Source organism: Nicotiana tomentosiformis, chromosome 5, assembly GCF_000390325.3.
Source record: "Nicotiana tomentosiformis chromosome 5, ASM39032v3, whole genome shotgun sequence".
In the NCBI taxonomy this organism is placed as follows: Eukaryota; Viridiplantae; Streptophyta; class Magnoliopsida; order Solanales; family Solanaceae; genus Nicotiana; species Nicotiana tomentosiformis.
In genome coordinates, this window is record NC_090816.1 from 86,805,625 (window position 1) to 86,877,713 (window position 72,089).

Below are 72,089 nucleotides of genomic sequence, written 5' to 3' on the forward strand. Positions count from 1 at the left end.
TTTTACCCGAGCATTCGATTGACTCTTTTGAAATGCTTACAAATTCTTTCATTAAAGCTCATGCTGGGGTAAGGAAAGTCCAATCTAGGAAAGTAGACATATTCAGAATCGCTCAAGGAGAGTCTGAACTATTGCGAGAGTTTGTAATCCGGTTTCAAAAGGAGAGGATGTTGTTACCGGAGCTCTGATGCATCCAGGAAATTGAAAGAAAACTTGTTGGAATTTCAGGCAACTACATGTGTAGATGTCCACAATCGTTATGAATCAAAAATCAGAATTAAAGATGATCAACTGAGCTCTTTGGTGTCATCCAAGGGTCGCAATCGCGATTGGAATCATGAAAAGTTTATAACTAATTTCGTGCAGACCGGAGGCCTTCCAGGAGTCATTTTTAGCCTTACGAAAGAGTTGATGGGCGTGGAAATAAAGGATTTCAGTCATTGGACAAGTTTGTTTTTGATAGAAGGGTGGATCGTAATCGGAGTAGCAGAGCTTTACAGAAGAAAGAACCATCGGGGTCCTGGGATTCAGTATACCCCCGGTTATCTGATTACAACTTCAATATCAGCTTGGTAGAACTGGTTTCAGCTATGAGAAACATTAAGAAGGCACAATTTCCAAAACGAATTTGATTGGATCCTAGTAAAAGGGATCCTAATCTATGGTGTGAATTCCATGGAACACATAGCTTCAGGACTGAGGACTGCAGGCATCTTGGTGAAGAGGTTGCAGCATTATTGAAGAATGGTCACCTAAGAGAATTTCTAAGTGATCGGGACAAAAATAATTATGGGAGGAATCGAGATGCTGTAGAACCAGCCAAACCGGCTATAGGGTTGCCTTGCCTAATGATAAGCATGATCTTTGGTGGTGCTAAAGTAAATGGAGTGGTATTTTCAGCAGCAAAGAAGACAAAGATATCGGTAACTCATGGCAAGAGGATCTAAGAAGCATCAGAAGATGATGAAATCACCTTCACGGAAGAAGACGTTGATGGCCTTCTTTTAGTATACAACGATGCTCTGGTAATATCACTTAATGTTTTAGATTTCAAAATTAAACGTGTGTTGGTTGATTCAGGTAGTTCAACCAATATCATTCAGTTGAGAGTTTTGGAGCAAGCAAAGTTAACTGGAAACATAGTTTTGGCAACGAATCTTCTGGCCGGGTTCAACCTAACGAGTGTAACAACCCGAGGGGAGATTTTATTACCTACTCAAAGCCATAACGAAGAATACTTTGTTCAAGATGGTTGATGGTGATATGGGTTATAACGTGATTCTTGGTAGACAATGGATTCATGAAATGAAAGCTGTGCCATAGACTTATCATCAGTTGTTAAAGATCCCAATATCGGAGGGAATCAAGCATATCAAAGGTGATCAAACTCCAGCTAGGGAAATGAATGCAGTGACATTATATAGTACCAAGGTGGAAGGAACAAGCAAATAGAAACTACAGGGACTGGTGCCTTCTTCCATCCCGATTGAAGGTAATGGGGAAGAGGAGTCATCAGATTTCTATCAGGTGCCAAGGTCTTTCCAGGTACCGGAAGAAACAGATGCAATAAAGTCAACTGCAGAGGAGCTCGAACAAGTTGCTTTGTTCATGGAGTTTTTAGAAAGGAAGTTCTATTTGGGAACGGGGTTGAGCCCCATACTAAGACTTAAGATAATTGGTTTCCTTAAAATTAACATTGATTGTTTTGCATGGTCTCATTCAGATATGACAGATATTCCATTGGAAGTGGCTGTCCATAAGTTAGGTTTGGACCCTAACTTCCCTCCGGTAAAGCAGAAAAAATGACCGATAGCCAAGGTCAGGAACAAGTTTATTAAAGAAAAGGTAACCCGGTTACTGAATATAGGTTCAATTCGGGAGGTAAATTATCCCGATTTGTTAGCTAACATAGTGGTTGTTCCTAAAAAGAATGATAAATTTAGGATGTGTATAGATTATAAAGATTCAAATAAGGCATGCCCTAAAGATTCTTTCCCATTGCTGAACATTGACCAAATGATCGATGCTACGGCCATGCATGAATTGATATGCTTTCTTGATGCGTATTTCGGGTATAATCAAATTAGGATGAACCCAAAAGATCAAGAAAAAACCTCGTTTATCACAAACTTTGGCACATACTTCTATAATGTGATGCCTTTTAGGCTTGCCAGAGTCACTTATCAAAGGCTCGTTAATAAGATGTTAGAATGTCAAATTGGTAAAACCATGGAAGTCTATGTTGATGATATGTTGGTTAAGTATCTTAATGCAGGAGATCATTTGGCTCATCTACAAGAGACATTTGATATTATGAGAAAACACAACATGAAGCTCAATCCTGGAAAATGCACTTTTGGAGTTGGTTCTGGGAAGTTTCTTGGCTTCTTGGTTTCACAACGAGGAATTAAAGTGAATCCCAACAAGATTAAGGCCATAGAATATATCCCTGATCAATTTACAAGTGTAAAGGAAGTTCAGAGGTTGGCTGGTTCATTTTGAGGTCTTTGGAGAAGTGCCATCATTTCTTTTCACTCTTGAAAAAGAAGAATCATTTTTTGTGGACTCCGGAATGCTAGCAAGCATTGAACCTAAAGAGGTACTTGTCTAGTCCTTTGATGTTATCAAAACCGAAGGAAGGTGAGCAATTTTTAATTTATTTAGTAGTTTCAGAAGTTGCGATGAGTGCAGTTCTGATCCGAAAGGAGGAAGCTACATAATTTCCAGTTTATTATGTTAGTATAATTTTATCGGGAGCGAAGACACGTTATCCGCACTCGAAAAAGTTGTCTCTAGCTCTCGTAGTCACCTCTCGAAAGCTTAGAACTTACTTTCAATGTCACTCCATAGCCGTTGTGACGACGTTTCCCTTGAGGAGCGTCCTTCATAAGCTTGAATTATCAGGTCGATTGGCTAAATGGGTGGTCAAAGTTAGTGAATTCGACATCGAGTATAATATCAAAAATGTTTTTTGATGTATAGACTTTGTTTACAGATAGAGCCTCTAATGTAAAAGGTTCCGGTCTCGAGATTGTATTAATCACTCCTTCGGGAGAAACCCGTAGGCAGACCACTAGAACTGTTCCTTTGACTAATAGTGAAGCTGAGTACGAGGCTATAGTTGCAGGACTTGAATTAGCCTGGGACTAGCTTCCGAGGTGATTAAAGTAAAATTTGATTTCCAGCTGGCAGTGAGCCAGGTATATGGAATCTTTGATACCAAAGAGCAGCGCATGCAACAGTACTTGAATAAGGTATAAGTTCTACTTTCTCGATTCAGGGAGTGGTCGATTATTCATATCTCAAAGGAAGAGAACGTGGAGGTGGACGCATTGGTCAATTTAGGATCATCTACGAAAATAAAAGGAGTTGATTCCGATGTAGTTGTTCAATTGTTGCATTCAGTACTGGACGTGGATGGGTATTGCGAAGTTAACTCAACCAACTTGATTTGGGATTGGAGAAATGAGTTTATAGATTATTTAAGGAATGAAAAATTGCATGAAGATCCTAAAGCTTCCCGGGCACTACAAACTAAATTTACTCGCTATTGCTTTGTTGATTGTCAATTATAGTGAAGGTCATTTCAAGGACAATTGGCTCGGTGTTTAGGGACATCGAAGGCTGATTATGTGATGAGAGAAGTTCACGAAGGAGTGTGCAGAAAGAATTCTTGTGCTGACTTGTTGGTTGTCAAATTGATAAGGACTGGCTACTAATGGCCCCGAATGGAACAAGACGCGAAGGCATTTGTACAAAAATTTGATAAGTGTCAGTGTCATGCGCAGCTACTACATCCGCCGATAGAACTTTTGCGTTAGGTAGTGTCTCTATGGCCATTCATGAATTGGGGGATGGACATAGTTGGTCCCTTGCCTTAAAGACCCGGGTAGGTAAAATTTCTTTTGGGTTTAACTAATTATTTCATTAAATGAGTTGAAGCAGGTACTTACATAAATATTGGAGAGCAAGAAGTGATTGATTTCATATGAGATCACATCATTTATCGATTTGGAATACCAAAAGAAATTTCTTGTGAGAATGGGCCACAATTTATAGGTTCCAAAGTCACAAAGTTTTTGGAAGGATTGAAGATCAAAAAGATTACATCTTCTCCATATCATCCAAGTGCTATTGGACAAGTGAAGTTGACCAACAAAGTTATAATTCAAAACCTCAAAAAGAAATTAGAGGATGCGAAAGATAATTGGCCAGAAAAGCTACTAGGAGTATAATGGGCATATCGAACAACGGTGAACTCAAGCACGTGAGAAACACCATTTTCACTTGTGTACGGTGCAGAAGCTTTGATCCCGGTGGAGATTGGGGAGCCGACCATAAGGTATTCCCGGGAAAATGAGGAGGCAAATAATGCAGCATTGCTGATTAAGCTCGATTTTGTTGAAGAACATCGGAATTTAGCATATGTGAGGATGGTGGCACAAAATCAAAGGATGGAAAGGTATTATAATAGTAGAGAAAAACTTAGATACTTCAAAATAGGAGATTTGGTTTTGCAGAGAGTAACTCAAAGTACTTGAGAAATCAATGCTGGAAAGCTAGGACCGACATAAGATAGGCCTTACTGGATTTCAACTATAACCGATAAAGGTTCATATCAGTTGGAGAATCAAGATGGAGTAAAATTTCAAGCAATTGGAAAGTGACTCACCTCAAAAAGAATTATTTTTGAAGATCCTTGTTAATAGTGAAAGTATGTGCTGGAAACCTTTTTTCTTTCGTCCAGTTTTTGTACCAATTGGATTTTTCTGGCAAGGGTTTAAATGAGGCGGCAACGTAAAGCATACTACGAAGAAGGATCATCGGCGATAGCAAGAACTCCAATGTTCGAATTCTCATACTTAGCATCCGAACAGTGGGGGGAACTATTGTATATTAGAGCACTAAAAGTTTCACAAAAATCGGGGACTGTTAGAACTGGGAGCTATATCTTATAAGGACCGGGGACTGCATGATCAACCCCATAGAAATAAGTTGTACAAGTTAGCTACATATATTGGCAACTTTATTTACTTAAGTAAATGAATGTTTTTGTAAATGTAATTTTCGAAATAGAAGGAATAATCAAAGTTCTTTTATTTTTATCTTATTTATTGTCCAAATGATATGTTAAGTTCTTTTGCATTTGAAAGTCAGTTAAACTTCAAATGCTTGTGTTGGAATGAACAGGAGATGTCCTCTTCAAGAGCACCGTAAACATAAGGTCCCTCTCTTATGAAACTCTCATAGTCAAAGGGTAGACACCAGAAGTATGAATGCCGGGGATTAAAGTTATCGGATGCAAACAATTCCTAAACTTTATTTAATTAACAACAAATTATTCTACACAGAAATCAAGCAAAATATGTCTTTTATTTATTGAAAATGTCAAACGCAATAGAAGTTTTGGCATAGTTGCTATATATATATATATATATATATATATATATATATATATATATATATATATATCAATTGGTTTTGCCTGTGGAGTCCGAAAGAAAAGAAAGATCTTATGCATCTTTTGCAGATAAAGGTTGTTCCGCATCCGGTCCAATACCTTCATCCTTATCTTCTTCTTCAGCTTCCTCTTATGTTCCCGAGGACTCAGAACTTGTGTTCGAGGAGCTTGAAGTACTAGACCGAGCATGAATGTTATTGAAGAGGCAAGGAGGTTAGCCTAAAAGGTTAAAGATTGAAGTTATGAGGACAATGTCTAGCAAGAAAAAAAGGAAAGAAAAGAAGATTAAATTGATACGTGATCAGAAAGGTGCATGCTATTATTGATCATACACTCAGCAGAGAGTGCATCCATTTTTCTCCAATCTTTATTCGAAGCCAGAGGCTTCAAGTAGTTGGCGATCCCCACCGGCTTAAAGAGTAAGTGGCACTCATTCGTAACCGAAAGAATGACACTACATTTACCATTAGGGTTTCGAATTGGTGCTGGGAAAGTGTCCTCTATATTCCCATGATCCGGTGACCATGGGGAGCGAGCATCTTCCATTCGTTCGGTTGAGGCCGATGGGGAGGTAGCAGTTGGTGGTGTAGCGGCTGGTGTAGAAGTCGAAGTCGGAAGAACGCCAGGGGTAGAACTCCTCTGACCAGAATCAACAATTGGAGCTCGATAACGGGACTCAACATTTTCAACTGTTTCCATTTCCGAGAAGAGTCCTTGAACTTTGTTCGATTAAGCATCCGGTTGAGCAGGAAGAGATTTTCTTTTCCTTTGAAGATAAACTGTTTCATCATCATTGGTTTCTTCTTCATCTGGTTGGTGCATATGGGGCTTCTTTCGTTGAAGGCTTCTCCTGAGTCTCAGCCGTGGAGGTATGTTTTTTATTTTTTTTTTGTCCTTAATATGGGGACTCAGGAAAGATGGACCATCACCGGAAGCTAGAGTGGCATCACGGGCTCTCTTCCGGTCAAGGAGTACTTGAATTTGTTGATGGGCCACCGTTGGGTCATGAGAAACCTCAACAACGGGGCAAATAGAAGACCTCTTCGGAAGGCCTGTGAATTACAAAATGGATTCAACAAATTGGTTTTAAATCGTGTTAAAGATCGAAAGGAAAAAAGGAGGACTTTTATTTACCATGGTCCTTGGCTTTCCAATTAAATTTGGGTACTATTTCTTTACACCTATGAGAATTCGATGTGAAAATGTCTTAAATTTTCTGTACCTATTGGTTCAGGTTCTTAACCGATGGCAGAACCTAACGAGTAGCTGAAATAAGGGAAATAAAAGTTAGCAAAGGAGGGAATTCTCTTTAACACAATAGAAAAAAAATATTTGAAAATTTACTAGAAAAGTTCCAAAATTTAGGAATTGAAGGTGATGTTGCCGTAAGGATGTCCCTAGTAGCAATGGCCAAGAATCGTTCCATCCAACCACGGTCATTGTCGTTATCGACACTAGTAACAATGGCATGGTGGCCACGCTTACTAAGTTTGATCACGCCTCCACAAAATTTCTTCGGAGAGTAGAGATTGATCAAATGGGAAAGAATGAGGGTTTCTCCAGCTTGGGAGCACAATACCCGAAGGCATGCCACCGTACACCATATTCATGGTCTTACTTGGGCCAAGAAGATTTGGTAGTGGTGGCAAAACTCTAAAATAATAGGATCAATTTCTTGGCTCAATCTTAAGGTAAAAGGGTATGTATAAACATACATGAACCCTGGTTTGCTAAAGGTGACCCTTTCCACCTCATTGGAGGATAAGATTTTGATGCTTTTCCATTTACAATCTTCTTTTACAACACGAATGTTAACATGGCGAATGAAAGAAGGATATCTGTGGACATGGCAATTTTTGTCATTCTTGGGGTTGATAGTTTTCTTTTGTACTTGAAGGTCCATCTCAGAGTGTAGTTGAGAAGGTATGATTGTGTTGATGGTAGGAGGTTAGGCATCGACTTACTTAGTTTTGTTCTTTTTAGAAGGGCCACCACCGATGTGAAGGCCAGCATTTCCGGGGACAGAAGTAGTAAAAGACATGGTGGTAGAAAATGTGAGTAAGAAGATTTTACTAAGAAAGAGGACTTTGCAATTGGGTTCTAAGGAAATCCGAAGAAGAAGAGTTTGTAAATGAGAAGGGTAAAAGTTATGAGTAGTGGAGAAATTTAGGTAGCAGAATTCATGGTCATCATTACCTTGAAAACTGACGAAACTATTTGCCGAATCACGGAATAACATGTATTCGATCTATTAAATTCAAGGAGATGTGCATCCTTTCAAGTGTCAGAAACCGTTTAGAAACTTTTCCGCCAAAGAAAGAGATCTTATCTACTTTCCGGTAACACAAAGCAATGTCACCAGAAAGTAAGGGGACTATCTGTATGGGGTAAAATTGATAAATGATAGGTGGATGTTCGACGAGTTGACACGTGAAAGTAAAGACATGTAAGATATGAGTCAATAAATAGTTGTCACCGGTTACAAACATGTGACTGGTGCTAAATAAGTTCCTGTCACGACCCACAACCACACCTTGAGGATCATGATGGCACCTAGTCCTTAGCACTGTTTTAAAAGATGTTTTCGGGGCGAGCCCCGGGGCGATGGTGTAGGGCGAAAGTCTCAAGAGGCGTACGCTCGGGCGTTCGAGACGCATTTTTTAGTGAGGAGTAAGCCCCAGAGACGTTTTCAAATTAAAACAAAATTTGTTAAATAAGTCCTTCATATAATACTCAAATTCTCAAAAGTCACTTTGGTAATTACTCAAAAGGTTTAAAAAGTAACTCAAAAGTATTAAATTAAAAAGTCAAAACTTTTTTTATTGATTGAAGCCCTAATGCATGGTCTTTCCCAATTTTTTATCTTGTCCGCTAGTCTGCTAATATCTCCCAAAAGCAACGAATATTTAATTTTTTTTTACAAATATAAAGAGAACTACATTCTCCTTCATAGCAGCAAGTTTAAAGTTCAAATTGCAGGTTAATCATCCTTTTTGTTCCTCCATATAGAAAACTTTATTCTTTTAGACTTAAATTACTTGTGCTTGTAAGTAGCGTATAATAGATTATTTTGATTAGTTTTTTTTTTTGTGTGTATATATATATATATATATATATATGTATACGGGTAAAACCGAACCTACTGAGCATCCTGGGTTCCCGGTGAGGCAAACGGAGCAGGGACGTGACCGTAAGGAATCGGAGTCAAAGTGAGGAGCCTCTCATATCGGGGCTCAAGAAAAACACCTGCCCTCGGGGTCATCGGGACCACGTCCCCCGGGAGCGGTTCGAGCCCCAAGACTTCGAAGAGCATTACCAGACAACCGCACACGACTAACAAAGGGCCGTGATGTCCGTGTCCAACTGGATATCACGGCGTGAATCTCGGCACGTATCGGCAGAAAATTAGTGATTAGCGAAATGGAAGATGTTTTTACCTTTCTTAGGATTGTACTTAGGGTAAAACTCCCCTACTATATAAAGGGGAGGCTTATTATTCATCATACACATTGTAACACGCATACCAAGGCAATTTACTTCAGTTCTCTTTGCTGTTCAAAGTTCTTATTTTTGTTCATAAGTTCTTCAGAAGTTCAAGCATGGAATCGAAGGCAGGTTCCTCATTGAATATTAACCGACCCCGGGATCACTCTTGTCATTAGTTTGGCCATTTATTACGTCATTGAATTGCTTAATCTAACGTCATTAATCACTTGTATTGAATTAATCCACATATCCTTAAAACCGCGTATAAATTCAATTGTTATCCATTTTTAAGGGTAAACAGTTTGGCGCCCACCGTGGGACTAGGAATAATAGCTGTAATTTGATACAAATTTCCATAACGCACTCTGTTTTACGCTATTTTTTGAGATTTTAATTTCAGGTCAAATTTAAAATGTCGAACTCTCAATTTGCTCACTTGAACGTTGATGCTGAGTCTGGCTACCACGGCGAGAACAACAATGTAGTGCCCAGCAACGAGGTGCCCCCTGTTGACCCCGCTGGAGTTCCGGTCGCGGACCCAATCGATGCCAACTCACATATGTCCATCGATGCAAACTTGCCTACCGACCCCGAAAACAGCATTCGCGGAGGAGCCTGATCGATAGCCCGGGGTAAACACGACGACGATGGTGATGGGATCAATTTACAGGTGATCTTCAAAATGTTACAAGCTCAACAAGCGGCGATAGACCAGTTGCAGAACCAAAGCTGTGCCCCCAGCAAAGTTGAACTCGAACCATCTCGGGAAAACACCCGCAGATATGAACCAGCCACAGAAAGGCCGGGTAAGTTGAACCCGGGACCAATCCCGAAATAATAAAGATACTTGAGGAACTGACAAAATGGGTGGAATCGGGAGAAAAGAAAATCGAAGCCAACGACAAAAAAGTGGAGACTTATAAAAGCTCCTTGGCTTCACAGCAGCTGAAACATAATTTGATAGAGTACCCGATGGTAACTTGGGCTGACGTCCATAACATGTACCAATCAAAAATCAGAGTCGAGGATGATTAGCTCGGGCCCCCCTCTAGCTCCGTGTATCCCATCAGAACTAATGACTTATCTAAAAGAGTCGTCGATCATGAACTAAGATCAAGCAGAGATCGGTATCAACCGTATAGTGGAGATCGAAGGGGCAGCGGATCCGGATGTAACCCTGTGAGGAATGAAAAAATAAGAGATTGAGGTCATAATAGCCGGGGACTCATGAGCAAAAACGGTTTCGACAGGCCAATTGGGGCCAGGGAGGCACCAAGGTTATCGGAATACAACTTCAGCGTCGATGCTGTCGATATCGTATCTTCCATCGGATGCATCAAAGAGACCAAGTGGTCTAGGCCATTGCAGCCCGATCATGCCCAAAGAGACCCCAACCTGATATGTAAGTATCATGGTCACTCACAGCCACAAGACCGAAGACTACCGACAGTTAAGAGAAGAAGTGGCCCGGTTATTCAATAACGGGCACCTCCGGGAATTTTCGAGTGATCGAGCCAAAAATCACTTCAGGAATATGGACTCCAACAAACAGACCGAGCAAGAGGAACCTCAGCACGTCATCAACATGATCATTGGTAGATTCGACATCCCCCATGGGCCAATGCTAAAGCGCATTAATATGTCCATTACAAGGGAAAATCAAACCCGAGACTACATACCGGAGGGGACTATCTCTTTCAATTACGAAGACACTGAAGGCATCGTGCAACCGCAAATGATGCACTGGTAATTTTTGTACTCATAAATAAATCTCGAGTTAAGCGTATGTTGATTGATCCAGGTAGCTCGGCCAATATCCTCAGTTCAAGGGTCGTAGAGCAGTTGGGTCTACAAGACCAAATAGCGCCTGCAGTCTGGGTCTTAAATGGATTTAACATGGCATGTGAAACTACTAAAGGGGAAATAAACATGCCAGTGAACACCGCCGGAACCATTCAGGAAATGAAGTTCTACATAATCGAAGGGGATGTGAGGTATAATGCTCTATTCGGAAGGTTGTGGATTCACAACATGAGGGCAATACCTTCGACACTACACCAGGCAATGAAGTTCCCCACACCGGGAGGGATCAAGACAGTTTACGGAGAACAGCCGATCGCAAAAGAAATATTAGCGGTGGATGAGGTGATCTCGATGTTCGCACTCTCGACATCAAAGAACTTAGAGACGATTAGGAAGGAAGAAACTAAATAGCAATCACCGACACCGGCCCCAACTAAACTAGAGAAGTAAGAGGCAGGTGAGGATGATGATTACGGAGTTCCTAGGTCGTTCATCATCCCTGACGATTCCGATGCCACCAAGTCGACAGTCGAGGAGCTGGAGAAATTCATATTGATTGAACACTTGCCCGGTCGGAAGGTATACCTGGGCACGGGGTTGACTCCCGAGCTTAGGAAAAAACTTAATAAATTACTTATAGCTAACGTTGATTGTTTTGCTTGGTTCCATCTAGATATGACTGGGATCCTACCAGAAGTAACCACTCATAAGCTAAGCTTGGACCCGAAGTTTCACCCAGTTAAACAGAAAAAGTGGCCTCAGTCTAAAGTCAAGCATGCGTTCATCAAAAACGAGCTATCCAAACTCCTTAGAATAGGTTCCATTCAGGAATTTAAGTACCCGGATTGATTGGCTAACATAGTAGTAGTATCTAAAAAGGGAAATAAATTAAGAATGTGCGTAGATTACAAAGACTTGAACAAGGCGTGCCCCAAGGATTCTTTTCCTTTGCCTAACATCGATCGCATGATCGACGCAACAACTGGGCACGGGATACTCAGCTTTCTCGATGCCTATTCCGGGTACAACCAAATCTGGATGGACCCGGGCGGTCAAGAAAAAACTTCCGTCATCACTAAATTTGGCACCTATTGTTATAACGTAATGTCGTTTGAACAAAAAAATGCCGGTGCTACTTATCAACGCCTAGTAAACCGGATGTTCAAAGAACAAATAGGAAAATCAATCGAGTTTTACATTAACGATATGTTACTTAAGTCCCTGCGAGCAGAGGACCATTTGGAACATTTGCAGGAAACCTTCAACATACTGAAGAAATACAATATGAAGCTAAACCCGGAGAAATACGCATTCGGGGTCGGGTCCGGGAAGTTCCTTGGATTCATGGTGTCCAACCGGGGGATCAAGATCAATCCCGAAAAAATAAAATCTATAGAAGACATCACCGCGGTGGACAATGTCAAGGCCGTTCAAAGGCTAACCAGGCACATAGCCGCCCTGGGTCGGTTCGTATCAAGGTCCTCCGATAAGAGCCACCGGTTATTTTCATTATTGAAGAAGAAGAATAACTTTCCGTGGACCCCGGAGTGCCAACAAGATTTGTAAGCACTCAAATGGTACCTTTCGAGTCCACCCTTGCTTCATACTCTGAAGGCAGACGAGAAGTTGCACTTGTACTTAGCGGTATCCGAGATAGCAGTAAGTGGAGGCTTAGTCCGGAAAGAGGAAGGTACACAATTTCCTATCTATTATGTTAGCAGGACTCTAGGCGAGGCAAAAACAAGGTACCCTCACCTAGAGAAATTGGCGCTCGCTTTGCTAAGCGCCTCCATAAAATTAAAGCCATATTTTCAATGCTATCCCATATGTGTCGTAACTTCTTACCCACTGAGGAACATAATGTACAAACCTGAGTTCTCGGGCCGATTGACAAATGGGTTGTAGAAATTAGCGGGTACGATATCGAATATCGACAGACTGCCATCAAATCTCAAATTTTGGCAGACTTTGTGGTCGACTACACGTCGACCTTAATACCCGAAGTCGAAAGGGAATTGTTGTTAACCTCGGGAATTTGCACCCTCTTTACGGGTAACGTAATTAGGCAATCTATTAGAACTGTGAAATTGATTAACAATGAGGCCGAGTATGAGGCCATGATTACAGGTCTCGAATTGGCTAAAAGCCTGGGGGCCGAAGTGGTCGAAGCTAAATACGATTCCCTTCTTGTGATAAATCAAGTCAATAGGACATTCGAAGTGAAAGATGAACGAATGCGAAGATACTTGGATAAATTACAGGTAACGCTGCATCGATTCAAGGAATGGACCCTACAACACGTACCCCGAGATCAAAATAGCAAAGCCGATGCTTGGCTAAATTGGGGTCATCGGTTGATGACGATGAATTCTACTCAGGAACAGTCGTACATCTCATGAAATAGGTAGTGGAAGAAGGCCATGTCGAAATAAACTCAACAAGTTTAACTTGGTACTGGAGAAACAAGTATATAGATTACCTGAAGACTGGGAAGCTGCCCTCGGATCCTAAAGAATCGAGAGCTCTATGTATGAAGGCGGCCAGGTTTAGCCTATCCGAAGGTACTCTGTTCAGAATAACGTTCGATGGCCCACTCGCTATATGCTTGGGGCCGGAAGACACCAATTATGTTTTGAGGGAAGTCCACGAAGTCACATACGGAAACCATTCGGGGGCAGAATCTTTGGTCTGTAAGATAATCAGAGCTGGCTATTACTGGATCGGCATGGAGAAAGATACGAAGGAACTTTTACGGAGATGGGAAGACTGTCAGAGGCATGCGCCAATGATCCATCAACCCGGGGAGTTACTAAATTCAGTCATGTCGCCTTGGCCGTTCATGAAACGGGGAATGGACATTGTCGGTCCCCTGCCATGGGCACCTGGTAAGGCTCAATTTATACTATTTATGACTGACTATTTATCTAAGTGGGTCGAAGCTCAAGCGTTTGAGAAGGTCCGGGAAAAAGAAGTCATCGACTTCATTTGGGACCACATAATATGCCGGTTCGGTATACCTGCCGTGATAGTGTATGATAACGGGAAACAGTTCATCGGCAACAAGGTAAGCAAATTTTTCGAGGACCATAAGATCAAACAGATCTTGCCAACACCCTATCACCCTAGTGGGAACAAACAAGAAGAGTCTACGAACAAGACCATACTTCAAAACCTTAAGAAAAGGTTGACCGATGCCAAAGGGAAATGGAAGGAAATTTTGCCCGAAGTCTTGTGGGCATACCGTACGACCTCAAAATCTAGTACCGGGGCCACTCCGTTTTCGTTAGTCTACGGTGTCGAAGCACTAATACCGGTTGAGGTGGGAGAACCGAGCCTCAAGTTCTGATATGTGACCGAAGAATCAAACGGTGAGGCCATGAGCACGAGCCTGGAACTATTGGATAAGAGGGGCGAGGCCGCCCTAGTCCAGTTGGCCTCCCAGAAACAGCGGATAGAAAGATATTACAACCGAAGAGCCAACCTCCGACACTTCAATATCAGGACTTGGTGTTAAGAAAGGTAACACTGAACACCTAGAACCCTAACGAGGGGAAGATGAGACCGAATTGGGAAGAACCATATCGAGTCATCGGGATTACCAGTAAAGGGTCATACAAACTCAAAGCAGGAAATGGTGCACAACTACCGAATAACTGAAATGTGACGCACTTAAAATGGTATTATTGCTAAGGTACGATCTCATTCACTTTTTTTAAAATATTACGAATCGGACTAACACTTGCAGGCGATAACCAAAGGAGAATATGGCTCTCAGGTCTAAAAGCACGTGTTGCACTCTTTTTCCCTTGAACTGGTTTTGTCCCAAATGGGTTTTCCGGCAAGGTTTTTAATGAGGCAACCGTAAATTGTGCTAACTTAGAATCGAAGACCGGTTTTAAATCGGAATCAATGGTCGCATCAACAGTATCCGAGCTCTCTAGAGATCGACCTTGAATACTGGGGTCCATCACCCTCGGGTCAAGATTTTTAGCAAGGAAGGAAACTTTGTGCTTGAACAGTCTAGGCTCAGTGGTTAGGATTTATTGTAAGGGCTAAACGGTCAAGTGAATCGTGCCTGCGTAGGACACCTTAGCCATAATACGAGCTTTTACATGCTTATAATCTTGTACGTTACACATAGAAATGAAAGAAAGTTTCTGCCTTGTTAATACACACTTTTGCTTCTTAAAAGTATTGAGCCTAAGGGCTACTCCTACCCGGGGACTATCGAGCCTAAGGGCCACCCTTATCCGATCCCAAAGGGCTACCCCTATTCGGGGATTGTCGTCCGAGACAAGTTCGGATGGCTCGGGTTATTGAAGCCCGGAGGCACAAAGCCTATTAGACAGTGCCCAAACCCAAAAGGCTACGTCCACCCTAAAATCGGTTCGGAGACGTCCGAAGCCCGTGATCAAAACATAAGGCCTTCAACAAAATTCTAAACCTGTTCAAAGGTTACCCTCAGCAAATGTATAGTCTAAAAATATTTAAGCAAGTATCTTGGGGAAATTTCGATCACTCCGAGTTTTCACAAGTTTTGAGCAAAAATTGCACCGAGGACAGATTTTGCTCGGACCTCCGAAAAATGACTTATTACTACGTTTGATACTGTGCTAAGGCATTAGAAATATTTGCAATTGTAAAAAGATATAGACTTGAAAATTGCCAAAAGGAAAAATTTTATATATTTCAGAATATCTTTACAAAGGCCGAACAAAAATGGCCTCCACTAAATATATGTACAGGATAAAAAAAATCCTAAGGCATCTATGCCTGATCTTCTCCGGAACCCGACTCGTCACCAGAACTGTTGGGACCTTCAAATTCTTCAGAGCCCTCGGAGCCCTCTCCACCTTGGGGTTCAGCTAGCTTCTTGGCCTCGACATCAAGTCTTTTTGCCTTATCGATCTCAGCAGATAGGTCGAAGGCTCGGACATAGATCTCCTCGAGGGTTTCCATTTAGGATAGCCGCCTAACGTACTCAGCAGTAGTCTTCAGGCGGGCCTCGGCTGCTTCAACATCGGCCTTGTATTGGGCCACCATCTCGTCAGCATCAGCCGAGGTTACTTCCAACATGGACCTTGTTATTTCGAGCTCCTTGCCAAGAGCATCCCGTTCAGCGATGGTCGAGCCCAGTTGTGCTTGGAGGTCCTATTATGTTGAGCTCATGCATCGACCTTCTCCTTCGCCACCCGAAGCTTAACTTTTACCAAAGACAGCTGGGCCTGGGCGGTCTCCTTCTCTAAGGCCAGCAAGTCGATCTTGTTTTTCCAGCCGTCGGCCATTACTTGGATCTCGTCCATCTCCTTGCGGAGTGGGTTGATCTGGTGGATCTTCTGCTGGATCTGCGAAGTATTATTTTTAACCTTTGCGACTGGACCTTCATTTCTAACTTTTAAAACCTTTACCTTTTCCACCAAGTCAGCGTGCTCTTGCCTTAAGGCTGATGCTTCTTTTTGAGCTGCATCCAGCTCGGCCTGGAGGTTCTTGGCGACCCCCTCTTGCTGCTCGCTAAGAAGCTTGTACATGTCCCTTTTTTTTGGCAAGCTCCTTGATCTCGAGCTTGAGTTGATTGATCTCAACCCAGTACCGAAGGAAACTCTCGTGGAGACGTACTGAGGCCTACAAAAGGGGCAAAATATGTGAGAAACATCAAACACAGATAACAATAGATAGATGGAAGGAAACAATGCCTTACTCGGTTCAGCGCTTGTTACGCCTCATTGAAAAGGCATGGCACGTTCACTTCATTCATTTTTTGTCTGGTCCTCCTCGGTCACCAGGCATCGGAGTAGCTAGCTACCCCCACAGGAGTGGACAAAACCCGAGCATCCTCCGGGACGGTAAGTATAATCGATCTCATGCGATCGGGTTCCAAACTCAGAGCGGGGAACTGATTGATCATTTTTGAGCTCGATCTCGGCCCGCCAACTTTCGAGGAAGTGTCTTTCTTTGGAACTTCCAGGTCGCCCATCCCGGAGAAGCTTCCAAAGCAGACGAGTCCACACCGTCGAAAAAGGAATGAATGGGATCTTCCGCACCATGGCCCCCCTCGTTGGACTTCTCCTTTCTCACTTGGGCCTCCTCGAGAATAGAATCAGTGTAGGAGGGCGTCTCCAAAATCTGAATAACACCGGGCGCTTCCTTTGGAGCGGAACCAACATCTTGGGAAGTTTCACCCCAGGCATCCACGTCGGTCATTTGAGTTTGAGGGGGGTCGATCTCACATGTCTCCCCCTCAGATGCATCCAAGTCCCCGGGATAGGTCGTCCTGTGGGTAACAAAAATAGATTCATCCTCCAGCTCGTCCCTAAGCCGGAGGAGGGAGTCGAAGTTCGGCACTCGGGAACTGGAGCCCCTCTTAGGCTTGCGGACCCGTTTCTTTGGTTTCTTCACCTCGGAGCCCGGGGAGCCCGAGGGTTTTCTCTTCCTCTTCTTTTTTTCCTCCGTGGCAGCAACAGAGGGATCAACGGACGGGGGAACATCTGAGTACAGATGCCCTCAATCCGTTCCTTTAACCGGGGAACCGTATTCGGAACCCAGGCGACGGATGTACAACCATAAGCATGAATGAGAAGATAGAAATTGAATAAAAAGAATTTTGATATTTAATGAGAAATTGCACTTACGAGACGCATTCCACTTCTCAGGAAATGACATGTATTCAAGGGGGATCAGATCCTCGATTTTCACTCGGACAAAGCGTCCTTGCCAGCCCTGGTCTCGGTCTTCGTCGATACTCTAAAAGGTGGCCTTGCTGGCCCGACGAGTAAGCTTGATCAGTCCCCCTTGGAAAATTTGGGGACTGTATAATCAGAGTAGGTGGTCGATCGTGAACCGATATGACTCTGTCTTATTCACGAAATAGCGGAGGAGGGTCACGATCCTCCACAACGATGGATGGATTTGTCCGAGGCACACATCGTACCACTTGAAAAAGTCTAGAATGATCGGGTCCACCGGGACCAGTGTGAAGGAATAAGTGTAAACACTTAAGTACCCCTCCACGTGGATAGTAACTACGACCTCGGGCCCGGGGACTACTACTTTATTGCCTTCCCAATTGCATTCCTTACAAATTATGGGAAGAACATCTTCAGTCACAGAACATATGTGTCTCGAGAATCCTTCACCCAGGTCCTATTTGCACGAAGGCTTCTTGACTTTAAAGTCATCTGCAATTGAGCAGCCCCTGAGAATGAACGCTGTCAAGGGAGTCTCGGCGGCCGGTTCGTTAGCAACCACAACGGGGGAAGCCGTTTCGAGGGAGACCACTTCCGGGGCAACTACTTCAGTACTAGCGGCCGGTTGAGAAGATGAAGAGGAAACTTGTTGAGGAACAATTTTCGATGTTTTGGCCATTGTCATCTAGGTGAGTGTTTGAAAATTTGAGGAAAGAATGCGAAGTTTTGGAAAAACGGGTTTTGAAGACGAATAACAGAGTATGAAGATTTAAAGAAAATTTGGGCAAAAGTCTGGAGATTACTATGGAAATTGAAGAACAAAGATGAAGATATTAAGGTTTGATGATAGCTGGAAAGCTCGAAGGTAGTAATTTAGTCGAAAAGTAGAAAAAGAACAAAGGGAGGAAGCTTTTATAGGGAAACGGTCGACGCTTCACATTCGGGGGCAACCTGCCGATGAGCGACACATGTCCGAAGTCAGAACGACGCAACTGACGGGACATTTTGGCTCCCTCATCGTAACGTACGGAGGAAGGAACCGGAGTCATCTGTCGTTTCTCATTGTTTCGGCAAACCTACTCTCTGAGAAACGAGGGGAATATCTGTATACGGGTAAAACCAAACCCACTGAGCATCCCGGGTTCCCAGTGAGGAAAACGGAGCAGGGACGTGACTGTAAGGAATCAGAGTCAGAGCGAGGAGCCTCTCGTATCGAGGCTCGAGCAAAACACCTGCCCTCGGGGGCATCTGGACCATGTCCCCCGGGACCGGTTCGAGCCCCAAGACTTCGGAGAACATTACCAGACAACCACACATGACTAACAAAGGGCCGTGATGTCCGTGCCCAATCGGATATCACGGTGTGAATCTCTTCCCGTATCAGTAAAAAATTAATGATTAACGAAATGGAAGATTTTTACCTTTCTTAGGATTGTACTTAGGGTAAAACTCTCCTACTATATAAAGGAGAGGCTTATTATTCATCATACATATTGTAACACGCATACCTAGGCAATTTACTTCAGTTCTCTTTGTTGTTCAAAGTTATTATTTTTGTTCATAAGTTCTTCAGAAGTGCAAGCTCGGAATCGAAGGCAGGTTCCTCATTGAACCATTAACCGAGTCCGGGATCACTCTTATCATTGGTTTGACCATTTATTACGTCTTTTATTTGCTTAATCTAACGTCATTAATCACTTGTATTGAATTAATCCATATATCCTTAAAACCGCGTATAAATTCAATTGTTATCCATTTTTAAGGGGTATATATATATATTGTTTGTAGTGATCGAGGGGTATATATCGTGGCATTTGCAGAATATGCCAGTCTTAGTCAGATGATTCCAACAGATAACTTTGACTTTGATATTGATACACATCGTAGAAGGTTTGGAGCGCTCTCTGGGATTATGCAAAAGGAAAGTAGGAGTTGAGTGCAATAAGCGTGGATGAGGTTACAAAAAAATATTCAGGAAAAAGAATGGTCCACCAAAGAAGCAAATAGTACGAGTTCGTATAAAAAGAAAGGGGTGCCTTTTGTAATTAGATTGTATGTAGGGAGGGTGTTTAATAGCTGAATATCATATAGTGGTCGTATGTTTTTTCCTTAAAAGTAATCGAATAGATTACTAAATGATTATTTTCAGTTTTTGTTAATAATGAAATCTCAAAAAAAAAAATCTAACTTTTTGTTAATAACAAAGGAGAGATGAACAAATCACTCAGTAAGGAGGTGTGAGAAGTTGTCGATAGGGGGGCTAGGGAGAGGTAGTGGTAGGCCGAAGAAGTATTGGGGGTGAGGTAATTAGACAGGATATGGCTCACCTTCACCTTACCAAAAACTTGACCCTGGATAGGCGGGCATATACGTCGAGAATTAGGGTTGTAGGTTAGGAGGTAGTCGAGCGTTCTTCTTTTCACTCCTTTAGTAGAAGTAGTAGTCTTGTATTTGAAGGGGAGCTTTAGCGTAACTAGTAAAAGTTGTTGCCATATGACCAAGAGGTCACGGGTTCGAGCCGCATGGAAACAGCCTCTTACAGAAATACAGGGTAAGGTTGCGTACAATAAACCCTTGGTCCGGCCTTTTCCCGTACCCCGCGCATAGTGGGAGCTTAGTGCATCAACGGGCCTTTAGTAGTCTTGTATTTCTTATCTAAAATTTCTATTACTGCTTGTTGTTTCTTTTGGTTCAGTTTTCCTATTATCTTGTAGGTATTGTTTCTCTTTCCATGGCTTCTTCACTACTATATTTTCTTTTTAATATAGTCAGAATTTTTCTTTCCTTGAGCCGAGGTTTTGTTGGAAACAACCTCTCTACCTTTACAAGGTAGGGGTAAGGTCTGCGCATACTACCTTCCCCAGACCCCACTTGTGAAATACACTGGAATTATTATTGTCATTGTTGTTACCTTTACTTCGTATAATTTATGTATCACTATTGGTTGCCATTTTTATTTATTTATTTGCACTGTACCACAATTATCACTGAAGGAGAGCCTTGGAGTAACAGTCAAGTTGTCTCTATGTGACTTATAGGTCACGGGTTCGAGCTGTGGAATCAACCACTGATGCTTGCATCAAGGTAGGCTACCTACATCACAGGGGTACAACACTTGCTGAACCTTGCATGAATGCAGAATACTTTGTGCATCGGGCTGCTCTTGCCACAACTATCAATATTATACGATGTGCTACAACATATATACAATCTACATACAATAACAATACATATTGCATACACAATTCATACACTTGACATAACTTAGTTATGTATGCAGTCTGTACCGTCCAGACAATTGAATCAGGTCCATTATACCTATATATACAATTAAATACATTGCAACACAATAGACATACATCTAGATACAAAAAATATGCACACATCATATCGTTCTATATAACTAGCATACAAAAGAAAATACAAATACCATACACATGTTATACACCTGACATAATTAAATTTTGTATGCATTACATTTTTTTAATATTATATCATGTTTAATTGTACTTGTACATACACCCAAATAATGTGTGACACAACAACAATACACATATAATACAAATTATATACAACTGAGCTACAAATACTTAGTTATAAAAACATATAACAATCAGACAATTGAATCATCACAAGACATTATGGCGATACCATCCAATGTTTCATTCACTAAACTCATATGCAACATATTTATTTCAAACGCAACTTAGGAACATATTTGCGATGTATCAAAAAAATTACAGGAATAGCAGCATTAATTATTTTTATTTCCTCTTAAGAAGATTGCTACAAGTTTTCCTGTTGTGTCCCTCTCGCCCAAAATTGCTGCATGAACCCTACGACCTCTTAGCTTTCATTTCATACAATATTTTGTATCTAAATCTTTTTGGCCTTCCTGCAGCTCTTCTCCCCACCAACAGCAACACCACTTCTTCTGAGACATACAATGAAATATCCTATGTACTTTCATATGGAGAGGGTTCATGAGAATTTTTATGTCATGACAAAGTTTTATATGGTGTAGTAGACGGAATTGTAGTAATTTTCATCTAGGTGCTTGTACTCAAAACAGCCAAAGCATGTCCACATGGTAGTTCATCCAACTAAAACCGTAGACAACTGCATTTTGTCTCATGTAGGCATACCATGAAGCTTTTACTACCGTATGTAGGTATTCTGTTGTATCTCTCAAGTTCTAATTAGTTATATATAATTTTAAAAAACAAATACAGTTGCATATATCAAGTATAGGATATAGCAACATTAAAGATCAATCGGAGATACTAAAAATATTAGAGCAAGCATACTTGGACATTCAAAAAAAATATAAACTGAAAATATATAAAGATATACACTAAACATGCATCCAAACTGAACATCTAGTTCTTCCTTATTTCTGTTTATCAAACTACATATGGTAGAATACAATCTTACCATCATCGGCCGTGATAAAAGTATGTTATAATTCTGGCAATGCTGGCAGCTCTTTGGCATCCTTATTCGTTGCGTACACTAACTCTACGATAGTTGAAGTCATTGTCCAAGTTTTATTCACCGTTGAATGTGCCCGAGATCTACCTATAATTCCCAAGGTTGAACAAGTAATCTTTCATCCTAGCTTTTATCTATCTATTCAACGTTTACCATGTGTTGATTAAACTCTTCTAAAGTGTATGCTCTAGGCATGACAAAGTCCAAACCCCTTATCTTGTGATGACTCCGCAAGTATTTAGACCTAATGTTGTTCCATAGATGACACATACGTACACATCATACACCACTGACGTCAACGTACCTTCATAATACTTGCAGCCTATCCTATACAACACATCACACATATTTGCGCTTTCACCAAAAGCCTTTCTGAATCATTCGAAGAACCACCTCCATGAGACGTCATTCTCTTAATCAACAACGTATGCGAGCGGCAGTATGCTGCCTGTGCAAATAAACAAGTCATATAAGTAAAATATTTACTACCATAAAACTAACATACAAAAAATCCAATTTACACACACAGAAATATACAGAGTCATATAATTAAGTACAAAGGTGTACATGTTGTGTTTAAATGTTGAGAAACATCACCTGCTGCATACATTGTACTAGTTGTACTACCATACAACTAACCAACAGATATACAAGTTGCATAGAAGTATAAATAACATATATAGTTATACAATAAAAATACACAGTTATATATGCCTTTTTTATAAACTCACCTGTTGTATTCATTGTGCTAGCTACAAGTTAGGTCCCCTTGTAGATGGCTTTAAGGAAGCTACCATCAACCTTATCAAAAAAAAAAAAGGAAGCTACCATCAACTACCACAATAGGCCTACAAGACTCTCATCCCATTATTGATGCGTACAGAGCTAAAAATGCATACATAAATTATCTATCCTCTGATTTGTGCAAGCTCACAACTGAACGAATAAGTCTTTTCTAAAACAAGTAGCTAAGCAGCTTGCCGTAGGACTCACTTGAATCCGCTCGCAACAATTGAATTGCCTTCTCCGTTACTCTCTAAGCTCATATGTAGGTTAACGTTACACCATAATCCTTCTTCATATTTAATATTATGTTCTTTGGCATGTATATCATCTTTGGGTCTGAACATTTGTCCATGAAAACACTCCCAACTACATTGGTTGTTGCTTGACGTTGACGTTGTGTATAGATCGTATTCTTCAACGAGCATGTGTGGACACCATAGAATTTGAACATTCTCGATTCATTCAGGCTTGAAGACTAAAACTGCCACACGCAATTCTCGCTAATGCATACAAGGGAATAGCTACACAAAATAAATTTTATCTAGTGTTAAATTAAACACACATATTATATTATACCTTGTATATCCCATTTATAATCCAATATTAAAATCCTACAAAGACGAAAGGCAAAAGTGAGGCCAATTGAAGCATGCTGAATATAAAGCAATATCAGGAAAAGAGTTCCACATTTCATTTTTCAAGATCATTTCCAATGCATATGGAAACTTATAGACAGCCATTATTAACAAGATATTTGTCAAGATGAATGAATTTCTTTCTTTTCGGTATGAGTTCTTTTTTATTTCTTTTCTTTTGGGGGGGGGGGGGGGGGATTTGGTTGCGGTTCAAAATGTCCAACTTTAATGTTCAGTATTACCTCTCTTCCCCATTTTTGAAAGACTTTTGGTCATCTAAAACTCTTGCACACAAACCAATGGTACAATGTATTAGAAACTCGGCCTAGGCCCATCAAATGTTTACCTGCCTTGAGGTTATCAACTAAAGTTATGCCGCAAAATGAAAACACCCTTTGGTCCTCTCTGATAGGTGCTGTATCTATTGAAAATATATCAACAATTAACATTTGGAAATCATACTAACAATTAATGTGTATAAGACGTATATAGAGTTACAGAAATAGAAAGAGCTAATGTAACTGGAAATAATATGCACATAACCACTTGTGATGATCCAAAATGTCATCTTTAAATTTAAAAATTAATTATGTGTTCTAAGACCTCGAAAAGTACTATTTATCATCCATCGACTTGCGTGCGCAATCCGTAAAATTTTCTGGAAAGTTTTTATGTGAAAAATGGATTGAAATGTGAACTAGAGTTTTAAAACTCAATTGAGTTGACTTTGGTCAACATTTTGAGCAAACGGACTCGGATCAGTGTTTTGACAGTTCCGGTAGGTCCGTATCGTGATTTGGGACTTGGGCGTATGCCCAGAATCAAATTCCAAGGTCCCTAGACCGAGATATGGAATTTTGATAAAAACAATTTAAGTTCAAATAGTGACCGGATGTCTAATTATGTGCAAACGACCCCGGAATAGAATTTTGATGATTCCAACAGCTCCGTATAGTGATTTTGGACTTAGGAGCGTGTTCAGAATTTTATTTGGAAGTCCGTAGTTAAATTAGGCTTGAAATGGCTAAAAAACAAGAATTTAAGTTTGGAAATTTGACCGAGGAGTTGACTTTTTGATACCGGAGTCGGAATCCAGTTCCGGAAATTTTCATAGCTCCGTTATGTCATTTATGACTTGTGTGTAAAATTTGAGGTCAATCGGAGTTGATTTGATAGGTTTCGACATCGAATGTAGAAGTTGAAAATTTTAAGTTTCATTAAGCTTGAATGGGAGCATAATTTGTGGTTTTAGCGTCGTTTTATGTGATTTGAGGTTTCAAATAAGTTCGTATGATGTTTTAGGACTTGTTGGTATATTTGGTTGAGGTCCCGAGAGCCTCGGGTGAGTTTCGGTTGGTTAACGGATCAAAAGTTGGACTTAAAACAGTTGCTGCAATTTTTCCTTTCTGCTGGAAATTCTGGCCCAAAATCGAGCTCCCAAAAATCGAGCTCCAAGATCGAGCTCCCAAAATCGAGACCCATGATCGAAGCCACGATCGAGGTCGAGGATCGAAGCCATGATGGAGGGCTGCCTGGGCAGAATTATAAAAGAGGGCATTCGTCCCATTCGCCATTTTTAACAGATTGGAGCTTGAGCAGAGGCGATTTTTGATAGATTTTCAAGGAAAAGACATTGGGGGTAAGTGATTATAACTTGGATTTGGTCTATAAACATAAATATATCATTGTTCTCATCATTGAAATTTGGGAAAGTTTTAGAAATCTCATAGAAACGAATTTTTTTAGATTTCGGTATCGATTCGGAGTCGGATTTGAGTGAAACTGGTATGGTAGGACTCGTAATTTAATGGGTTGTCGGATTTCGTAACTTTCGCCGGATTCCGAGACGTGGGCCCCACTGACGAATTTTTAATTAATTTCGGAATATTTATTTAAAATGTAGTATTTTCTTATAGAATTGATTCCTATAATTTGTAGTGATTGTATCGAATTATTTTGGCTAGATTCGAGCCAGACAGAGTTGGATAATCGTGAAAAAGGTCTTCTAGTGGATTAAATTGGAGCAAGACGAGGTAAGTCTCTTGTCTAATCTTGTGAGGGAAAAATTACCTCATAGGTAATTAAAATTAAATAATTGTTGTTAATTGTGGGGACTACCTACGCACGAGGTGACGAGAGTCCGTGCGTAGCTACTATTAATGCTAAAGTCCGGGTAGTTTAGGACTCAAAGCATGAATTACTTGTGTAAATTATATTCTTTGTTTAATTAATATTATTTGATATATATACATATATATTGTGAATTGTTAGATAAAAATATTAAAGGATGGAAATCTCATATACTTGATTTTTTTTCTGTTTAAATTAATTAATTGTTAAGAGAAATTGTTCTTCCTCCTGAATTTATCTTATCACAAATATACTCTCATTCCGGAGGTACATAAGAAAATGTCCTCCTTTTTTGTGGAGCGGGCCGAACGCCTCGGCAGAATAGATGCATCTATGGATCGTGCCGCACGTCCCTCGGCAGTGTACACGACACTCTGGATCGGGTCGTACGACCTCGGCAGAAATCGTGCTTAATAATAATAATAATTACACGATACTTTGACAGTTTATTGCAGCTTGTAAAGTTATTTGATAAATTGAAAATTCATTGGAATTGAATTGCAGCTTGTAAAGCTATTTGATAAATTGGAGGAATTTAATTATTTCTGCTGATTTAAATAAATTATTGTTATATTCTGTGAATCATGCTGATTTAAATATTCTAGTTTTATTTTAATTATTATTATTGACCCATAGTGAGTGTCAAAGTCGGCCATCTCGTCTCTACCACTTCGAGATTAGGCTTGATACTTACTGGGTACACGTTGTTTACGTACTCATACTACACTTGCTGCACTTTTTGTGCAGGATCTGAGACAGGTACTAGTGGAGGACCTATCATCACATATCCACGTCATCCCGAGACATAGTGTTGAGCTGCCTTTCTGAGCCGTTCTGCAGCTACTAGTGTCTCTTCTTATATTTGCATTCTGTCTATTTCATTTCAGACAGTATTTGGAGTTTTGTATAATCTACTAGATGCTCATGCACTTGTGACACTAGGTCTTGGCACACACATTGGTAGAATTTGGTATTTTATTATTTTCTTGGATTAAAAGTTTAATCAATATACGTTGGATTTATCAGTTGGCTTGCCTAGCTGTAGTGTTGGGCGCCATCACGACCTATAGGTGAAATTGGGTTGTGACACCACTAGTATCAATTCTTGTAATATAAGATGTAACTTTTGTACATAAACACCATTTTCAGAGATTTAACAACTCTCAAACAGGTAAGAATCAATAAAAGTAGTTTTTTCTGTTTCTTCCTGCTTTCTTGGATATTCAAGAGTATTGAACATGTGATAACAAAGAAACTTATGAAAAATAGTATTGTTAGAAAGAGGGGAGAAATTGTCACAATATGGAAAGCCAATTGTCTTCTCAATCCCATCAAAAGCTCTCCTATTTCTTCCCTTCTACAGGACCCAAACAAGTACTAGTGAGGCAACATCCTAGGCTCTTCAACTTCTCTTCCTTCTTCTGAATTTCCAGATAGAGAGTGCGTCCTTTACCGGGTCTAACATCGCCCATTGCATCCCATACTATCTTTCTAGTCCTCGAAGCTTCCTAGATCCATAGAGAAGATGTGTATGTTTCCACAAACGAGGCCAATCAGAGACCAAAAAAAATAAGAGGCCTAGTCAGAGAAAGAAAGAAAAAGGAAAAGGGATCAAGTTATAGCTTCATCAGCAATAATCAACAATTTGGGAGAGATAGACCCCCTTGACAATGGACCCTGATCTCAATTCACTCTCTTGGGTTTGACAATGGCAAAATGATATGACTAGAAGAAGGCATAAATTAGAGAGTCCAATGTTATAGCCTCAGGTTACTTTTCCATATACAACTAAGCGAGTAATTCATTTGACCATTCAACTTTCATACCACATTACATAGTGCAACAACAAACAAAAAAGATAACTAGATTTAAGAATGACTCACCAGAAACGGATCATCCAATGTAAAATGTATACCTCATTACGGCACTGGGGTGTTGATTTTGTGGACTCTCACAGCTTTCTGTAATCCATCAATTACGTACTTGCATGTCAGCTGATTTGGCGCAAAACCCACTTTCCTCATTTTATCTTGAAATTTCAACAATTTGGCAATATCACATTCAGCGCTTAGAAACCTGACAATTGCGTTGTAACAAATTGTGTCAAATATTCCAAATTCTTGAGCAAAGAAGCTTAACAGCGATTGCGCCTCACAGAAATTGTTTTCTCTGCAATGCCCATTTACTAAAGCTCTACAAACTTCAATATCAGGCAGCACATCAAAATCAGTCATTTCTCTCATCAAGGAATTAGCCTCCATGCTTCGGCTTAATTTACACAAACTCTTAATTATAGCTCTATATGTACATATATCGGGCTTCAAATCTTTTGACACCATCTCAGCTTTCAAATACAAGGCCTCATCAGGGCAATTCCATCTGCAGAAAGATTCAATCAACTCCCTATAGACCATATTGTCAGGCTCATATCCATTGCCAGATACTCGATCCAATAGAGCCTTGGCCGCAAATGGTCGATTCTCCATACAAAGAGAAGCAATTAGATAGTTGTATATATCATGAGATACCACAAATCTAAACCTTTGAAGCTCTGTGACGAAATTCACAGCGGAAACTAGATTATCCTGCTTTTGATATCCTTGTACAAGAACCGAACAAGTGAACTTATCAGGGTACATCCCTTCTCCAATCATGTCATGCAACAGAAACCGTGCTTCTTGCATCATCCCCTCTTTGCAATAACCACAAATAAGAGTGTTATACAAAATAAGATCTGGTTTTAACCCTCTGTCAGCCATTCTCAGGAACAACTGATGAGCATCTCTCACATTTCCTTTCTTACAAAAGCCATTTATCAAACTAGTGTATGTGAACAAATCTGGTAATACGCCTCTAATGTACATAATTTGATACAAGTAGACTGCATCTTTCAATCTTTCTTTCCTACAATAGCTACTAACTAATGTATTATATGTAACTATATCAGGTTGAAACCCTTCTTCTTCCATTTTCTCCAAGAAGTCATTGACCTTGTTCGCATCTTCATCCTTGCACAAGACAAGAGTTAATATATTGAAGGTACACGCATTTGGGTGCACTCCTATTCTTTCCATTTCAGCATAGACTTCCCAACATTTTTTGCTATAATTCAACTTTGAAAGACCATTTAAAAGACAGTTTATGGTAATAACACTCGGGTACATTCCATGCTTCACCGTCTTTCTAAAAGCTCTAAAACCATCTTTCACCATATTCACCTTGAGAAAAGCCTTAATTAGCATATCAAACACAACAGGGTCCCAATTGCATACACCACTAGATGAAAGCAAACTCTCAAACAAATCTACGCTGACCAGTCCATCTCTCTTCAAATCAACCAATTCAGACAAAATCTTCATTGCTTGTGAAAAGTTTTTTGACCAAGTCAATATATGAATAACAAGACAGTAGTTTTGAGTGTTAGGTTTGACGCCCAAATCAGTCTTGACCCAGTTGAAGAAGCTAAGAGCAGTAGATGAATCAGACTGGCATCTCAACAGGACCCTTGAGACTTCAGTGTTACTAAGATAACTAATAAGCCCGTGATTTTCGATGGTTTTCTGAAGAAGGACCAAATGGCCATTGTTTTTGCTCTTTAGTGCTGAGCATATCAGACTAACAATGTTTTGGGGGTTTTGGGTTTCAGGTAGAAAGTTGTGAAGGGGGTTTGAAATGGGTCTGGACCCATGACTTTGGAGAAAATTTGATGATGACAATGATGTAAAATTCAATCTTGACTGCAAATTCTTGAAATCAATTAATAAATTTCCACTCGAACATGTGTATTTGATTGATTTCTGAGTTAGATTCATGGAAATATGCAAGAAAAAATGGAGCTATCCTTCAGCAAGAAAAGCTCAATTCAGACAGAGAAAATTACCGAAGGTAAATAGGAGATTGAAATCTGAAGTTTCTGGTTCTACCATTTCCTCAAAATTCAAATTTACGCAGAACGGAGGAGTGAAAAAGGACCGCGACTCTGTTGCGCTCGGTTTGAACAGTGGAGCCAAAATTCTATTTTATAGGCGTTTGGAATTTTCAACTTCAGCTAAATATTGTCCTTGAATTCTCGAGCGGCTCGTAGTGGCATTGGGGTTAACAGTTAACTAGTACTGATATGCAAGCCATATTTGCACTCTTTTGCAACAGCATGAAGGAAAATAAACTTCACATAAAAAAGAGCAAGTGCTTGTTGCTAAGGAGACGACATTAGGGCATGCCATAAGCCAAGTAAAATGTAGGGAAGCCTCTTTGATTGGTATGCACGTAAGTTAAACCTCTTACATAAAATTCAATTCATAGGTTTAAGAGTGTCAATGGTTGAATTCAATAAATTACTTTAAAAACCTTATATTATATTAAAATTTCAGTTACTCTATAGTGTATAATTCAAATTAGATTTTTTTAAATCATCTCAATTATCTCGATTTCTCTTCACTACCAATACGACTCGACTAATTTTAACTTTTGTTTATTAAAATAACAACGAATTTTAATATGACACATAATATATAAGTTAAGAAAGTAATGAATCACATAGTGTATGATATGTCTAATAGTATCACTTGTTTAATCCTCAAAATTATAAAACTTTTCTTGCTAGTCTAATTCTACTCTTAAAACTCATCGAAATGTTTTACTTCCCAAACCATTGCCACTAATTGGCTTTGTAAACTACAACGTGTTGTTTAGAGCATAGCTTTATAAGCATGTGTATATCTTGATTGTTTCTTGCAAACATGCAAAAAATAGAATAAAATTGCTCCCAAAATCAAGAAGAGTATTATATGTTTGGTGCATATAATTTTTACTACAAGAGCTTATATAAATGCAATGCTTAAACTAGATCTTGATTCATAGGACAGATAGAAGTTGCAACAACACAAGTTGTGTATGCCCAACATGCTCTTTACCTTAAACACATATTATCTATCTTAAATAATTAATGAGTTGCTAACAAAAAATATACAATTCAAATTTGAAAAAATAACATGAGTATCAATATGAAAATTATGGAAATAATATAGACTTGATATTTGACTCAAATATTACAAAGATATAAAGGAGAAGAAAAAAAAGAGAGTGGAGAAAACATACTTTGATGACTTTCTACAAAAGATTGCCAGAACTATTATAATTTCAACACTAGTAGAGTATGTCTAAGTATTACTTGTAGCCATTTCCATTTGAATCCACCCCAAGGCACAAGGTAAATATTTTTTAATACTTTGTCATTTTTAGAAAAAATATTCTAAACGACCAAAAATAACTCCTGAGGATCGTGATGGCACCTAATCTCTAAGATTAGGTAAGTCTAACACATGATGAGATTAACCGATTTAAAATAACTTAAATTATTAAATAGAAACTGATAAAGACATAACATTGGCGAAAACTAATCAACAGTCATACATCCCGAAACCGGTAGTACAGAGTCATAAGCTCTACTGGGAGTACACTAGAATCTCAAATACATCACTGTTTTGGAATACAAATAACAATAATAAGGAACAACAATAGAGGGTGACTTCGAGACTCGCGAGCAGAATAACAGGTATACCTTGAAGTCTCCGCAACTCTAGTTCAATTCTCAACTGTGCGGCACAATCCGAGGTACCTGGACCTGCACAAAATTATGTAGAATCGTAGTATGAGTACACCACAAATGATATCCAGTAAGTATCAAGACTAACCTTAGTGGAGTAGTGACGAGAAGCCAAGACACTAACTAGACATATAACCTGTGCAGAATATTAATATAGAACTAACAACGAAAAGCATAATCAATAAATGGCAACAAAAGTAAGCATGTGATAACATGGCAAATTAACCAAAATAAGTAAAACATAAAGTGAAATCAGTTAAGAAAATAATGATATGTTCAAATCGTCAAGTCGTTCCAACACAAGAATAACAACGACAATCACCCTGAGGTATCACACCTCATAACCACAAATCACAATCCACCCTTATGACGCCACATGAGCTTTACATTTTTCTCGAAATAGTTTCATGCACTTTAGCCCCCCTATCTCGCCGCGTGTGCATCACAATGAAGTATTTTTTTTCTTATTTGCACCACGCGCATAATCCACCTTATCTCGCCACATGCGCATCAATATACACACCACCCTCATGTCGCCGCATGTGCATCTCAATCACAACAAAACAAACAAGCGCACACCACGTGCCCAAATGCCACAATATTGCTCAAACAATAATACCAATGCCACAATAATACATAGCCCACGACTCAACAATAATGTTTACAAGAATTATAACAACAACACAAGAGTACGGGAAGTAAATCAATAATGAAATATGCTTCATATAACAACAAATTCAATTCAAGGCATATTAATAATGTAAGAGTCTAATCCGGTTAATTACCACACATAAGCCCGTGTACATGCTCGTCACCTCGTGTACACATCTTTTCCCATAGTACAAGTAGTGCAAATACCAAATCCTAAGAGAAAATTCTCCCACACAAAGTTAGGCAAGATACTTACCTCAATTAGGCCAATTCAATACTCTAAAAATAGTTTTCCCTTACAATTCACCTCCTCTTGGCTCAAATCTAGCCAAAAATAACTTAATAATATCAAACAATGCAAGAGAAATCAATTTAAATTAATAAAGCTAAGATCTAATACACAATTCTCTAAGAGTCAACCCCGGGCACGCCCGATCAAAACCCGATTTAAAAGGTAGATCTCGACTATCTATAATCCCACGAGTTCATATATGTGTTTGGTTTTAAAATCCGAGTCCAATTCGACTCTCAAATCTCAATTTTTTATTTTTCAAAGCATTGTCAAAATTTTCAAAAACTTTTCTCTTCACTTCACATGATTTTGATGTCAAATCTCATAAATAATCATGTTATATAATAAAAAAGGATCAAAATCGCTTACCCAATAGATTTGTTTGAAAATCTCCTCCTAAAATCGCCTTCCATCGAGTCTAGGGTAAGAAAATATGATAAAATGAGACTAAGTCACGAAATCCCAACCTTTTGTTCAACTGCGGATGTCGCAAATGCGACTTGGGATTCGCAATTGCGACCACTCGTGAAGCACCCGAAGGCGAGACACTCGGTCTGATGAAACCCTTATCAAGCAACTCCTGAAGTTGTTTCTTTAATTCCTTCAAATCCACTAGTACAATGCGATATGGTAAAATAGAGATGGGTTGAGTGCCTGGCACCAAATCAATACCAAAATCAATATCCCTATCGGGTGATATGCCCGATAAGTCAGTTGGGAACACATATGGAATCTCTCTCACTACCGGAACTGACTCAATGGTAGTAGTATCAACACTGACATCCCTCACAAAGGCTAAGTATGCCAAGCACCCCTTCTCAACCATCCGCCGTGTCTTCAGAAAGGACACCACACTACTAGGAACATGTCACCACATGGAATTCCCACCATCAAGATGGTGATGGCGCATAATATTTCACTTGCTAGGAAAGCCAATATTACTATACTTATTAACCATTTTTAACAATTCAAATTAAATGATAACAATAAAATGATTAGTCTGAAATAAGTGATACAATCCATATAAACTGGAGTCACGAATACATGAGCATCTAGAGTGCTACAGATAATAGTCTGAATAAAAAAATAATTGTTTGAATCAAGATAAACAACAACGATAACATAGAAGGGGACTTCAGGGCTGCGGACGCCATGCAACTATACCTCAAGTCTTCATAGGTTACTGGATCCGGGCAATCTCACTCAGTGCTGCTGGGACCCACTCTGATATCTGCACAAGAAGTGCAAAGTGTAGTATGAGTATAACCAACCCCATGTACTGTATACGTGTCGAGCCTAACCTCGGCGAACTAGTGACGAGGCTAAGGTAGCCCACTTACAATAACTTGTACGCAATAATAATAATAACAAGAAAACATGAAATGGAAGTAAAGCAGTTAACTCTTGAAAACGAACTCGAAAATCCAACAAACAGAGAGCCCAGAATAACAAGTCTCATAGTCTCATATCACAATACCGAGGCAATTCCAACAAATCATAAACAAGTACCACATACACAATCCGTTGCGGTGCGCAACTCGATCCTACCATATCATCATCTGTCAATATCATAATCCGTCCTTATTCCGCCATTTCAATTCATTACCTTTTAATTTCCGTTGCGGCGTGCAACCTGCTCCCCAAACAATTTCAATCAACATAAACAATTCAATAACCAAATTTACAAGAAATTCTACACCAAGAGGGTAAATGTACAAGGCAATAAAGAACCACATAATAGATCAAGAATCTCAACAACTCGAAGTCTCAACTTTATCAATTCATCGACATCTATCAACTAAACAACTCATATAAGGGAAACCACATTTATAGAATGCAAGAAATATTAAAAAACAATAAGGCAAGTAAAGCATGTGACAATTTAGGTATGCAAATATAGCAAGTAGAGGCAAGTAGCCAATAAGCATGAAATCATGGAAGGGACGGACAATTTAATACAAGAATAATTAAATGATAAGTAACAATTATAGCATAGAAGTCAAATAAAGCATGTAGCAATTAAGTCATGAAACAAGATATATCATGAAATATACGAAAAATATGGAAACCAATATCATGATGACATATATACACTCGTCACCTCGCATATACACCATTTTCTCACATAACTCATATAAGACATAGTTCAGGGATTCCTAATTCCCCCAAGCCAAGGTTAGTCCCAATACTTACCTCACTCCCCAATTCAAGCAATCAATCAACCACAGACTTGCCTTTCAAACAAGTCTCCGAACCAACCAAATCTAGAAAATTAGCGATCAAATGATTCAAAATAAGCTTTAGAAACTACCCATTAATGAAAGGGATTCATTTTTGATCATTTTTGAAAAAGTCAACAAAAGTCAATCCCAGGCCCGCTTTGTCAAAACCCGAGGTTCGGACACAAACCCGATTACACATTCACCCCCGAACCCGGTTATGTAATTTATTTCAAAATTCGACCTCAATTTGAGGTCTCAATCTCAATTTTATAAAAATCCCCAATTCTACCCAAATCCCTAATTTCTACCATGAAAGTCCTAAATTTGGTATTGAAATCTCATGAAACGTAATGGTTAATTGAAAAGAAATGGATTAAAGTCACTTATCAATAAATTTGGGAAGAAAAGTCTCTTGAAAAATCGTCTCTAGAGTGTTTAGGGTTGAGAAATGGTGTAAAATGAGCTAAGTCTCGATTTTTCCCTCTTTTACTCAGTTGTAGTGTCGCAATTACGAAGTCATGTTATCAATTGCGAACATCGCAAATGCGAGAGAAGGGTCACAAATGCGAACCCTGTCACAGAAGCCCAGAAGTTGCAATTGGGACAAAAGGTTCGCAATTGCGTACATACCCACCTTCGCAAATGCAGAGAAAGCCTTCGTAAATGCGAAGATCACTCAAGAGCACACTGAGTCACAAATGCGACTCTGAGATTGCAAATGCGACCTCTAACAGTTCGCAAATATGAACATGTTCCTCGCAAATGCGAGATTAACCCAGCCTAACCCATGCTCGCAGATGCAAACTCTTGTTCGCAAAAGCGAGCCAGACCTCGCAAATGCGAGATCTGCAGCAGACACCAGAATTATTGAACCAGTAATCTTCACACTAACCAAACTAATCCGAAACACGACCGAAACTCACCCGAGCCCCTTGGGCTCCAAACCAAATATGCACACAAGTGTAATAACATCATACGGACTTGCTCGCGCAATCAAATAACCAAACTAATATCTAAATCTACAAATCAACCCTCAAAACGAATGAAATTTCAAAGTAAACTCAAGAACAACTAGGATCACATCTAAGCGTCCGAATCATGTCAAATTAATTTCGAATTGAACCAAATTTTGCAGACAAGTTTCAAAAAGCAATACAGCCCTATTCTAAGTTTCATCATCGAAATCCGAACATGTTAGCTTTGAAGTCAACTTATAGTTAAACTTAGAAAATTTCCAAACTTTCAAAATACTAGTTTTCGGCAAAATGAGTCAAATCAATCTAGCGACCTCCAATTTAAATTTGGGACATACACCCAAGTCCAAAATTCCGATACGGACCTACCGAAATAATCAAAACACCATTTCGAGGTCATTTTCATAAAATATTGACAGTGGTCAACCAAGTTATTTTTAAAACCAAAAATTATGTCTTTCTTCAAATTTTTACATAAAAACTTTTCAAAAAGAAACATGGACCACACATGCAAACCAAGAAATATCAAACGAAACTAACGGAGGTCTAGGGACACAGAATTAAGGGCTAATACTCAAAATGACCTATTGGGTCATCACATTCCACCTCTAAAACAAACGTTCATCCTCGAACGAACATAGAAAGGTACATGGACTGGTGAAAAGGTGTGGGTATCGACTCCGCATATCGGACTCAGACTCCCATGTAGCTGCCTCGATCGGCTAACCTCTCCACTGCACTCTAACAGAAGGATAACTCTTAGATCTCAACTTCTGGACCTGCCATGCTAGAATAGCCATCGACTCCTCCGCATAAGTCAAATCCTTGTCCAATTGGACTGAGCTGAAATCTAACACATGGGACGAATCACCGTGATACTTCCAGATCATGAAAACATGAAACACCGGGTTGACTGTTGATAAGCTAGGTGGAAATGCTAGCTTGTAGGCCACCTCACCAACTCTCTCCAGGATCTCAAAGGGTCTGATATACCTAGGGCTCAACTTGCCCTTCTTCCCGAACCTCATCACACCCTTCATGGGTGAAACCCGAAGCAAAACCCTCTCTCCAACCATGAATGCAACATCACAAACTCTCTGATCGGCATAACACTTTTTCCTAAACTGTGTTGTACGAAGCCGATCCTGAATCATCTTGACCTTCTTCAAGGCATCCCGAACCAAATTGGTACCCAACAACCGAGCCTCTCCCAGCTCAAACCAACCAACTGGAGAATGACACCGTCCACCATATAAGGCCTAATAAAGAGCCATCTGAATACTCGATTGGTAGCTGGTGTTGTAAGAAAACTCCACAAGCGGCAAGAACTGATCCCAAGAACCCCCAAAATCCATATCATAGGCGCGAAGCATATCCTCCAATATCTAAATGGTGCAATTGGACTGTCCGTCTGTCTGGGGGTGAAATGTTGTACTCAACTCAACTCATGTGCCTAACTCACGTTTTACAGCCCTGGAGAAATGCGATGTGAACTGTGTGCCCCGATAAGAAATAATGGACACTGGCACACCGTGTAGATGAACAATCTCATGGATATAGATCTCAGCCAATCGCTCGGAAGAGTAGGTAGCTGCCACCGGAATGAAATGTGCCGACTTGGTCAACCTATCCACAATGACCCACACTGCGTCAAATTTCTTCAAAGTCTGTGGGAGCCCAACAACGAAATCCATGGTAATATGCTCCCACTTCTACTCGAGAATCTCAAGTCTCTGAGACAAACCGCCAGGCCTATGATGCTCGTACTTCACTCGCTGGCAATTCAAACACTGAGCCACATATGCAACTATATCTTTTTTTATTCTTCTCTACCAATAATGCTGCCTCAAATCCTAATACATCTTGGCGGCACTCGGATGAATGGAATACCGCAAACTGTGGGCTTCCTTAAGAATTAACTCACGAAGCCCATCTACATCGGGCATACAAATCCGACCTTGCGTCCGCAACACCCCATCATCTCCAATAAAAACATTCTTGGCATCACCGTGCTGCACTGTGTCCTTGAGGACAAGTAAATGGGGGTCATCATACTGACGCTCTCTGATGCGCTCAAACAAAGAGGATTGAGAGACCGTGAAAGCAAGAACCCGACTAGGCTCCGAAATATCTAACCTCATGAACTGATTGGCCAAGGCCTGGACATCTCATGCTAGCGGCTCTTACCAACTGGAATATATGCAAAGCTATCCATACTCATAACCTTTCTACTCAAGTCATCGGCCACCACATTGGCCTTCCCGAGGTGGTACAAAATGGTGATATCATAGTCTTTTAATAGCTCTAACCACCTCTGCTGCCTCAAGTTGATATCCTTTTGCTTAAACAAGTACTGTAGACTCCGATGATCTGTGAATACCTCACACGACACTCTGTAGAGGTAATGTATCCAAATCTTCAATGCATGAACAATCGCTGCTAACTCAAAGTCATGAACATGGTAATTCTTCTCATGAACCTTCAACTGCTGAGACACGTATGCAATCACTCTGCCATCCTGCATCAATACTGCACCAAGACCAATATGTGATGCATCACAATACACAATATAAGATCCGAACCCATAAGTAATACCAACACCGGAGTTGTATTCAAGGTAGTTTTGAACATCTAAAAGATCAACTCATACTCATCAGACCACCTGAATGGGGCACCCCTTAATGGGGATACGATGGATGAAAACTCCTCCATGAATCGACGATAATAACCCGCCAAACCTAAGAATCTCCAAATCTCTATAGATGAAGTAGGTCTAGGCTAGTTCTAAATTACCTTAATCTTCTTAGGATATACTCTAATGTTGTCGGCAGATACAACATGTCCGAAAAAAGCAACCGAGTCCAACCAAAACTCACACTTTGAAAACTTAGCGTACAACTAACTATCTCTTAGGGTTTGAAGTACAACTCGAAGATGCTGCTCATGCTCATCTCAATTTTGGGAGTAGATCAAAATATCATCAATGAAGATGATCACAAAGGAATCCAAATAGAGTTTAGATACCCGATTCATCAAATCTATAAATGCTACTGGGGTGTTTTTCAAGCCAAATGACATCACTAGGAACTCATAATGCCCATACCAAGTTTGAAAAGCTGTCTTAGGGACATCTGATGCCCTAGTTTTCAACTGATGGTAGCTAGATCTCAAATCAATCTTTGAAAATACTTTGGCACCTTGAAGCTGATCAAATAAGTCATCAATCCTCGGGAAGGGATACTTGTTCTTGATAGTGACTTTGTTCAACTGCCAATAATCTATACACATCCTTATCGAACCATCCTTCTTCTTCATAAACAACATTGGCGCGCCCCAAGGTGAGATACTAAGTCTAATGAATCCTTTATCAAGCAAATCATGCAACTGCTCCTTCAGTTCCTTCAACTCGGGTGGGGCCATACGGTATGGTGGAATAGAAATGGGTTGGGTGCCCGAAGCCAAGTCAATACAAAAGTCAATATCTCTGTCGGGTGGCATCCCTAATAGATCTATAGTAAACACCTCTAGAAACTCAGGCATAACCAGTACTGAATCTATTGAAGGAACCTCCACACTAGAATTACGAACACATGCCAAATATGCTAGACATCCCTTCTCAACCATATGCTGAGCCTTCACATAAGAAATAATCTTGCTAGTAGAATGGCTAGGAGTCCCCCTCCACTCTAATCGGGGCAACCCCGACATGTATAAGGTCACCTCTTGGCGTGACAGTCCAATATAACATGATAAGGTGAAAGACAATCCATTCTCTAAATAATATCAAAGTCCACCATATCAAGAAGTAGGAGATCTATACTAGTCTCAAGGGTCCCGATAGAAACCTCACTGATGGTAGGCTATAACTATGTGTTTTGGCCACTATTTGCATTCTAATTTACTGTACTTTACTGATGTTCGAGTGCTAAATGATAGTAAATTGCTCTGACTAATTGATTTATGTTTTTGCAGGAGATATTTTGGGCTACAATGGTGTTCGGAATCAATTTGAGCTAATATGGAGTGTTGGGGCCAAGTAAAAGATTATGGAGTACATTGGGAGCTCATTCGAGGATCAACAGAGGTTCGCGTATTTAAAAAGAAGAAATAAAACGAGAGCAGAAAATGGCCCAGGTGCACGGCTGCGCAATAGGCCACATAAATCAGACAGAAACTTTCAAATATGCGCGGCTAGATGCGCGGTCACCTGCCCAGGTGCGCGGCCGCACACGTCCCTCCAAGGAAAAATTCTGCAGGGCTAAATTCGTAATTTTGGGGGCGACTTTCCTTGACCTATATAAAGCCCAACTCATCTAAAAAGAGGGTATCTTGATTGGGAGAAGTAATTTGCGAGGGAGGGGAAGACGGAAGCAATGGGAAATCGATATACTTGATCAAATTTACTCAATACGTATGTTTGGGAAGAATTTGGGAATTGTAATGTCTTCTTGTTCTTCTAGTACTCTCGTTTTGTATACTTTCTTCGTTATGGAGTAAGTCTCCTTAGGGTTGTTGACGGATGTTGTGAATTAATCCTTGTTTTGGGTTTTACTCTATGTTAATTGCCCGACTTTAATGAAGGAGTTCTTAATTGAATTGCAAGCCTTATTGTTGTCTTACTTTAATCGAAAGAGAAGTTTACTGCTATTTGCTTTGTTTTATCTTGATGGGGTTGATTTTACATCTCTTCTAAGTAATCGAAAGAGCTTAAGGAGTTATTGATTTACCCAGTCCATGAGAACAATCGAGAGGTGTTCTCCGAAAGATCGTTCATTCACTAATTTTGTGCATACATTCATAGGGCCTATTATTGGGTTACCTAAGGGAATCAAATTCATTCTGAAGAAGAATCTAAATCTTTGAAGTAGCCTAATCACCTGTTGAAATTGAAAGAATCAATAGAAGTTAAGAGTGAATCTAGCATAGAGTTACCCGGAACAAAAGTTGATCACATATCTTGTCATCACCCTTCCTTCTCTCATTGATATTCCTTTATTTTTACTAATCATTTAGGTACCATCAGTTTCTTACAGCTGATAATCGTAGTTTATTTGTAGTCACTAATAACATAAATTAAAAGGTTGATTATCCTAGATAGTGTTAAGCTGAGGAATAATAGAACATTATTGAAACCAATCCCCGTGGAGACGATTCAACATTATACTATCTTTGACTAGCGAACCCAAGTTTATACGCCGGTTTTGCGCTCGTCAAATTTTGGCGTCGTTGCCGGGGATTGGCGACTAATAGTGTTTAAATTAGTTTTCAGTGCTAATTCAAGAACTACTATATTTTATTTTCTTTTCTTATCTTACACTCTTTTCATCTGTGTACAGGCAACAGGGTAAGTTCAGTGGTGTATGACTCGATCCTCTTCAAATGACCTGGTGCCATACGACCCAGAGTTAGACAAACACCTGAGGAAGCTTAAAAGAGAGAAATGAGCGAGTGGATTGTTGTTGGGTCAGTTTTCAACTCAGGATAAAATGGTAAACAATGAAGAGATAGTAGACCTAGCTGCCAGAGAGGCAGCTCAGCAACAGGAAGCTCGGTTAGCAGCTGAAGGGGCCCACATAATTGCTGATTAAATGGTTGATGGAGAGCGAAGACTCAACCCCAACTGAATTATTGAGGATGCCTTTGAAAATGCAAGACCTAGGCCTGGGAGATCACTGGGCGATTATGCTAGACTGGTGTACAATTAATAACAGTCTAGTGTGAGGCCTCCACCCATTGATGCGAACAATTTTGAACTCAAACAGGGAGTCATCCAAACCATTCAGAATAAATGCATCTTCATAGGCAAACCCAATAAAGATCCCAACAACCATCTGATGGACTTTGATGAAATAATGAACACATTTCGCTATAATGGAGCATCACATGATGCTATATACCTCAGAGCATTCCCGTTCTCGCTGAAGGATGATGCAAAGTAGTGGCTGAGAAGTTTGCCTATAGGGTCAATCCGTATGTGGGAGGAGATGACTACCAAGTTTTTGGAAAAATATTTCTCGGCTGCAAAGACGGGAAAAATGAGAAAGGAGATTCATAATTTCAGCCAAGGAGAAGGGGAGACAGTGTTCGATGCATGGGAAAGATTTAAGGAGTTGCTGCGGAGATGCCCTCATAACTGAATGGAGCAATGGATGCAACTTCAGGACTTTTGGGACGATTTAAGACTGTCATCAAGGAGATTGCTAAATAGTGCAGTTGAAGGCCCTCTGATGAAGAAAACTCCGGAAGAGATTGTTATTCTCCTGAATGAACTATCTGAAGATGCAGATCAATGATCCACAGATCAAGGGGATCGAAAAAAATCTACAGGGGTGCATCAATTAGAATCGACTGTAGCAATGCAGGCCCAAATTGTAGCAATGGCTAAGAACATCAAGCAATTGACTTTGGCTCAGGTGCAAACTCAACCACAGGTGGGTTGTGATATCCATGGGATGGGACACCCTACACACGAGTGTCAAGTTACAGCTGAGGAGGTCAACGTTGTGGGAAATTTTAATAGAGGGAACTACCAATGTGGGAACAATTTTAATGCTATGGGTCAAAGACATCCAGGTTTTTCGTGGAGTTCACCAAATGGGAGCTTGAATTCATGGCAGCAAAGTAATCTCAGACTACAGGGTCTGGGACCACCAGGTTTTCAGAACTAGCAGAGGCAGCAATACCAGCCACTGCAGCAAAATCAGTCAAATACGGAAGGTCTCATGAAGGAATTTATCAACAAAACAGATGAAAAATTTGAGAGTCAGGGTACAGCTATCCGGAACTTAGAAAGAAAAATGGGATAGATTGCAAATTTGTTGTCTGAGAGGGCTCGTGGTACTCTTCCATCCGACACTGAAAAGAACCCAAAGGAAACAATCAAAGCAGTATCTCTGAGAAGCGGAAAATAATTGACTAATCCAATAGTGAAGGCTAAATCGAAAGTGGTCGACAAGCAGACTGAGACACCATTAGAGGAAAAGAATGAAGAGCAAAAGAGTCAGAATAGCGGGGTGCAACAAGAAATTGAAGAAAGTAGACACATGCCAGCTCTACCTTTCCCTCAAAAGATGAAGCGGGAGAAACTTGACAAGTGTTTTGGGCGATTCTTGAAGATGCTCAAACAACTTTATGTGAACATACCGTTCACAGAAGTACTCACTCAGGTGCCCGCTTATGCAAAGTTCTTGAAGGAGATCCTGTCAAGCAAGAGAAAATTGGAGGAGACAACAGTGGTCAAGCTGAATGCCCACTGTAGTGCTATATTGCAAAACAAAAATTCCTCAGAAGTGTGGGGACCCAGGAAGCTTCACCATACCATGCTGGTTGGGGAGTGAAAAGTTTGACAAGGCTCTCTGTGATTCAAGTGCGTCTATTAATCTAATGCCTCTGTCTGTATTCAAGAAACTGGAAGGTGAACTTGAAGTGATCAAGTCAATACAAGTGTCCCTATAACTGGCTGACCAGACCACCATTCTACCTGAGGGAATCATTAAAGATAATCTAGTACGGGTGGACAAGTTTGTGTTCCCCGTCGATTTTATTGTGGTGGATATAGAGGTGAACAAAGAGGTACCTTTAATTCTGAGGAGACCATTTTTGTGTACAGGTAGAGCCATCCTGGATATTTATGAGGGGCAGCTTATGCTTAGAGTGGGAACTGAGAAAGTAGTGTTCCAGATGAAGAGAATGGTGAAATACCCCAGTGATGAGGTATCTGCCTACTCATGTTTCAAGCTAGATATCATTGGGGAGCTGGCTGAGAAGTACAAGTCTGATAAGCTTGTGGGGGATATCTAGAGAGGTGTATTACCCAGTCTGGCACAGTGGATGATGAAGATCTTGAAGTAAAGAAAATAGCTGAAGCTCTTGAAATGGAGGAGCAAGTGGTTTATGAGGAGGAAATAAAAGAGGAGGCTTCTAATCCCAATGTGGAATTGAAAGTCCTCCCCACTCACTTGAAATATGCTTTTCTTGAAACTAATAACTTTCCTGTGATTATTTCTGCTGATTTGATAGGTACACAGGAGCAATAACTGGTGGAGATGCTGTCAAAGTACAAGAAGGCCATTGGTTTGAGCACAAGTGATATTCAAGGAATCAGTCCAGCCATATACATGCACAAAATCTTGCTGGAAGAAAATAGCAAGCCAGTGGTGCAACCTCAACGCAAGCTTAACAAAAATTTGGAGGAGGTAGTGCACAAGGAGATCATCAAATTGCTAGATGCAGGAGTAATTTTTCCCATCTCTGACAGCCAGTGGACCAGTCCAGTGCAGGTTGTACCAAAAAAGGGGGCATGACAGTGGTGAAAAATGAAGATAATAAATTGATCCCCACGAGAACAGTCACAGGGTGGAGAATGTGCATTGATTATAGAAGGCTGAATGAGGCAACAAGGAAAGACCACTTTCTACTCCCTTTTATTGATCAAATGCTCGAGAAGGTGGCTGGACACGGATGTTACTGTTTCCTGGATGGGTATTCAGGCTACAATCAGATACCAATTTCCCCAAAAGATGTTGAGAAGACCACTTTCACTTGCCCGTTAGGTATTTTTGCTTATAGGAGGATGCCGTTTGGGCTATGTAATGCACCTGCCACTTTTCAGAGGTGCATGATGTCTATATTCTCCGACTTAAATGAGAAGTGTCTTGAGGTGTTCATGGATGATTTCACCCTTTTCGGTGATGACTTTGAAGATTTTTTGATAAATTTAAAGCTCGTGCTTGAACGTTGTGAAGCTTCTCACTTGGTTCTTAACTGGGAGAAGTGTCACTTCATGGTAAAGGAGGGAATTATCGTGGGCCACAAGGTAACTGCGCATCGAATTGAGTTTGACAAAGCTAAGGTGGATGTTATTGCTAGGCTCCCTCCCCCGACTTCGGTAAAGAGCATAAGAAGCTTCTTGGGACACGCTGGGTTCTATAGGAGGTTTATAAAAAATATTTCCAGCATTACCAAGCCATTGACACAATTGCTAGCAAAGGATGCCAAGTTTATTTTCAATGTAGAGTGCTTAAGAGCATTTGAGTTGATAAAGGAAAAGCTTATGAGTGCTCCTATTATGGTGACACCTTATTGGAGCCAGCTCTTTGAGATAATATATGATGCGAGTGATGTAGCTGTGGGAGCGGTTCTAGGGCAACGAAGAGATAAAATGTTCAAACCCATCTATTATGCAAGAAGGACATTGAATGATGCTCAAGTAAATTATGCCACTACTGAAAAGGAGTTTTTTGCTGTGGTCTTTGCTTTTGACAAGTTTAGATCATACCTGGTGGGAAGCAAGGTAATTGTACACACTGATCACTCAGCATTGAAATAATTGTTGAGTAATAAAGAATCCAAGCCGCGTCTGATGCGATGGGTTTTGCTGCTCCAAGAGTTTGATTTGGAAATAAAAGATAGGAAGGACATAGAAAATCAAGTCGCAGATCATCTATCTCGGCTTGAGAAGCCTCTAGTTGAAATAGTCAAAATAAAGGAAGAGTTCCCTGATGAGCAGATTTTTTCCATAGCAGCGGTTTCTGAAAGGCCGCCATGTTATGTAGATATAGCTAACTTTTTGGCTAGTGGATGGTTACCCCATGACCTCACTCGTGATCAAAGAAGAAATCTTCAAGGTGAGGTAAAAAGTTATTTTTGGTATGACCCGTTCTTGTTTAAACTGTGTGCGGATAGGGTGATTAGACGATGTGTGCCTGAAGGAGAAATGGCAAGCATTATATCTTATTGCCATGATAGAGCAGCTAGAGATCACTATGGTGGAAATCGCACTGCAACAAAGGTCATGGAAGCCGGGTTCTTTTGACCTACTTTGCACAAAGATGCACGGGCGTATGTAGCTTCATGTGATAAGTGTCAGAGAGTAGGTAATATTATCAAGAGGGATGAAATGCCGCTCAACTCCATTCTGGTATGTGAAATTTTAGATGTTTGGGGCATCGACTTAATGGGTTCATTCCCAACGTCGCATTCTTATGAGTATATCCTAGTAGCCGTTGACTACGTCTCTAAATGGGTTGAAGCAATCCTTACTAGGACCAATGATGCTCGGGTGGTGTGTGAATTTCTTAGGAATTTTTTTTACCCGCTTTGGAACACCTCGAGTGATCATCAGTGACAATGGGTCACACTTTGTGAATAAGCAGTTTGCTGCACTATTGTCTAAGTATGGGGTCACACACAAAACAGGAACACCATACCATGCCCAAACTAGTGGGCAAGTTGAAGTGGCTAATTGGGAACTAAAACGAATTCTTGCAAAGACGGTTAGTGCTTCTCGAAAAGACTGGTCTGTCAAATTGGATGAAGCACTATGGGAGTATAGAACTGCGTTCAAAATGACCATATGGACTTCACCATTCAAATTAGTGTATGGCAAGTCGTGTCACTTACCTGTTGAGATAGAACATAAGGCTTATTGGGAAATTAAGATGCTTAATCTTGATCTTAGTTTTGCAGGTGATCACAGGTTGGAGCAGATGAATGAATTGGAAGAGTTCAGACTGGACGCGTATGAAAGTGCGCATATCTTCAAGGAAAAGACTAAAAAATGGCATTATTCGTCTGATTAAGACAAAGGAGTTTCATGAAGGGGACAAAATCTTACTATATAACAGTAGACTCAGATTATTTCTCGGAAAATTCAAGTCTAGATGGACAGGACCGTATATGGTGAAGCATGCATCACCATACGGGGCGATTGAGATCCAAAACCAAGATGGAACAGAAAGCTTCAAAGTAAATGGGCACAGACTGAAGTCGTTTCTTGCTGGAGGATTTGCACAGCAATCCTCGAGCATCAAAATCAACTGAGGATGTCCGATTGAGTCAAGCTAACGACTATAACTCAGAACTACCTTTGACTTTTCTGCTAGCTAGATTTTTCTTTTCTTTTTTACTTCACATTTGTGCACAGCATAAAATAGATAGCAGTTAGTGTGTATTATGACGTAGTAGATATTAATCGGGAAAAAAAGGCAAACGTGCGCGGCCGCGCATTGACCGCGCATATGGCAAACCCTATTGCCAAACATGCACTAATGTGCATCGACCGCGCACATGGTCGCGCATTTTTGACCCCCCGCTGCCTCACGTGCACGGCCGCGCATTGACCGCGCACCAACCGCGCACAGGTAAGTAAATGTTTTTTTCTGTTCTTCTTTTTGCCTCCCCCCCCCCCCCCTTTTTTCTTTCTTTTCACAAACATATCCCCCTTTCTACAAACCCCCAATCTCAAATTTCCCCCAAACTAACCCTCCCCCTTCTCTCTTCTCTTCTCTTCTCTACATAACCCCATACTTAATTGAAGTGTATTCTTCCTTCCTCTTCCCAACCCAAATCCCCTCAAGCTCCCTTCATGTAAGTGCCATGATTTTCCCTCTTAATTTCTTTTATTTTCTTTTCTTCTCCTTGACTTGTAGAGATTCTGTTGAGTTATACCTGTTTTGTGTTGGGGTACTAGTTAAATTTTACCATGATGGGTTGGGTGTGTCATTGGTGGAGTTTTGTCCAAATTGGGGGATAAAGATTTATTGTTAGGGAGTTTGGGTGAACTAGGCACATCAGGTGTTTGTTTAAATGCTCCTATGAATTTGAGAATCTAATTTAGTGACCAAGTATGCTGGTGAAGTCTGAGTAGCCACTCTTGGGTCACATATCATGCTTTTAGCTGATGTTGGTGTTTGTTTCAGGTATGACACCATCCAAGAAATGAAGAGCCATAGGTGCCTCCTCCAGTGGTCAAGCTGGCTCGTCCCGGCCGCGAGTTTTTGCAAATTCTCGCCCGTTTGATAATACCAAGTTTGTATCCAGTGCCGCCCAAGATCGCTTCTGTAAAAAGTCACCGAAGAAACCCATTCTGGAGAGGAGAATTGATATGGGGTCCCTCCAAAATGACTGCCCAAACATGTATCATGAATTAGTCCGGCGAGGGTTGGGGATATTGTTTGAAGAACCAGACGAAGCAAATTTGATGGTTGTTCGGGAGTTTTATGTAAACTGCCCGGAACATGTTAACCATGTCTACACGGTTCGAAAGAAGAGTGTGGACAAGTCTATAGAGGCCATTCGGAGGGCCTACCATTTGCCACTGTTTGGGGAAAATCCTGATGCAGAAGACTACTATGACACATACAACAGGAAACCACCCACGTGGGAATTATTCTTCAGAACAATTTGTGTGACCAACAAGGAGGTAGTGTGGCTTACGCCGGGGCGAAAGTTTCATTCGGCATTGCTGACCTTTGAAGGGAAGTGTTGGGTCCACATAATAAATAGCCGCCTGATGCCGTCCTCCAATACCACTAAGGTGAATAGTCCCTAGGCTGCTCTGATCTGTTGTTGTCTCAATGGCCACGATTTTGATGTGGCTAAGATTATTCATGGTGAAATGTTCATTTGTTGTCCTGTACAAAGGTATGGTTTCTTCTTCCCATCCTTAATCACAAGGTTGTGCCGTCAGGTACGTGTACCTGAAGACAGAGACTTGGATGGGAAAGTGAAAAGAGAACAAAAGTTCTGGCATGATAAAGTAATAGTTGGGAAGGACCCTATTGGGCCTGTTGAGGCAAACAATGATGAGTCTGATGCACCAGAAGAGGGTAATGAAGTGCAAGATGAGGATGTGGCTGCTTCACCACCACATGAGCAGGTTGTTGAGGGAACCTCAGTCGTCCGATGGGACACAAGAATTAGCGCATTAGAGCAGGTAATGGCGGGGATGCATACTTCTGTCACAGACTTGGGAGGTCGAGTAGATACCCTGTCTACCCAAAATGCCAAGTCTGAGCGAAAGATCATGGCATGGTTGCATGCGCTTGGCCGAGCTTTCCATCTGGACCCCGGCACTGTCTCCGACACGGACTGACTCTATCAGGGAAGTTTCTTCGCCTTAAGTTTTTCTTTGTGTGACATGGGGACATGCCACCATTTTAAAGTGTGGGGTAGGGATATGTTGTATATATCTTGTATGTATGTATGTAGTAATGTATATTAGTTTTAATTTCTTTGGTGAGTTGAGTACTGTTAGGAAAAAAAATTGATTTTTTCCGACGATGGATAGTAATTTCCCCTTGGTTTTTCTTTGTACCGCGGTTCTTTTCCAAGGGTTTCATTTGAACCGGGTGTAGTTAGTTTTATGCTATGAGTTGGAATGAAAACAAGGTCTCTTCGTTACACCTTAAGAATAGTGAGTGCTTTAGTGTGACGCTTAGGCTCAGGTTTTTGACTCTTGTATAAGTGCCTTAAATTGTTCGTTGCTTAACTACTTCGACTAAAGTGTCTTGACAGTCCGATCCTGAGTGAGTATGTGCCATGTGTGAGTGAGTTTTTTTTTGTATGATTCTGTGCACTGCATTTGATGTCTAGAACTTGCCCCGTGTGTCTGCAAAGCAAAATAGTAGTCTTGTTCACTCTTGGAAGTGATATATGCTTTTCTTTGTTGAGTCAGTGATACACTTTTACCACCTAATTATTATGTATCTTAGTTAACCCCTTTGAGCCTGTAATCCTATTTTATTGGCAACCACATTATAAGCCTTACCCTTTTGTTTGAATTGATCATCTATTTGAACCTTTCACCTCCCTTGAGCACATAAAATTTTGACGAACTGTGTAAAAGTGTGGGTTGGTTGGGTTGGCTTTTGAGTGGAACTATTAAAATAAGGAGAAAAGTGCAATGTTTTGAAAAAGGAAAAGTCACCTGAAATGAAGGAAAAAAAAGAAAAAATAAAAAAATAAAGAGTTGTATAGTTGAGAAATAGTGGTGACTCTTGATGTAAATGTGCTTAAACAGGGGGAGTTAATGCATGTTGATATAAAGGTGGAGTAGGGTGTGACATAAGTGTGGGGTTCAACTGGTAAAGTGTTTGTATTAAAGTTCTTAAGGAGGTGTATTCACTCTTATATCTAAACGTATCCTACTCGTCCCGCAACCTACATTACAACCAGTAGAAGTCCTACTTGATCCTTGACTGAATGAGCTCAATTAGTATAGTAGTATTCTACGGGAAAGCCTATGGTGCATCTTTTGTGGCACATGAATCTCGTTTATGAGAGTGAGTGAATTCTTTCTATCTTGAGTTCCTAAGTGTTCTTGAATTTTATTGTATGAGGAACTACTCTCTTTTGTATGTGAGGGCACTTGTTTCACGAAGGAAAGGTAAGTCTTGATCTTTATGTTAGAGTAAGTGAGTAAATTGTGAATAATACCTGGTGCTTATGAGTAAATTCTTGAGATGAAGATGTTACACTATTATGCTTAATCTATATTAAATATTCTTGGTGTAATTAGTGAGGGAAGTCGCATAGTGAGGTTGCATTTATGTAAAGTGTGGTTTAATTTCTCGAGGACGAGCAATGGTTCAAGTGTGGGGTGTTGATGGCAGGCTATAACTATGTGTTTTGGCCACTATTTGCATTCTAATTTGCTGCACTCTACTGATGTTTGATTGCTAAATGGTAGTAAATTGCTCTAACTAATTGATTTATGTTTTTGAAGGAGAAAGTTCGGGCTACAATGGTGTTCAGAATCATTTTGAGCTAATATGGAGTGTTGGGGCCAAGTAAAAATTATGGAGTACATTGGGAGCTCATTCGAGGATCAACGGAGGTTCGCGCATTTAAAAAGAAGAAATAAAACGAGAGCAACAAAATGGACCAGGTGCGCGGCCACGCACTGGGCCGCGCAAGTCAGACAGAAACTTTCGAATGTGCGCGGCCAGATGCGCAGTCACCTGCCCAGGTTTGCGTCCGCACACGTCCCTCCAAGGAAAAATTCTGCAGGGCTAAATTCATAATTTTGAGGGCGACTTTCCTTGACCTATATGAAGCCCGGCTCATCTAAAAAGAGGGTATCTTGATTGGAAGACGTAATTTGTGAGGGAGGGGAAGACGGAAGCAACGGGAAATCGATATACTTGATCAAATTCACTCAATACTAAAGTCTAGGCGGAATTTGGGAATTGTAATGTCTTCTTGTTCTTCTAGTACTCTCGTTTTGTATACTTTCTTCGTTATGGAGTAAGTCTCCTTAGGGTTGTTGACGGATGTTGTGAATTAATCCTTGTTTTGGGTTTTACTCTATGTTAATTGCCCGACTTTAATGAAGGAGTTCTTAATTGAATTGCAAGGCTTATTGTAGTCTTACTTTAATCGAAAGAGAAGTTTACTGCTATTGGCTTTGTGTTATCTTGATGGGGTTGATTTTATGTCTCTTCTAAGTAATCGAAAGAGCTTAAGGAGTTATTGATTTACCCAGTCCATGAGAATAATCGAGAGGTGTTCTCCGAAAGATCGTTCATTTACTAATTTTGTGCATACATTCATAGGGCATGTTATTGGGTTACCTAAGGGAATCAAATTCAATCGGAAGAAGAATCTAAATCTTTGAAGTAGCCTAATCATCTATTGAAATCGAAAGAATCAATAGAAGTTAAGAGTGAATCTAGCATAGAGTTACCCGGAACAATAGTTGATCACATATCTTGTCATCACCCTTCCTTCTCTTATTGATATTCCTTTATTTTTACTAATCATTTGGGTATCATCAGTTTCTTATAGCTGATAATCGTAGTTTATTTGTAGTCAATAATAACATAAATCAAAAGGTTGATTATCCTGGATAGTGTTAAGCTGAAGAATTAATAGAACATTATTGAAACCAATCCCTATGGAGACGATTCAATACTATACTATCTTTGACTAACGAGCCCAAGTTTATATGCCGGTTTTGCGCTCGTCACACACACGAGCGATAAACACAATCTACAATAATAGAATCTCCCACAGGCATGGACACATATACATAAGTACTCAAAGAATCACGCGGCATAATCATATATGAAGCAAAATAAGATGACACGTTGGAATAAGTAGAGCCCGGATTAAATAGTACTAAAGTATCTCTATGGCAAACTGGAACAATACCTGTGATGATGGCGTCAGATGACTCTGCCTCAGGTCTAGTTGGAAATGCATAAAAGTGGGACTGTGCCCCATCACTCTGACCTCTGCCCCTCGGGCGACCCCTAGCTAGCTGGCCTCCACTTCTAATGGCTTGACCTCCACCTCTAGCAACCTGACCTCTGCCTCTAGCTGGTTGTGCGGGCGGTGGAGCAACCGGTGCCGACATAATGGAACGATAACCCTGTTGAGTTCTACTGCTCGTCAATCTAGGGTGATACCTCCTGATGTGACCTACGCCCCCACACTCAAAGCACTCCCTAGACTTCTAAGGCTGTTGAAGCTGAGCCAGATCCTGACAACTCGAATATCCACTGTAGTAACTCTGAAGTAGTGGTGCACTGATAGTAGCTGAAGTTGCATTGAATGTTGGTTGCTCAGGACGATACCCATAAGAAACACGACTGCCCAAAGCACCGTGGGCTACTTGAAGAGCTAACTTAATTGTCCTAGGAGGATCGCCTCCACCAAAAACAACCCTGCCTTCAGATGAGGCTCCATTGAAGCCACCGAAATGACGTGGACTCTTCTTAGATGTCGCTCCTCTATCCTGACCACGAACCATCTCGATCCGTCTATAAATCTCTACAGCCTTCTGGAAAGAAATATCATCCCCCGTCTCTTTGGCCATCTGAAGCCTGATGCCGAAGGTAATACCATTAATAAACCTCCTCACCCTCTCTCTATATATGGGAATCAACATAGCTACATGACGGGCTAGGTCCACAAATCTGGTCTCGTGGATGACGGTCATGCCACCTTGCTGAAGGCGCCCGAACTGCCTATAGTACACCTCTCTCAGAGTGAAAGGAATAAACTTCTCCGGAAATAGATGCAATAACTTATCCCATGTAAGTGGAGGTGAACCGACTGGTCACTCTGCTCAAAGTCCTACCACTACCTCTTGGCAAAACTGGTCATCTGGAACACTGCAAAGTCGACCCTATTGGTCTCAACAATACCCATGTTGCGCAACACCTCGTGGAAATGGTCCAAGTAGTCCTGTGGGTCCTCCGAGAGTGCAACACTATAATGAACAAGGAAGAGCTTGGTGAACTTATCCAATCTACTCAATCCCTTAGAAGACATCACGGGCCTCTCCCCGGGTTGTGTAGCAACTACGGGTTGAACTACCCCAACTGCTGGAGCTGCCGGAGTCTGGTATAGGGGAACCATCTACTTCGAAGTATGAATGGCGAGAGTTTGTACTCCTCCACCAGCGTGAGAGATAGCTTGTTCCATACTGAATACTCCGATCTGAGCCACACTCTCCATGAGTCCAACTAATATGACTAGAGCGTCCTGAAGTACGGGATGGGTAATGAATCCCTCTGGGACCTGAGCAGGTCCGACTAGTGCGGTCTGAACTGGTACCTCCTCCTCATGGTCAGTCTGAGGCTTCACCATGGGTACTGATGCTACTCATTCCCTAGGCTGGGCTCAATCTCTGCCCCGGCCCCTACCTCGGCCCTGACCCCTACCCTTGGTAATGGATGCAATAGGGGTTCTGGCTCCTGCCCGGCTATAGACGTTGTGCGAGTTCTCACCATCTACAAGAGAAAAAGAGTAGAATGGTTCAAACATCAATAATGAAAATAAGTCGCACGATAGAGAAAGATAGAAGTGAATTTTTTCCTAAAGCCTTAAAGCCTCTAGATGATATGTACATACGTCTTCGTATCGATCCTCCAAACTCTACCAAGCTTGCTCATGATACCTGAGACCTAGGCAACCTAGTGATCTGATACCAACTTGTCACGACCCGGAATTCCTACCCTCAGGATCATGATGCCGCCTAACATTTCACTTTCTAGGCAAACCAACGTTAGCTATAATTATTAACCATTTTTAACAATTCATATCAAATGATAACAATAAAATCGAATAGTCTAAAATGGAGTGATAAACCAATAAATGACGTAATCCAAATATAATCCCAGAAACTAGAGTCACGAATACATGAGCGTCTAGAGTGCTACAAATAATAGTTTGAATAAAACATAACAGTTTGAATCAAGAAAAAACAACAACGCTAACATAGAAGGGGATTCAGGACTGCGGACACCGTGCAACTATACCTCAAGTCTCCATAGGTAGCTGGATCCGGGCAATCTCACTCAGCGCTGTTGGGACCCACTCTGGTATCTACACAAGAAGTGCAAAGTGTAGTATGAGTATAAGCGACCCCATGTATTGTATAAGTGCCGAGCCTAACCTCGGTGAAGTAGTGACGAGGCTAAGGCAACCCACTTACAATAACCTGTACGCAGTAGTAATAATAACAAGAAAACATGAAATAGAAGTAAATCAGTTAACTCTTGAAAACGAACTCGAAAATCCAACAACCAGAGAGCCCAGAATAATAAGTCTCATAGTCTCATATCATAATACCGAGGCAATTCCAACAAATCATAAACAAGTACCACATACACAATCCATTGCGGCGCGCAATCCGATCCCATCATATCTTCATCTGTCAATATCATAATCCATCCTTATTCTGCCATTTCAATTCATTACCTTTCAATTTTCGTTGCGGCGTGCAACCCGCTCCCCAAACAATTTCAATCAACATAAACAATTCAACAACCAAATTTACAAGAAATTCTGCACTAAGAGGGTAAATGTACAAGGCAATAAAGAACCACATAATAAATCAAGAATCTCAACAACTCGAAGTCTCAACTTTATCAATTCATCGGCATCTATCAACTAAACAACTCATATAAGGGAAACCACATTTATAGAATGCAACAACTATTAAAAAACAATAAGGCAAGTAAAGCATGTGACAATTTAGGTATGCAAATATAGCAAGTAGAGGCAAGTAGCCAATAAGCATAGAATCATGGAAGGGACGGACAATTTAATACAAGAATAATTAAATGATAAGTAACAATTATAGCATAGAAGTCAAATAAAGCATGTAGTAATTAAGGCATGAAACAAGATATATCATGAAATATACGAAAAATATGGAAACCAATATCATGACGACATGTATACACTCGTCACCTCACATATACACCATTTTCCCACATAACTCACATAACACATAGTTCAGGGATTCCTAATTCCCTCAAGCCAAGGTTAGTCCCAACACTTACCTCGCTCCCCAATCCAAGCAATCAATCAACCACAGACTTGCCTTTCAAACAAGTCTCCGGACCAACCAAATCTAGAAAATTAGCGATCAAATGATTCAAAATAAGCTTTAGAAACTACCCATTAATGAAAGAGATTCATTTTTGATCATTTTTGAAAAAGTCAACAAAAGTCAACCCCAGGCTCGCTTTTGTCAAAACCCGAGGTTCGGACAAAAATCCGATTACCCATTCACCCCCGAACCCGGTTATGTAATTTATTTCAAAATTCGACCTCAATTTGAGGTCTCAATCTCAATTTTATAAAAATTCCCAATTCTACCCAAATTCCTAATTTCTACCATGAAAGTCCTAAATTTGGTATTGAAATCTCATGAAAAGTAATGGTTAATTGAAAAGAAATGGATTAAAGTCACTTATCAATTAATTTGGGAAGAAAAGTCTTGAAAAATCACCTCTAGAGTGTTTAGGGTTGAGAAATGGTGTAAAATGAGCTAAGTCTCGATTTTTCCCTCTTTTACCTAGTTGCAGTGTCGCAATTACGAAGTCATGTTATCAATTGCGAACATAGCAAATGCGAGAGAAGGGTTATAAATGCGAACCCTGTCACAGAAGCCTCGAAGTCGCAATTGCGACAAAAGGTTCACAATTGCGTACACAATCACCTTCGCAAATGCGGACAAAGCCTTCGTAAATGCGAAGTAACAATTATGGCATAGAAGTCAAATAAAGCATATAGTAATTAAGGCATGAAACAAGATATATCATGAAATAAATAAAAACATGGAAACCAATATCATGACGGCCTATATACACTCGTCACCTTGCATATACGCTATTTTACCACATAATTCACATAACACATAGTTTAGAGATTCCTAATTCCCTCAAGCCAAGGTTAGACCCAACACTTACCTCACTCCGCAATTCAAGCAATCAATCAACCACGGCCTTGCCTTTCGAATAAGCCTCCGAACCAACCACATCTAGCAAATTATCAATCAAATGATTCAAAATAAGGTTTAGAAACTACCCATTAATGAAAGAGATTCAATTTTGATCATTTTTAAAAAAGTAAACAAAAGTCAACCCCGGGCTCGCTTTGTCAAAACCCAAGGTTCGGACCAAAACCCGATTACCCATTCAACCCCAAGCCCGGTTATGTGATTTATTTCGAAATTCGACCTTAATTTTAGGACTACATCTCAATTTTACAAAAATCCTCAATCCTAACCAAATCCCTAATTTCTACCATGGAAGTCCTAAATTTGGTGTTGAAATCTCATGAAAAGTAATGGTTAATTGAAAAAGAAATGGATTAAAGTCACTTACCAATGAATTTGGGAAGAAACGTCTCTTGAAAAATCTCCTCTAGAGCGTTTAGGGTTGAGAAATGGTGTAAAATGAGCTAAGTCCCGATTTTTCCCTCATTTACACAGCTGTGAATGTCGCAATTGCGAAGTCATATTCGCAATTGCAAACATCGCAAATGCGAGACAAGGATCACAAATGTGAACCCTATCACAAAAGCCCAGAAGTTGCATTTGCGACAAAAGGTTTGCAATTGCGAACAAACCCACCATCGCAAATGCGTACAAAGCCTTCGTAAATGCGAAGATCACTCAAGAGCACGCCTAGTCGCAAATGTTCGCAAATGCGACTCTGAGATCGCAAATGCGACCTCTGACAGTTCGCAAATGCGAACATGTTCCTCGCAAATGGGAGATTAACCCAGCCTAGACCATACTCGGAAATGCGAAATCTTGTTAGCAAAAGCGATGCTCGAAAATGTGAGCCAGACCTCGCAAATGCGAGATCTGCACCAGATACCAGAACTGGTATTGCACCAGCAATCTTTACACTAACCAAACTCATCTGAAACACGTCTGAAACTCACTCGAGCCTTTCGGGCTCCAAACCAAACAAGCACACAAGTGTAATAACATCATACGAACTTGCTCGCGCAATCAAAATACTAAAATAAAATCTAAATCTACAAATCAACCCTAAAAACAAATGAAATTTCAAAGTAAACTCAAGAATAACTAGAATCACATCTAAGTGTCCGTATCATGGCAAATCAATTCCGAATTGTACCAAATTTTACAAAAAAGTTTCAATTAGCGATACAGACCTATTCCAAGTTTCATCATCGAAATACGAACCTGCTAGCTATGAAGTCAACTTACGATCAAACTTAGAAAATTTCCAAACATTCAAAATACTAGTTTTCGACAAAATAAGTCAAATCAATCTAGGGACCTCAAATTTAAATTATATTCCGGGCAAACACCTAAATCCAAAATTATGATACGGACCTATCGGTATTATCAAAACACCGATCCGAGGTCATTTTTATAAAATATTGATCGTGGTCAATCCAAGTTGTTTTTAAAGCCAAAAATCATGTATTTCTTCAAATTTTCACTTAAAAACAAAAAGTGACACGAACCATGGATGCAAAGCAAGAATCATCAAACGAAGCTAACAGAGGTCTCGAGACACACAAATAAGGGCTAATACTAAAAATGACCTATCGGGTCATCACAAAATATGACCCAATAAACCTCTCCACTCGAACCATAGCAGACCCGGCATAGCTAATACCACAGTCTTAATGTGAAAATCACGAATAACGTGATATGGTGACAACTAATCCATGCTCAAAATCACATCAAAGTCCACCATGTTGAGTAACAGAAGCTCAACCCTAGTCTCATAACCCCCGATAGTGACCAAACAAGAACAATAAACATGGTCTACCATAATAGAATTCTCAACAGGTGTAGACACCTAAACAATGGTACTCAAAGAATCACGAGACATATCCAAGTATGAAGCAAAATAGGATGACACATATGAATAAGTGGAACCCGAATCAAATAAAATTGATGCATCTCTATGACAGAATGGAAAAATACTTGTGATGCAACATCTGATGCAACAGCCTCAGTCCTATCAGAAAAAGCATAAAAACGGGCCTGGCCTCCCCCTCTAGGACGTCCTCTACCCGCTTGTACTCTACCCCTAGTCGGGTGTACAAGTGAAGTAGCAACTAGAGCAAGAAGCTTAGCCCGAGTACCCTGCGGTGGTCCAACCCTCCAAAGCCTGGTATAATTCCTCACCTAGTGCCCGATATCACCACACTCAAAACAACCCTTCTACGGGCATGGCTGCTGATACTGAATCTAACCCAGACGGTTAGAATAATCACTGTATGAACCACGTACTGGGGGTGCACTGGAAGATGGTTGTCCAATATGAGAACTCTTAGGTCCCTGAATAGCTGGAGCACTACGAGTAGCCTGAAGTGTATACTGAACTGGTCGACTGACATATCCTCTTCCATGGCGAGCTGATACTGTTGAGCGGGTAGCATTGAAACCCCTAAAATTTCGAGGCCTCTTAGCCTCCTTATCCTCCCTCTCCTGGCCACGAATACGCTCAAACCTCCGAGCGATCTCCACAACCTGCTGAAATGGAGTATCATTCTCCAACTCCCATGCCATACCAAATCTAAGACTATATTCGAGTCTCTCAATAAATCTGCAGACTCTCTCTCTAACAGTGGAAACCAAAGTAGGTGCATGACGAGATAACTCACTGAATCTCATGGCATACTCGGACACATTCATAGTCCCCTAGCGTAACAGCTCGAACTCAGTGTACAACACATCCCGGAGGGTCTAGGGAAGGAACTCCCTCAAAAATAGATCAGAGAACTGAGCCCCATGAGTGGCGCTGCATCAACTGGCCTACTCTCCTCATAAGCTTGCCACTAACTATTTGCTGACCCCATCAGCTGGAAGGTAGTAAAGTCGATCCCGCTCAACTCCACTATGCCCATAGTGTGAAGAATGTGGTGGCACTCATCTAGAAAACACTGTGCATCCTCAGAAATTGTGCCACTGAAAGTAGGAGGAGAATACCTCTCGAACCTCTTCTGATCCTCCTCCGACGCCACTGGCCTGACCTCAGGCTGAAATGTAATCATGGGTTATACCAGCATAACACTCGGAGCCTAATAAATATGAGTCTATTTCTCTGGAGTACGGGCGGCGGGAGTCTGATCTCCTCCCCCAGCCTGAGAAGTAGCTGGTGCAACTAGGATCAATCCCGCTTGCGCCAAAGTACCGAACATGCTCAGAAAATGTGCCAAGGTCTCCTGAAGTCTAGGGGTAGCAACATTCACCTCAGGTGCCTACTATTCAATTGGAGCTACTGGTGGCTCCTTAGTCGCGACCCTAGAATGACCCCTCACTGCAGCTCGTGCTCCACCTCTGCCCCGGCCTTTAGCAATACCGGCACCGGGGGCAACATCATCAATAGCTGAAGCTCGTGTCCTTACCATCTGTGAGAGAATAGAAATACAAAGGCTCAGATTCCAAAATAAACAAATTTGCATGATAAGGAATGCAAGAAGTTTTAATTTCCTAATAGTTCTGTAGACTTTCGAAGATAACTACAGACATCTCCAGCAAGACTTTTCTAAAATTGCTTATAACTCGTAGAACCTAAGAACCTAGAGCTTTGACGCACTCTTGTCACGACCCAAAAATCCCTCCTTGAGGATCGCGATGACACCTAGTATCTAAGACTAGGTAAGCCTAATATATGATGAGATTAACGGAGTTAAAACAACTTAAATCATTAAATAGAAACTGATAAAAACATAACATTGGCAAAAACTAATCAATGGTCATACTTCCCAAAACTGGTAGTATGGAGTCATAAGCTCTATTGGGAGTACACTAGAATCTCAAATACATAACTATTTTGGAATACAAATTACAGTAATAAGGAACAACAATAGAGGGTGACTCCAAGGCCTGTGAGCGGAATAGCAGATATACCTTGAAGTCTCCACAACTCTAGCTCAACTCTCTACCATCTGACACGATCCGAGGTACTTGGATCTACACAAAAATGTAAGCGTAGTATGAGTACACCACAAATAGTACCCAGTAAGTATCAAGACTAACCTCGGTGGAGTAGTGACGAGGTTTAAGTCAAGACACTCACTAGACATATATCATGTGCAGAATATCAATATAGAACTAACAACGGAAAGCATAATAAATAAATGGTAGCAAAAGTAAGCATGTGATAACATGGCAAATTAACCGAAACAAGTAAAACACAGAGTAAAATCAGTTAAGGAAACATTGATACGTTCAAATCGTCAAGCCGTTCCAACACAAGAACAACAATGAGAATCACCTCGAGGTACCATACCTCATAATCACAGGAGCCAGTGGCTATTTTGGAATGGCATGTCCAGAAGTTGAGGTCAAAGAATATTGCATCGGTGAAGGTTCAGTGGAGAGGTCAACCAGTTAAGGAGTTGCAATAGCAAACCCTATGCCGGATTTGCGACATCCGCATGTGAATAAAAGGTTGGAATTTCGGGAATTAGTCTCATTTTATCACATTTTTGAGCCCTAGACTTGGAGGGAGGCAATTTTAGGAGGAGATTTTCATACAAAGCTATTGAGTAAGTGATTGTGATCCACTTTTGATTATATAACATAATTATTTATTAGATTTAACTTCTAAATCATGTGTACTGAAGAGAATGTTTGGGAAATTTTGACTATGCTTTGAAAAATAAAAATTTGAGATTTGAGAGTCGAAGTAGACTCGAATTTGAAAACCAAACACATATATGGACTCATGGGGTTATGGGTAGTCGAGATCTACTCTTTCATTCAGGTTTTGACTTGGCAGGCCCGGGGTTGACTTTTGAAGTTTTAGGAAATTGTGTAAAGATCTTAGCTTTACTAATTGAAATTGGGTTTTCTTGCATTTTTTGATATTATTAAGTCATGTTTTGCTAGATTTGAGCTGAGCAGAGGTGAATTTTAAGGGGAAAGCATTTTTAGAGTATTGAATTGGCCTAATTAAGGTAAGTATCTTGCCTAACTTTGTGTGGGGGAATTTCCCCTTAGGATTTGGTCTATTTGCACTACTTGTACTATGTGAAAAGATGTGTAAACGAGGTAATGAGTGTGTACACGGACATATGTATGCTAATTGACCGGATTAGAATCTTAGGCTATTAATATGCCTTGAGTTGATGTTGTTGTTATATGAAGCATATTTCATTATTGATTTACTTCACGTACTCTTGTGTTGTTATTGTAATTCTTGTATACATTATTGTTAAGCCGTGGGCTATGTATTGTTGTGGAATTGGTATTGTTGTTTGAAAAATGTTGTGGCATATGGGCATGTGGTGTATGGTTGATTGTTGTGTTGTGATTGAGATGCGCTTGCGGTGATATAAGGGTGTTGTGTATATTGATGCGCAGATGGCGAGATAAGGGGGCTTATGCACTTGGTGAAAGTAAGGGAAAATTCTTCATTGTGATGCACACGCGGCGAGATAAGGGGGATAAAGCGCGCAAAGCTATTTCGGGAAAATGTGTTAAGTCTGAAGCACACGCGGCGTCATAATTATGAATTTGTACGGAGCCATCTAGATGCTCGACTGATAGCTATTTTTGTAGGTGAACTCTGCTAGCAGTAGGAATTGATCCCATGAGTCCCTGAAATCAATAACATAGGCACGTAACATGTACTCCAAGATTTGAATTGTGTGCTAGGACTGTCCGTCCGTCTGTGGATGAAATGTCATACTCAGCTCGACCTACGTGCCCAACTCATGATGTATGGCTCTTTAAAACTGTGATGTGAACTGCGTGCCTCGATCCGAGATAATAGACACCAGCACACCATGAAGACGAACAATCTCACAAAGATATATCCAGGCCAGTTGCTCTGAAGAGTAGGTAGTCATGACTGGTATGAAGTGTGCAGACTTGGCCAGTCTATCAAATATGACCCACACAGGGTCGAATCTCCTCAAAGTCTGTGGAAGTCTAACTACAAAATCCATATTGATACACTCCCACTTCCATTCCGGAATATCAAGCCTCTGAAGTAAACTACCCAATCTCTGATGCTCGTACTTAACCTACTCACAGTTCAAACACCAAGCCACATACTCCACAATATCTTTCTTCATCCTTCTCCACCAGTAGTGTTGTTTCAAATTATGGTACATCTTCGCGATGCACAGATGAATAGAATATCATGAACTATGGGCTTTCTGAAGAATTAACTCACACAGCCCATCCACAATCAGAACACAGATCCGACCCTGCAGCCTCAACACCCCATCATCACCAATATTACCCTCCTTGGCATCACCATGTTGTACCTCTTCCTTACGGACATGAAAGTGGGTATCATCTTACTAACACGCCTTGATGCGCTTAAACAAAGAAGACCGTGAAACCAATCAAGCAAGAACCCGGCTAGGCTCCAAAACATCCAACCTCACGAACTTGTTGGCCAAAGCCTGAACATCCAAAGATAATGGTCTCTCCCCAGCTGGGATAAAAGCAAGATTACCCATGCTCTCAGCCTTCCTAATCAAATCATCGGCCACCACATTGTCCTTCCCGAGATGATAAAGAATTATGATATCATAGTACTTTAGTAGCTCTAACTACCTCTGTTGCCTCAAGTTCAGATTCTTTTTCTTGAATAAGTGTTGTAGACTCATGTGATTCGTGAACACCTCACATGAAATGCCGTAAAGATAGTGCCTCAAAATCATTAGCACGTGGACAATGGTTGCCAACTCCAAATCATGTACTGCATAGTTCTTCTCATGGGGATTTAACAGACACGAAGAATATGCAATCACTATACCCTCATGAATCAACACACATCCAATGCCAATCTTTGAAGCATCACAAAATACTATATAAGAACCCGACGTTGAAGGCAAAACCAGCACTGGAGCTGTGGTCAAGGCAGTCTTGAGCTTCTGAAAACTCTCCTTGCAGTCGTCAGGCCACCTAAATGGGACACCCTTCTGAGTCAATCTAGTTAAATGAGCTATAATGGATGAAAAACCCTCCACAAAATGGCGATAAACCTAGCCAAGCCTAGAAAACTCCGGATCTCAGTAGCAGTAGAAGGTATGGGACAACTCTGAACTGCCTCAATCTTCTTCGGATCTACCTTAATCCCCTAACTGGATACTACATGACCCAACAATGCCACTGAATCAAGCCAAAACTAATACTAGGAGAACTTAACATATAGCTTATTCTCCCTCAAATTCTGGAGCACGATCCTCACGTGCTGCTCATGGTCCTCCTGGCTGTGAGCATACACCAAAATGTCATCCATGAACTAAATAACGAAGGAACCAAGATATGGATGGAACACGTTGTTCATCAAGTGCTTAAAGGCTGCTGGAGCATTGGTCAGCCCAAATGACATCACCAAAAACTCATAGTGGCCACGAAAAGTTCTGAAGCTATCTTCAGAATATTTGAAACCTGAATCTTCAATTGGTGATACCCTGATCTCAAGTCAATCTTCGAGAACCTTAGCACCCTGAAGCTGATCAAACAAATCATCAATACGCGGTACTAGGTACGTGTTCTTGATAGTAACCTTGTTCAAATGACTGTAGTCAATACACATCCTCACAGAGCTGTGTTTCTTCTTCACAAATAAAACTGGAGCACCCCAAGGCGAGACATTCGGTCGTTGAAACCCTTATCAAGAAACTCTTGAAGTTGTTCCTTTAATTCCTTTTAATCCACTAGTGCCATGAGATATAGTGGAATAGAGATGGTCTGAGTGACAGAAAACAAATCAATACAAAAATAAATATCCCTATCGGGTGGCATGCCCGATAGGTCTGTTGGAAACACAACTGGAAACTCTCTCACTACCAAAACTGATTCAATAATAAGAGTATCATCACTGACATCCCTCACAAAGGCTAAGTACGCCAAGCACCCCTTCTCATCCATCCATTGTGTTTTCAAAAAAGATACCACCTTACTATGAATATGACCCAATGAACCTCTCCACTCCAACCGCAAGAACCCCGACATAGCCAACATCACAGTCTTAGCATAACAATCCATAATAGCATGATATGGTGACAACCAATCCATGCCCAAAATCACATAAAAGTCCACCATGTTGAGTAACAAAAGCTCAACCCTAGTCTCATAACCCCTGATAGTGACCAAATAAGAACGATAGACATGGTCTACCATAATAGAATTATCAACAGGTTTAGACACATAAACAGGGGTAATCAAACAATCCCGAGACATATCCAAATATGAAACAAAATAGGATGACAGATCAAATAAAACTGATGCATCTCTATGACATATCGGAACAATACTTGTGATGACAACATATGATGCAACAACCTCAATCCTATCAGAAAAAGCAAAACAACGGGCCTGGCCTCCCAATCTAGGACGTCCTCTACCCACCTGTCCTCCACCCCTAGCTGGTTATGCAGGTAGAGTAGAACCTGGAGCAGGAAGCTTAACCTGAGTACCCTATGGTGGTCTAACCCTCCGAAGCCTAGGACAATCCCTCACCTGGTTCCTGGTATCACCACACTAAAAAAAACCTCTGCGGGCATGGCTTTGGGTATTGAGTCTGACCCGGACAGTTAGAATAAACGATGTAGGAACCCTGTGCTGGAGGTGCACTGCAAGATGGCTGTCCAATAAGAGAACACTGAGGTCCCTGAATAGCTGGAGCACTATGAGTAACCTGAATAACTGGTCAACTGACAAAACCTCTTCTATGGCGAGCTGATACTGCATAGCGGGTGCAATTGAAAACCCCAAAATCTCGAGGTATCTTAGACTCCCTACCTCCCCCTTCTGGCCATGAATACGCTCCAATATCCGAGCGATATCCACAACTTGCTGAAATGGAGTATCAGTCTCCAACACCGATGCCATCCCAAATCTAAGACCATATCCGAGTCCCTCGATAAATCTGTGGACACTCTCTGATAGTGGAAACCAAAGCAGGTGCATGAGGAGATAACTTACTGAATCTCATGGCATACTCAAACACTGTCATAGTCTCTTGGCACAATTGCTCGAACTCGGTGTGCAACGCATCCCTAAGGGTCTGGGGATCGAACTCCCTCAAAAATAGATAAGAGAACTGAGCCTAAGTGAGTGGCGTTGCATCAACTAGTCTACTCTCCTCATAATCCTGCCACCATCTATAAGCCGACCCCATTAGATGCATGATAGTAAAGTTGACCCCGCTCAACTCCACTATGCCCATAGTGCGAAGAATGTGGTGGCACTGATCTAGAAAACCTTGTGTATCCTCAAAATTTGTGCCACTGAAAGTAGGAGAAGAATACCTCTTGAGCCTCTCTAACCTCATCTACTCCTCCTCGGTCGCCACTGGTCTAACCTCAGACTAAACTGTAATCACGAGATGTACCAGCATAACACACGGAGCCTGGTCAATATGAGCCTGCTGCTCTGGAGTACGAGCGGCTAGAGTCTGAGCTCCTCCCCCAGCTTGAGAAGTATCTGGTGCAACTGGGATCAATCCTGCCTGAGCCAAAGTACCTAACATGCTCAGAAAATGTGCTAAGGTCTCTTGAATTCCAGGGGTAGCAACAGGTGCCTGCTCCCCAATCAGAGCTACTGGTGGCTCCTCAGTTGCGGCCCTAGCACAACCCCTAGTTGCAGCACGTGCTCCGCCTCAGCCTCAGCCTCAGCCTCTAGTAACACCGACACCGGGGGCTGCATCATCAATAATTGAAGCCCAATTCCTCACCATCTGTGAGAGAATAAAGAGACAAATGCTCAAATTCCGAAATCAACAAATCCGCACGATAAGGAAAGAAAGAAGTAGAATTTCCTAATAGTTTCGTAGTCTGTCAAAGATAAGTACCGATGACTCCATATCGATCCGCAAGACTCTACTAAACTTGCTTATGACTCGTAGAACCTATAAACCTAGAGTTCTGATACCAACTTGTCACGACCTGAAAATCGCTCCTTGAGGATCGTGATGACACCTTGTCTGTAAGACTAGGTAAGCCTAACACACGATGAGATTATGTCACGACCCAAAATCTCAACCTGTCGTGATGGCGCCTATCTCGATACTAGGCAAGCCGAAAATCTTAATAAACCACAATTTCTTTAAGTCTAAAAATATAATATTTAAATATAATACATAATCCCACAATACTGATACGAACACTCCCCAAAACCTGGTGTCACTGAGTACATGAGCATCTAATATGGATACAAATCTGGAACATAAGGTCAATAATAGTCTAAGACCAAAATACAATAAACAAGGAGATAGGGAAAGAGAGACAAGGTCTGCGAAACACGGCAGCTACCTCTGAATCTCCGGAAAACCAAATGTGTGAGAGAATTAGCACCCGCTATGTCCAGAAGCACCTGGATCTGCACACGAAGTGCAGGGTGTAGTATGATTACAACCAACTCAGCAAGTAACAATAATAAATAAGGAATTGAAGATAGTGACGAGCTACACAATTATAGTTCATTTCCAGTTATTCCAACAGAGAATAGACATGCTTTTAAATCCAGCAGTTTAAGTCAAATCAATTTATACAGTTCAAGTTCATGTAATCCGGATATAAAATCTTTCAGCAAATTTCACAACAATGACAAATAGCAACTAAGTGCAACAACAAATGAAAAGCAAGTACAGCCTCTCAGGGTAACAGTCACACCACACGTCATAACAACTCAACCACTCGGCTCTCATCCCTCGGCACTCACACTCAATGGGTACCCGCGCTCACTGGGGGTGTACAGACTCCAGAGGGGCTCCTACAGCCCAAGCGCTATAATCTACACGGACAACTCACATGTCATAATATCAATATCTGGATCCGCACGACCAACTCACGTGCTGCACGGCCAACTCACATGCTGCACGGCCAACTCACGTGCCATAATATAAATATCTAAATCCGCACGGCTAACTCACATATTATAGTATAATATAAGTATCCGCACGGACAACTCACGTGCTGCACGGACAACTCACGTGCTATAGTATAATAACTCACAATCAGGCCCTCGACCTCACTCATTCATAAAGCTCTCCAGTCTCCCGGGTTCTCCACAATCATAAAATCAGCCCAAACAACAATGATGTGATACATAAATAATGAACAATAGAGACTGAGATTAAATAATCAAGTAAGTTGTGACTGAGTATAAAACAACAATATAAGCAGATGATTCACATGTACACGACCTCTGTGGGTCCCAACAATACCAACATATAGCATAAACATGGTTTCTAGCATGACTTATAATCAAGTTTCCACAACACATAGAGACCATATAACTATCAACAAGTTATTCAGCTTTACAGTTTCCACAGGACGGACCAAGTCACAATCCCCTCGGTGCACACCCACACGCCCGTCACCTAGCATGTGCGTCACCTCAAAAATAATCACATGACACCAAATTCTGGGGTTTCATACCCTCAGGACCAGATTTAAAACTGTTACTTACCTTAGAGCATGAAATTATTTACTCTGCTATGACTTTGCCACGCAAATCGGCCTCCGAATGCCTCGAATCTAGTCACAAATAATTCGTTTCAGTCAATAAAATTTATTGGAATTAATTCCATTTGAAAATATATTTTTTTTCCATAAAAATCTAAATTTTAACTCCAAACATCGCGTCTCGGAACTCAACAAAAAGTTACAAAATATGAACCCCATTCCACCACGGGTCTAACCATACCAAAATTACTAAATTCAGATAACAATTCGGCCCTCAAATCCTCAAATTTATCCAAGAGGGTTTTCAAACTTTTCCAACTTAATTCACCAATTAAATGATAAAAACAACCATGGATTCGGGTAATTTAACCAATATTGAGTTAAGAACACTTACCCCGTTATTTTCTCAGAAAATCTCCCAAAAATCGCTTCAATCCGCGCTCCAAATCGTTAAAAATGGAAGTCCCATTTTCTAAACTTAAACTTTCTGTCCAGACCTCTCTTCTTCGCGAACGCGACAGGTCCCTCGCGTTCGCGAAGCACAACTCGACTGCCCACAAATTTAACCCTTCGCGAACGCGACTGTGGCTTCGCGAACGCGAAGCTTTACCAGCTCAGGTCTTCGCGAATACGACCACCACCTCGCGAACACGTAGAACAAGGACCTGGGGTCCCCAATAGCCTCACTCCTCTTTGCGAACGCGACACCACTCATGCGTTCGCGATGCACACACAGACCTCGCATCCTCCCCTTCACGAACGCGAAGAACAAAACCTCACACTTAGAAAACACTCTTCGCTAATGCGAGGGCTCACTCACGAACGCGAAAGAGAAAATCAAAAAAATGCAGCAACAGATGTCAGCAATCTCACCAAGGCCAAAAATAATCCGTCAATCCCCAGAACTCACCTGAGCCCCCCGGGACCTTAACCAAACATACCATCAAGTCGTAAAACATCATACGAACGTAGTCGAACCTCAAATCACCTCAAATAATGCTAAAGCCATGAATCATACCCCAATTCAAGCCTAATGAACTTTGAAATTTCAAGTTTCTACAAATGACTCCGGAACCTATCAAATCACGTTCGATTGACCTCAAATTTTGCACACAAGTCATAAATGACATAACAAAGGTATTCCAATTTTTAGAATCAAATTCCGACCTGGCTATCAAAAAGTCAACTCCCCGGTCACGCTCCAAATAATTTTCCGGACATGCTCCTAAGTCCAAAATCACCATACGGAGCTATTGGAATCATCAAAATTCAAATCCAAGGTCGTTTACACATAGGTCCATATCTGGTCAACTTTTCTAACTTAAATTTTTAATTATGAGACTGAGTGTCTCATTTTACTCTGAATTCCTTCCGGACCCGAACCAACTAATCCGGTAAGTCTAAAACAACTATAGAGCATAAATTGAGCAGTAAATGGGGGAACGGGGTTATAATACTCAAAAAGACCGACCGAGTCATTACATTATCCCCCTCTTAAATAAAAGTTCATCCTCGAATGTGTTTAGAATAATACCTGGAGTCTCAAATAAGTGTGGATATTTGCTCCGCATCTCCTGCTCAATCTCCCAAGTAGCTTCTCCGACTGGCTGGCCTCTCTACTGCACCTTCACTGGTGTTATTCTCTTTGACCTTAACTTTCGAACCTGCCGATCTAGAATAGCCACCGGCTCCACATCATAAGTCAAATTACCGTCCAGCTGTACTATACTGAAATCCAGAATATGAGACGGATCCCCGACATATTTTTGGAGCATGGATACATGGAACACTGGATGAACACCTGATAAACTAGGTGGCAAAGAAAGTTCATAAACCACCTCTCTAATTTTCTTAAGTATCTCAAAAGGCCCAATATGCCGAGGGCTCAACTTGCCTTTCTTCCCGAACCTCAACACACCCTTCATGGGTGAAATCTTGAGCAGAACCTTCTCCCTAACCATGTAAGTAACATCACGGACCTTCCTGTCGGCATAACTCTTCTGCCTAGACTGCGCCGTGCGAAGCCGTTCCTGAATCACTTTGACCTTCTCTAAAGCATCTTGAACCAAGTCAGTACCTAATATTTTAACCTCACCAGGCTCAAACCAACCCATCGGAGACCGACACCGTCTCTCATATAAAGCTTCATACGGAGCCATCTGAATGCTTGACTAGTAGCTATTATTGTAAGCAAAAGTAGCAGAAATTGATCCCAAGAACCCCCAAAATCAATGACACAAGAGCGTAACATATCCTCCAATATCTGAATAGTGCGCTCGGACTATCCGTCCGTCTGAGGGTGAAATATTATACTCAACTGAACCTGTGTGCCCAATTCTCGCTGCACTGCTCTCCAAAATTATGATGCAAACTGCGTGCCCCGATCTGAAATGATGGAAACTGGCATACCGTGTAGGCGAACAATCTTGCGAATATAAATCCTAGCCAATCGCTCCAAAGAATAATTAGTACCAACTGGAATAAAATGCACAGATTTGGTTAACCGATCTACTATCACCCAAACATCATCAAGCTTTCTCAAAGTATGTGGAAGCCCAACTACGAAATCCATGGTAATACGCTCCTATTTCCACTCCGGAATCCTCCCGGCCTCTGATGTTCATACTTTACCTGTTGACAATTTAGACACCGAGCTACAAACCCAACTATATCTTTCTTCATTCGCCTCCACCAATAGTGCTGCCTTAAATCCTGATACATCTTCGCGGCACCTGGATGATTGGACTACCGCGAACTGTGAGCTTCTTGAAGAATCAGCTCACGCAAACCATCTATATTAGGCACACATAGCCTGCCATGTATCCGTAATACCCCGTCATCTCCAATAGTGACTTCCTTGGCATCACAGTGCTGAATCGTATCCTTAAGGACAAGCAGATGTGGATCATCATATTGACTCTCTCTGATGCGATCATATAAAGAAGACCGAGAAACCACACAGGCCAAAACTCGATTCGGCTCGGAAATATCCAATCTAACAAATTGATTAGTCAAGGCCTGAACATCCAAGGCTAAAGGCCTCTCTGCTACCAGTAAGTATTCTAAGCTGCCCAAACTCTCCGCCTTACGACTCAAGGCATCGGTCACCACATTGGCCTTTTCGGGATGATTGAGAATGGTAATATCATAATCCTTAAGTAACTCCAACCACCTCCACTACCGCAAATTAAGATCCTTCTGTTTAAACAAATGTTGTAGACTCCGATGATCGGTATATACCTCACACTGGACACCGTACAAGTAATGCCGCCAGATTTTTAAGGCATGAACAATAGCTGCTAACTCAAGATCGTGGACTGGATAATTCTTCTCATGTATCTTTAATTGTATGGATGCATAGGCAATCACCCTACCGTCTTGCATAAGCACTGCGCCGAGACCAATACGCGACGCGTCATAATACAGAGTATAAGACTCTGAACCTGTAGGCAACACCAATACTGGAGCTGTAGTCAAAGCTGTCTTGAGCTTCCGAAAGCTCTCTTTACACTCATCCGACCACCTGAACGGAGCACCTTTCTGGGTTAATTTAGTCATAAGCGATGCAATAGATGAGAATCCCTCCATGAAATGACGATAATACCTGGCCAGAGAATGATAGGTTTAAGTTTAAGTTTCAATGATGATAATATTATCTTATGTTATATTTGCAAGACTAAAAAAATGAAAAGAATGGAGATGCTCAACAAGATGTTGTTGCTACATCAATGGTCAATTAAGAGAAGCAAATTTATTCATCCTCAATCAAAAGAACTCAGATACCAATCTCACCAGCAATTATTCTATGTCCAGAATTAAGCTCACTCCACTTGCTGACAATTCAGACACCGAGCTACATATGCAACTATATCCTTTTTCATTCTCCTCCACCAATAATGTTGCCGTAAATCTTGATACATTTTGGCGGTACCTGGATGAATAGAATACCTTGAACTGTGTGCATCTTCAAGAATTAATTCAAGAAGCCCATCCACGTTAGGCACACAAATACGACCCTGCATTCACAGAACCCCATCTTTCCCCACAGCAACCTGTTTGGCATCACCGTGCCACACCGTGTCCTTAAGGACAAGTAAATGAGGATCATCATACTGCCTCTCTCTAATGTGCTCATATAAAGAAGACCGAGCGACTATGCAAGCTAGAACCCGACTGGGTTCTAAAACATCTAACCTCACGAACTGATTAGCCAAAGTCTGAACATCTGCAGCTAATGGCCTCTCACCAACCGGAATATACGCAAGACTACCCATACTCACAGCCTTTCTACTCAAAGTATCGGCCACCACATTGGCCTTTCCGGGGTGATACGAAATGGTGATATCATAGTCTTTCAACAATTCCAACCATCTTCTTTGCCTCAAATTAAGATCTTTTTGTTTGAACAGATACTGAAGGCTGCGATGATCAGTAAATACCTCACACGAGACACCGTAGAGGTAAGGCCTCCAAATCTTCAGCGCATAAATAATGGCTGCCAATTCTAAGTCATGAACAGGATAATTCTTCTCGTGAACTTTCAACTGTCGCGACGCATATGCAATTACCTTGCCATCTTGCATTAATATTGCACCAAGCCCAATGAGAGATGTGTCACAATATACCATATACGATCCTGAACCTGTGGGTAATACCAACACTGGCGTCGTAGTCAAAGCGGTTTTGAGCTTCTGAAAGCTCAACTCACACTCGTCTGACCATCCGAATGGGACACTTTTTTGGGTCAATCTGGTCAATGGGCTTGCTATAGATGAAAACCCTTCCACGAACCGACGATAATAACCTGCTAAACCCAGGAAACTCCAGATCTCTGTAACTGAAGTAGGTCTAGGCCAATTCTAAACATCCTCAATCTTCTTAGGATCCACCTTTATGCCTTCTGCCGATACAACATGCCCCAAAAAGGCAACTAAGTCTAACCAAAAGTCTTATTTTGAAAATTTGGCATATAACTGATTATTCTTTAAGGTATGAAGCACACTTCGAAGATGCTGCTCATGTTCCTCTCGACTGCTGGAGTAAATCAAGATATCATCAATGAATACAACCACAAAAGGATCCAAATAAGGCTTGAACACCTGATTCATCAAATCCATAAATGTTGCTGGGGCATTTGTCAACCCAAATGACATCACTAGCAATTCGTAATGCCCATACCGAGTTCGAAAAGCTATTTTAGGGACATCAGATGCCCTAATCTTCAACTGATGGTAACCATACCTCAAATCGATCTTCGAAAATACCTTAGCACCCTGAAGCTGATCAAATAAGACATTAATTCTTGGCAACGGATATTATTTTTTGATAGTGGCCTTGTTCAACTACCGATAGTCTATACACATCTGCATCGAGCCATCTTTCTTCCTTACAAATAATACTGGTGCACCCCAGGACGAG

General features: G+C 40.9%; 3 protein-coding genes across 31 annotated transcripts; 2 read left to right on the top strand and 1 right to left on the bottom strand.

Annotated features, from left to right (window-relative positions):
• Nucleotides 1-21,740: 21,740 nt before the first annotated feature.
• On the bottom strand, nt 21,741-29,727 carry LOC104100514 (pentatricopeptide repeat-containing protein At5g40400). Of its 29 annotated transcripts, none has more exons than XR_011407906.1 (5): nt 27,391-29,727; nt 23,692-23,766; nt 22,760-23,231; nt 22,656-22,725; nt 21,741-22,372 (listed from the first exon to the last, which is right to left on the bottom strand). XR_011407906.1 is itself a non-coding variant. In XM_070175053.1 (2 exons), the coding sequence occupies exon 1, from the start codon at nt 29,285-29,287 to the stop codon at nt 27,395-27,397; it is 1,893 nt and encodes a 630-aa protein (XP_070031154.1). In that variant the 5' UTR covers nt 29,288-29,727; the 3' UTR covers nt 21,741-22,372; nt 27,391-27,394. The 29 variants fall into 29 exon arrangements, 2 of the variants coding, with proteins under 2 accessions (XP_070031154.1, XP_070031153.1); XR_011407905.1 differs by having other exon boundaries at nt 23,692-26,983; XR_011407901.1 differs by having other exon boundaries at nt 23,692-27,053.
• An 11,869-nt stretch (nt 29,728-41,596) lies between these two features.
• Nucleotides 41,597-43,255, top strand: LOC104100516 (uncharacterized). Its single transcript, XM_033657203.1, has 4 exons — nt 41,597-41,873; nt 42,147-42,544; nt 42,687-42,932; nt 43,037-43,255. The coding sequence occupies exons 1-4, from the start codon at nt 41,597-41,599 to the stop codon at nt 43,253-43,255; spliced, it is 1,140 nt and encodes a 379-aa protein (XP_033513094.1).
• A 1,325-nt stretch (nt 43,256-44,580) lies between these two features.
• LOC138892727 (uncharacterized) lies at nt 44,581-45,799 on the top strand. Its single transcript, XM_070176463.1, has 2 exons — nt 44,581-45,009; nt 45,374-45,799. The coding sequence occupies exons 1-2, from the start codon at nt 44,581-44,583 to the stop codon at nt 45,797-45,799; spliced, it is 855 nt and encodes a 284-aa protein (XP_070032564.1).
• The last annotated feature ends 26,290 nt before the right edge of the window (nt 45,800-72,089 follow it).

Excerpts from the sequence above, each read along its gene's own strand:
- LOC104100514 (XM_070175053.1), bottom strand. The coding sequence starts at position 29,287 with ATGAATCTAACTCAGAAATCAATCAAATACACATGTTCGAGTGGAAAT.
- LOC104100516 (XM_033657203.1), top strand. The coding sequence starts at position 41,597 with ATGGCTAAGAACATCAAGCAATTGACTTTGGCTCAGGTGCAAACTCAA. Across the intron at positions 41,874-42,146 it reads ACAGGGTCTGGGACCACCAG|TGAAGGCTAAATCGAAAGTG; the intron begins GTTTTCAGAACT and ends CTAATCCAATAG. Across the intron at positions 42,545-42,686 it reads AGCTTCACCATACCATGCTG|ACCACCATTCTACCTGAGGG; the intron begins GTTGGGGAGTGA and ends CTGGCTGACCAG.
- LOC138892727 (XM_070176463.1), top strand. The coding sequence starts at position 44,581 with ATGCGATGGGTTTTGCTGCTCCAAGAGTTTGATTTGGAAATAAAAGAT. Across the intron at positions 45,010-45,373 it reads GAAATCGCACTGCAACAAAG|TTTGCTGCACTATTGTCTAA; the intron begins GTCATGGAAGCC and ends GTGAATAAGCAG.